Source organism: Catharus ustulatus, chromosome 2, assembly GCF_009819885.2.
Source record: "Catharus ustulatus isolate bCatUst1 chromosome 2, bCatUst1.pri.v2, whole genome shotgun sequence".
In the NCBI taxonomy this organism is placed as follows: Eukaryota; Metazoa; Chordata; class Aves; order Passeriformes; family Turdidae; genus Catharus; species Catharus ustulatus.
This window is the reverse complement of record NC_046222.1, coordinates 60,005,174-60,066,121: the sequence shown is the minus strand read 5'-3', so window position 1 is coordinate 60,066,121 and position 60,948 is coordinate 60,005,174. Positions and strand designations below refer to the sequence as shown.

The window sequence follows — 60,948 nt, the reverse complement described above, 5'->3', positions numbered from 1 at the left end:
GCATGTGTGCCAACAAAGCAATGTAAAGCACATACACTGAACCCGTCATTTCTGCCCTGGTAGTGCAAAGAAACATAGTTAGAATGGCACAGAACTGTGTAATGCCACTACGACTACTGAATCACCTGTGTAACTGTTCTGCCAAAAATACTGAAGAGGGTGTTTTAAAGAGCAAAGTAGCTATTTAAGCCCATCCTGAACCTTTCTGTTCCTCCACACAGCAGGTGGATAAAGGTTCCTGCGCAGCCTCAGGACAGCTCAGCCCGGGTACTGCTGCGGTGTCGCTGGCAGCACAGGCGCCCATAGGATGGTAAAGCGAGGGGCAAAATCATGTCCTTATAGAGAACGATGAGGAGAAATCCTGCGGGGCGAGTGACCTGCTCGTTAACCGGGGAGCGCTGAAACACCGGACACAGCCGCTCTATTCTCCTGGGGCAGGAATGCTAATGGAAAATGCCGGCCCGCCCCGCCAGCCCAGCAGCCTCCCAAGGCCAGTGGCGAGGGGAGACCTCTGACTGCAAGGTCAGCCTGGTTAATCTTTGTCTCGGATAATTCCAGCCGGCTCGACGGGCCCTTCAGACCAACTGCGGCTGTGCACCCACCCCTTCCCGACCCGCTCCTGGCTCGGCCCCTCGGGCCAGCCCGCCCCTAGGCGGAGCCCCGCGTTCCCCAAAAGCGGCCGCGGGGAGCGGTGCCGCGATTTGGGATCGGCGGGATCGGCACGGCGGGACGCGGGGGTCGGGCAGGGCTCGGCGGTGAGTGGGGGCGGCGGCTGCTGCCCTCAGGTCTTGGAGGGTGGGAGATCATTTTTCGTGTGTGGTTTTGACAGTCGTTGCTATATCTCTAGACCCGAATCCATAAATAGTTAAAACTACTATAAGCTCGAGTATACCGCGTGCTTAATACACTAGCGATATTTTCAACTAGTATGTAATTCGATGTGTGACTTCTCAAGCCTGTTCCCCGTTGGGGAAATACCGAGCTATTCAAGTGATTCGTTCTTTTATGGAATCCGGGCTTTTGGGTCCAGTCCGGTCACGCTGTGGCCAAAAGAAAGAAGATTCTCTTCTGACCTCTGCAGAAAGTGTGTGGATGAATCTCTGTATTAATTCAACCTAATGTCCTTTAGGATCGAGTATCCCCTCTGTCATCATTGATATTCAGAGTACAGCAATGTATATTTTGTAGACCGTATCTTTCTAGTAAAAGTGGAGACCTTAATTTTTTCTGTAATGATGGCTGGATTCTCTTTTTAACTAGTTTGCCACTCGCTCAGCTGATACAGAATTCTTCTGAGGAGACACTTACTATTTTTTATTAATATAGGGAAGAAGTTCTGACTAAGAAGCAAACCAAGAATTTGGAACATAAGCGGGAAATGAGATACCTGAGGTCATGGGGCGAAATTACTGGCTGGTGTGTCTTTTTGATTTTTTTTTTTTTTTCTGAGAAAAACTCTCCCTCTTTGCTCTGTTTTTCCTTCTTCTTCATGCTTCTTCCTAAAGTATGGAAATCTAAAAGAAGGAGGCTGGAGGTTAGAAGTTGAAAGATTCATCTCGTTAGCTTAGCATACTGGCAGGAGTTGAAAGCCTTTCAGATGTACAGACCTTGACCTTCCTCTTGGGATCTGTCAAAGGAAGAGCGTGCTATAAAATTTTTGCATTAGGGTATCCTATTTATATATTGAAGCTTCAACTAATATTTGTAAATCTGTGTGCAAATTGAAGACTTTATTTGACTGTGCTCAGAATTACACAGAAAAAGTGAGTTACCTTTATTGCCTAGGCAGAGTGCAATATGAAACAAAGAGAAAAAGGATCTGTTTTCGTTTTATTAGTGTTACAGTATTTGTGATAGATGAAAACTTGTTTTTATATGCTGAAACAGCTTAACTATCAGTTTTCAAAAGTTTCTCAGGAGTAAAGATCAGGTGTGTCGCAGATAGTGGGCACAGTGAGCTTTGCTTTGTCTCTGTTAATTGAATGATCTGCCATTAATCATGGCAGAACAGGATTATGAGGAACTTGGAGCTGGAACTGGCCTCCCTCTGAAACAGTATCGTTTCCATGTCACATCCATGTGGCTCTGCTCCTTCGTGTTGAAAAGCTGGCATGGTCTAAGCCCGCGTGTCCAGACCTCGGTACTGCACACTTTTTAGCAGTATAGTGGGGGACCTTAGTCGCCTTTTCCTTGGGTTTTTTTTGTTGGTTTTTTTGTTTGTTTGTTTGTTTCTTTTCTCCATCAACGGTGTTCTTTGCAGCAGTCTAAAGAGTAAGATGGATTTCTTACTCTTGTAAGAAGACTCTTGTGCATGTAGGTGTTGAGTATGTGAAATTGTGATTTTAGCTTCTTTCTTTTCCTCGTGTGTCGGAAGACCAGGTAACTCATCATGAACTAAAGATGATTAATCAAGGAAAACTAGAGCTGCAGAAATTGTTCAGGCCTGCTGAGTGTCTTCAACTCAGAAAATTCATTCAGATGTTGGGTTATTGGCATTTCTAGAGGAAGTGACTAAAGAAGGTTCAGCTGTGCAAAAGGCAGGGCTAAGTAACTGGTGTATTTGTGATATTTTCCAGTTGGGCATTGCAGGTGATTAAGTACGGGAGAATAACAGGGAGTGTAAGTGCAAAGGGAAGTACTTTAAAGTACAATTTTCCCATGAAATTAATTGGCAAAAATACCTGTAGAATGCGATGCTTAGAGGGATATTTTAGAAAACAAGGAATAAGAAGTATTTATATTGTGAGGAAGGGAGAAAAATAAGATGTTGAGAGATGTGCTTAGTTTTGGGAAGGGTAATCTTGTATTGGCTGGACTAGTTTGGTTTTGAAGTTCTTATCTCTTTTCTAATATAATTGGATTACTTTAACATCTTGCAAAGCATATGCTGTAGCTAATCGTGAATTGTGGTCACTTTGGTCAGATTCACTTAATTGACACAATTTTCATGTAACATTCAGAAGAATGAACATTGTGAACACTGGTAGCAGAAATAGGTCTGAATGGAAACAAAATGGTGTATGCACCCTTACTTTCTGTCCAGGTGCACCAACTTGGTTCATGCTAAATGGTGGTAACTGGAAAGAAGGGAAGTTTTGTAATGACTTCAGGATGTGGTCAAACTAGTTGCTTGGTAAAAATCCTTGGAGGTGATTAACTGCAGTGCTCCTTAACATTGTGCCTGGGAGACAAAATGCTTTAACCTTTCCTGGTGAGGAGAGTGGTGGCCCAAATACTTAGCAGACACTGATTTGAACCAAGATATCTTTCTATGCTATTCCTATCTTTCCTCTGATTGTCAAAGGTATTAAATGCTTTTTTTACTCTTTACTCATGTTTGAAAGGCCTGTTTTAAATGGACCAGGCACAAAGTTTTTACAAAGTGTTAGCATGTATATTTATGACATGTACTTACAATAGTGTTGAATATTCCTCTTTCACAGAAAGAGGAACCAATAATGCCAGCACTGAACTGGAAGCCCTTTATCTATGGAGGTTTAGCATCAATCACTGCAGAATGTGGTAAGCATTTGCTTTGACTGATGGCATGATTTTCTTTATTGGATAGTCTCCATTTAAAACATGTTTGGTTCCATGCTGCCAGTGACACAGTAGTATATAGTGATCTGCAGCATAGAGTTTTTTGCTTAATGCTGGCTGAAGTGTTGCTCTGATCTCTGTTGCAATGTCAGAACACTTGTGTCTGTAAACTCTCATCTCTGGTGAGTTTTTTTATACATATTTTACCTCTGTGTTTTATTATTTGGTGTTTGTTTGATCTGTTCCTAGACAGCGGTCATAGGTAGATACAGCTTCTGCTTTGCTGCAGTAGACAAGTTATGATCTTAAATTTTTCCTAGCTTTACTGAGTATCTATGTTGCAGTTAAAATCACTTTTCTTGAATGTGACTGCTTAGACTTGAACACTTAAATCCAATAGTGAGCAACACAGAATAATTGCTGTAGTGAGACAGTGCATCTGATGTTTTAGGCCTGCTCTAAAGGCAATTCTAAAATACCAACACCTTTGTAAAGTTGTATCTGAAATGCATGTATATGAAAATGTAGGCAATCTGGATTTTCATTGTAGGGGGACATGGTTGGGCATGAGGTGGGCTTGCATGCAAGGTCTGTATGGCAAAGTAGATGCAGTATAAAATTATACTTAAAAACTACTATTTTGTTTTCATTGAGTACTTTGGGTTGGAAGGTCATCTGGTCCAACCCCCCTGCTTTGAGCAGGGACATCTTCAATTAGATCAGATTGCTCAAGCCCTGTCTAATCTGACTTTGATTCCAGGGATAGGAAGGTTTTCTACTTAGGAAATTTGTGTGAGCTTGAGTTTGAAACCTGTCATCACTTGACTTGAATATGGCAAATAATGCCAAAAGCTTTTGAGGAAGACAAACAGTTCATGAAAGCTTTACTTGTGTGGTAAGCCTCACTTGAACAGATGTAGTTAATCCTGACTCCTGTTAGGTGAGTATGGAATGTTGAGGTGGTCCTTTTCCTGGATGGATACAGTTTCTAAATCCTTTTATAAGGGGAGATGAATTGAACATAACATAGCAGTAGGCTACAGGAAAGCAGTAACAGAAATAGGTACTGCTGCTATTGCTTTTTCAGATACTAGGTCAGAATCTGTATATAGCATGTCCTGTGAAATTTATTTGCCTTCAGTAGCATCCTCTTAAAAGGTATTGGTAGGAATACACATATAAACTCAGTGCTTGATTTGGATTGCAGAGTCCTGTTCAGTGTGGCTGCCTACAACCAGGCAATGCTGTGCTGCCTGAAAATATAGTGAATGTGGAATGCAAACACAGGAGGTAGGCAGGGACTCTGACAGGCCTTTAGAAGAAACAAGGCGATAGAATGCCAATCACTTCTTTAAAAGAAAGTCTTGGTAAGAAAGGTTTCTTTCCCATGGGAAATATATATTCTATATTATGATATACAATAAATGTTGCTGTTTCTTGTATGATGTTCTCTGTTGTCTTTGGTTAGATAGGTACTTCATTAATTTTCTCACTGATTTTCCTTTAAGGTACTTTCCCCATTGATCTGACCAAAACACGTCTCCAGGTTCAAGGTCAAGTTAATGATGCCAAATATAAAGAGATCCGCTACCGTGGAATGTTGCATGCACTGGTCAGAATATGCAGAGAAGAAGGATTGAAAGCCTTATACTGTGGGTAAGATTAACTGAGTTGCAGCAATGGGTTATGAAGAATCTATTGATGTCAGTATAAGCCCATTGTATGTGATTTTTTGGGTTTCAGGATTACAAGGTATTTGTCTAGCCTTAATCTGGAAGTTGGAAGACCCAGCTTTGATACCTTCAGTGCTGCACGCTGCCATAGCATTTCGTATTTGGAAAAAACCCCTCAAACAACAAAACCTACATGAAACAAAATAGCTAAGTGTAAGGTTGTTCTCTACAGTGCTGCTATGGTTGTTCCATCTCTCAGAATTAAAATTGAATTTACCTTTGTCTATAAATGAACATGCTTTTCTTCAAAACATGCAGGATGGTCGGGTAACTACATTTCAGACATGACTGCCAGCTATTTTATAGATTACAAGTTGAAGCATGGTCTAACAGTAATAATCGCTTCACAGTTCATTAATGTTCTTGCAGGGTCTATTTAAAAAAAAAAAACAAAAACCAAAACCGAAAAAGCTCCAATGCTTGTTTTTTTTATAGTGAGTTTAAATTGTTGATTTAAATGAACAAACCTTTCTCTGCTGGATATCTCTGCATTAGGAGGAATTTTCTGATGAATTTGAGATCTTGAGCATAAACATTATTGCTGCTTGTTTTCACAGGATTGCACCTGCAATGCTACGACAAGCTTCATATGGAACTATAAAAATAGGCACTTATCAGAGCTTAAAAAGAATGTTTGTTGAGCATCCAGAAGGTGAGTGGTTATTTTCTATGTAATTGAGGACTGATTTGCTTGAAACTGATTTGTTTCCATTTGGTATTTTACTGTAACATTTAACAAGCCTACTGAGAAGACATTACTTATACCAGTTACAACAAAGTTAGTCAGCTAGGATAACTCGTCAGAGCAGGTTTTATGGCTTCTGTAACTGGCGCTCTCTGGTTAAATGAGGGGAGGCATCATCCTGCCTTAACGCATTTTAAGCTTTATGAATCTGCAGCTAAACTCTGTTTGTGAAATAGATGAAACCCTCATGATGAATGTTCTGTGCGGCATTCTTTCGGGAGTTATCTCGTCATCTATCGCCAACCCTACTGACGTCTTAAAGGTAATTATGTAGAGCTTATCTTTTTAGTTTTTGTTCTCTCCTGAAGTAAAACCAGAGTCTCCTGATGAATATAGGGTTTGTTTTGTAACCCTATTTATTCTCACCTCTTAACTTCTAAAAAATCAGTAACATCCTGAATTATTGGAACCTCCTTCTAGCCCACACTAATCATTTGGAAGTATGCATGAGGAAGGTGAAGGCTGGGAAGGTAGTTAGATCCACATTTTTCTGAGTGTGTGGGGAGAATAGCTTTGATGTTGTAATGTTGGTGTGGAAGCCACACTGTATATTTTACTTGTGTTTCTTGGTAAAGCTGTTACACTTGGATGTTTCTAGAGCTCAAAATAGGTGAAGATCAATTCAGAGACAAGAGTTCCAGTTAATGCTACTTGTACTCTATGATTCTTTTAATACTGTAGAGAGGCTTTGCACACTTGTGTTCCAAGGAAATAGCGTTCCAGCATCAGTCATTTAAGGTGAATTAGTGAAACAACCACCTCTTTAAGAATGTCAGTTTAGTCATAGTCAGTTACTTGAAAGGGTTGATGGTATTTGTCTTATAAAACTGGAGCTTGTGACTAACACAGCTTCTCCTAATACTCTCTATGTTCTTCTGAAACTACTAAAAATCTTAATCCTTGATAGTGCTGGTATGGTTATGTAGTGGCATTTCAAACATAAGCTTTGTATTTCAAGTGTGGCTTCAATTAGTTACTTTCTAAAATTATGTCCACTTACCAAGTCACTTGTTGACAACTTGTATTTGGAAGTTACCTTGGCAGGTTCCTAAGAATGTTCTTATAAATCTACAGAGTTGAAGGCCATGGTTCTCAGTGGTTGAAATCAATTTATCTTAACTTTTCACTTCAACGTGTTCCTGTCAGAACACTGTAAAGGACATCCTGCAGAACCCATCTGCCAGTCTTATCTAACTGGAGCAGTGTACCCATACAGAAATAGAAGTGACTTAATGCAGCTAAGAATTCTACCACATACTTGTTCAAAATTAGCAGCTGCATTTGGATAGTTAAGGCAAAAGATTGTGCAGTAGTTGTGTTAGTGTCAGCTCTTGCTTTTACACTCAAAGAGACATTGACTTTACTACTTGCAATTGTAACTTAATAGTTTAATCTAGTTTTATTATTTTATTGGTTGTATTTATCTTTTAATTGTATCTTCAAATGAATCTCAGATCAGAATGCAAGCTCAAGGCAGAATGATCCAAGGAGGAATGATGGGCAACTTCATACAGATCTACCAAAAGGAAGGTGTTAAAGGATTATGGAAGGCAAGTTTTTTTTTTAACTGTATCTTACACTTCAACTACACTTCCTTGCTCAATTGAATGTCATGCATTCCTGCAGTGTTTTCAGCTGAAATGTTCTGTCTGTCATTTTTCCTGACTTTTCAACAGTTTCACTGCTGGTGTCACAGTGCTTTTTGGTGAAGGGTTACAGCCAGCCTTGTGCGTGAGGGTTAGCTGCCACTTTGGAGAGGGAAGACAAATGTAGGATTCAGTTAGAGTGACTGTCTCTAGGAATAGTTCAACAACCCTTTGCATGACACCTCTCAATCTGTATGCTCTGTCTTTTTTTAAACATATGCTGAAGAACATTTGGAAGCAAAGGAGCTACTGAGCATCCCCTCTAGATCAGGAATTCTCATATTCAGTTCTCACAGGTTATCTCTTGGGCCATTTATAGTCAATGACTGTATAACAACTGAAGAGCCAAAATGGACAATTGTTTTGAAACAGCTCGACAATAGGGATGCTTTTCTATTTTCACAAAGTTCCTTGATCTCCAGTTTTCTGTTCATCTTCCTTACTTTGTCAGTTCTTCAGCTAGCCACAAAGAAACACTGGTTTTGAGGTTTTAGCTGACTGATGTAATAATTGAGATGTTAAGCAGAGATAGGAAATAGCTTGAAGGATCTGAAGTTGCCATTCTGTGTGGAGAAGTGACTTAGCTGTTATTTCAAATTTCTGGTGTTGGGCCATGTACATCTAAGACTTGTACTATGTTCTTAACACATTTTTGGTGTTTTGCTTTGTATTATAAGACCTTGGCTTTTCTAACAGTGCAAAAAGGTTGACTTTAAACTTCAGTTGTATCCTTTCTTTTGCCAGGGGGTATCATTGACAGCACAGAGAGCTGCTATTGTTGTTGGAGTGGAGCTGCCAGTGTATGACCTTACCAAGAAGCATATAATTATGTCTGGCTATATGGGAGATACAGTATATACTCACTTCCTGTAAGTTTCTATAACTGGTTGCATAGCTCATGATAGTTCTTGCTAGTGGGGAGAGGAGTATTTTGATTTTTCTATCATCTGTCTAGAGGTAAATATAATTCTGATGTGTTTATAAATTTTATTGTAATAGCATCTCAAATGGTGGCATGGAAGCTAATTTTATTTAGCATTTGGATTTAGCTTTCTTTTGAAATATGGAAATTTGTTTTGTGGGTGTTCTCAATCATTCAACTGTGCAAATTGAGGTTAGAAGAAATTTACAGACAGATATTCCCTGGGGCATGAACATCTTTTCAAGAATACTGTATATAAGGGCCATATAGCAAATTTTCAAAACTGTTTTTATTGCAAACGAAAAGTAAGTTTTCACATCCATTGGCTGATTTAATTTTTTTCACCAAAAGCATTTAAACAGTCATTGTGTGTTTCCTGGGAAGAGGAAATTCTTGTACATCTGTGTGGTAGATCAGATTTCATTAAACCCTTCTTTTACTAGTTCCAGTTTTCTTTGTGGGTTAGCTGGAGCCCTTGCATCCAACCCAGTTGATGTTGTAAGAACACGCATGATGAATCAGAAAAGCCAACAACATGGGGGACGTGCAGCCTACAAGGGCACTTTGGATTGCTTTTTACAGGTAAGTAGTTCGTGTATCATCATAAATAGGAACTGCTGCCACCAAGCGTTTTGCTGTGGAGATCAAAATTGTTCTGTTTTCCCTGATAACTTAGATATGCCTTTTGCCATAATGGTTAAAAAGACTATGCTGTCAGTAATGCACTCAAGTGTGGCAAGTATCTACTGTCTTGACAGAAAGGAAGAAAGTTAGTGTCTGCTGCAGGACCTTATCTTTTTTTGGGTGCTTGGATGAGGAGAGGAAGGCTCTCAGCAGCACTCTCTTGTTCAACTTTATTCTGTGTCAGGCTGACAGGAAATTACAATTTCATAGGCCAGTCTTTGAAGAACAAGGTCTTCTGGAACAGATGGTTTTCTATGTTGCTTACTGCATAATGGAAAGCTTAGTACAGCCAGAGGCAAGGTCAGCCTCTGTTTTCCATTACTTTGATTTGGTTTCTTAAGTCTCTAACTCTGGTATGAGGTGGGACCATGATGGCCTTTCACATGAAGAAGAATGGATAGTAAGCTGTTGCTGTCCAGCTGTTGACTGAACAGCCCAAGTCACATCATCCAGTGAAATTCTTTGAGGTCCATAAAGCAAACTGAAATATTTCAAGGGACTGGCAAATGTCAGCTACAGGTTTACGTGCAGCAAATTTCAAGGGGCTACCAAATGTGAACTGCAAGTTTACATCTAATAAAGTGTATTTCATTGTCCTGTCAGACAATAAATTTAAATTAAGGTTACAGGACTAACCACCTCTTTGTCTGGTACAGGCTTGTTAGCTGAGATGCTGTCTGGATTTCTCACTAAAAAATAATTACATGTGTTCTTCTTAAGTGGTTTTTATTTTTCTCCCCTAGACATGGAAGAATGAAGGCTTTTTTGCTCTGTATAAAGGATTTTGGCCAAACTGGTTAAGACTTGGTCCTTGGAATATCATTGTATCCTTTCCACCGGTGTGCAAAACCACTAAGTTAGCCATGCAATAGCAAGTATTGCTTTTTGCAGAATTACTCAGTGTGGGAAGTGTCATATCAGCACAGATATTCCCTTTGTTTTATGAATGGAAAGTTGTGCAGTTGACAGGTTTTTTTAGTCAACTGCTTCCCAGATTGAATTTGTGATTCAATAATTCAAAGAGTCAATACTAAAATATGATCTTGCAAAATAATTTTATGTTCTTCCAATTTCACACCTATCCATTTCCTTTGTTATGAGCCCAGTTTTAATCAAAGTTGACCATGTGAATTAGGAATGGGAGCTACTTCCAGGACTAGGGAAACTGTGGGCAGTTACTGATGCAATCTTAGTCTCACAATTTTGGCTTTGATTCAAGAGCCAACTGATCAGAGCCCTGGGAAATGGGTTGGTAGAAGTGTTTTTTACAATAAACAAACCTCCTTCTTAGCCTATCAAAACTGAGTAAAGACTCTTAAAGGTTTTTGCAGTATTGCCCTGCCTCCTCAGTCCTGGGTTTAAGATCCTGAGGAGGAGGGATGGGAAAGTAATTTGTATCACCAGCCTTAAAGCAAGTTTCATTGTTCTGCCTAGCATTGTGTAAGAAGTAGCCAACCTGCATGCAGCATGGCATAGGAAGGGACGAGGAGTGGAACACAGTTGCATACAAATGCAGCTGGCCTTCAGTAGTGAAGTGACCAGTTTTCACTGCATGAACAGGAAACATTTTTCCTTAATCAGCTGTGCCAGTTCTTTCTGACATATGAACAGCTGAAGAAATTGGATGCCTGACATTCTGAACAGAGTGTACAGAATGTCTGTTAATGTACTGTCTGAGTTTAGAGCAATGTGCAAGTTGTCTTGAATGTTTGCTCTTTATTGTCTGAGCTGCTGGCCAAAGGAAGAGGTTGCTGCAAGACTGAGTGAGAAGAACCTGGAAGTGATTTCCAGGCAAACTGGCTCCTGTATCCATGGTTTGTGCACGTGATTGAATGGATGATGTCCACTGTTTTTCAGACTGAACCAAACATGGTGGAATACCTTCTGTCAACTGTTTCAATGTTCTTGAATGTAAAGATCTGCAATGCAACTTCATGCATCTGAGTCTCAAAGCACAGTGTTTTATAAGAGTAAAAGAACAGGTTTTTTTTCTTCTGTATTTCCATATATTTCCATAAAGGAAGGGAAAGAAAAATATTTCTGTAAAGGAAAAAAGTATTTCTGTAAGGGAAGATAAGCAGAACCAAGGAGCTGGGCTTTTCCTGCTTCCAGAAATGTATACAGTTTGATTGTAATAGCATAGAGCTTCCATTTAACTGGAAGTGTCACAGGACATCTTTGCTGGCTTTCAGGTTGGCAAAATAACTACTGCAGTATAAAATCCATTTCTGGTTTTGAAGCTTTCCTGAGATAGCTGCATAATTTTCTGGGAATAATCCAGCTTCATTAGTAAGTGTGGTTGCTACAGTTGACAGTTTTGCGTAGCTTGAAGAAAAGTTTTTTTTGGTTTTTTTTTCCCCCTTCCAATGTATAATTCTTGATTTCAGCATAAGCAATTCTTCAACATATTCATATGGAAATTGTGAATAGGAATGAAGTTCAAACAAGTTCATGCCCATCTGGTGATCTTGCAAAACTTTCCATCCTTGGAAGAGCTGTTGGTTACTGGCTGTTTTACACTGAGCAGTCAGGCTCTGTCATGTGGGTGCCTGTGATAAGAACCAACCCCTCCAAAACTGAATCTACTATGAGGACTGCCTTCCTTCTTTAAAAAGACCTCCAAGTCCAGAACTAGCGAACACTCTCATATACTAAAGAGGCTCAAGTTGCTGTTACATGCAAGGAAACATGTAGAAATCAACCACAGCTTCTATAAATATTACCTTTAGGATTAAAGGTAAATCAACTTCAGGGCCATTAACTCAACAGTTATATCAAGCTTCTTAAGTTGTTGAAGTCTAGAAAAAAGGAATATGTGAGATGCAAGTCGTAGGATGGATCTTCTATGTTTACAGAGGGTAGCAAAGCAGGATCCATAGCTTTGGATTTTTGTGGCCTTGTGTTAATCTTTAACACATTTTTCATAGAATCATGCATTCCACTTAAAGAAGTTTAATTGCAATATCAAAATTAATCACTTAAAATTACTAATTTTGAATTCACAAATAAATTTCTTTAAATGCACAAGGCACTTTCTTTCCTAAGGTAAAACATTTTCTATATATAGGGGTATGCTAATGTGCAGTGTTTTCCCTTACAACTGTTTCTGTGCTTTAATAAAAAAAAAATTGTAAATATTTTTGTATGCTATGTAAGCAAAGTATGTTTTACTTTATTTTCAAGCCTATTAAAAGCATTAAAATATAAAGTGTGATGACTTAGAATTGCTTTCAATTTTGAAGTTTTAAATACTTCAAGATGCTTAACAAAGGAAAGCTGTTGCTGGCATTGAACTATTCCATGTTCTTGATCGTGTAGCCAAGGCATACATACTAATGTTGCTTGTAGTTGGAAACTTGTGTTCCTGTGACTTGTGGCTGAATTACATGCAATGACCACAGGTTTTTGGTTCTTTGGTGTGTCTTAAACAGCAAGACCGTTTCTCCCTTTGTTACAGAAACTGCTTGGTCAGAAACAGATCAATCAGCTTAATTTTGTGTAGCAACAGAATGGATTTTTTGAGATGATGTGTGGTAGGTCAATGTCATGGACTAACTCTGAGAGAGATGAGGAATCTGCTAGTTTGGAGTGACAGTAACTGCACCAGTTCATCTGTGGCGGGACAGCTGGACAAGATGGGCTGGAATTGACTGCAAAGCCCCAAAGGCAACAAAACAGTGAAACAGTAGTTCAGGATCTCAGCTGAGACTATGAGCCAGAGTGGGCCTAGGTGGCCAAGAAGGCCAATGGTATCCTGGCCTGTCTCAGCAGCAGTGGACTCAGCACTGGTGGAGCTGCATTTCAAGTGCTTTGTCCAGGAAGGATGTTGAGCTGCTGGAGTGTGTCCAGGGAAGGGCAGTGGAGCTGGGGAAGGGTCTGGAGCACAAATCTTGCGAGGACCGGCTGGGAGAGCTGGGGGTGTTCAGCCTGGAGAGAAGGAGGACCTCACCACTTCTAAAATTGCCTGAAAGGAGGCTGTGGGCAGGTGCTGTCAATCTCTTCTCCCTATAAACCAGCGACAGGATGAGAGGACAAAGCCTCAAGCTGCACCAGGGGAGGTTTAGGTTGGACATCAGGAGCAATTTCTTCTCAGAAAGGGTCATTAGACATTGGGATGCACTGTCCCTGGAGGTGTCAAAGGAATGACTGGATGTGGCATTCAGCGCCATGGTCTAGCTGACATGGTGATGTTCGGCCGACGATCCGGGGTCCTTCCCAGGCCAGTCCGTGACCCTGTGGATACACCTGGGGACGCAGCGGTGCCGCCGCCGCCCGCGCTCCTCCCAGGCGCCAGGGGGCGCCATCGCGGCCGGCCGCCGCTCATGACGCACTTCGGTGCCCCGTGCCCGTGACGCCACTGCCACGCGACGCGGCGCGGCGCGCTCCGAGCCTCCCCCGGAAGCGCCGCCCCGCTCCCGGCGTTCCGCCGCGCTCCCGGCGCCGCTCCCGGCCCGTCCCGGCCCGGCCGCCCGTCCCGCCGCCGGCAGCATGCTGGAGCCGCCGCCCGCGGAGCCGCCGCCCGCGGGCAGGGACGTGCGGGACCGCCTCAGCCTCTGGGACCGCCGCCCGCAGCCCACCGCGCCGCTCAGCGACCGCCAGACCGACTCGGTGCTGGAGCTGAAGGCGGCGGCCGAGAACCTGCCGGTGCCTGCCGAGGTGAGGCGGCGGCGCTGCCCGGCCCGGCGGGGCAGAGGGCGGGAGCGGGGCGGGAGCGGCCGCGGTGCCACGTCGCCAGGCGGACGGGGGTGACGGCCCAGACCGGCTGGGCCTGCGGGGCCGCCGCCCCTCCCGGGCTTTAGCGGGGCTCGGCAGCGTTTGGCGTTCTGGGTCGCGCCCACAGCCGCGTCCCCAGCCTCCCCCCTCCCTCGGGGGCTCGCTGTTCCGGGAGCCTTCCCGAGGAGCCTCTCACCGCCCGCCCAGGCTGGCAGGGCTTGTAGGCAGCGGTGGGAGCTTTCCCTTGAGAATGCACGCGCTTTCTCTGCCTGCCCTCGCTGCTTCCCTCAGTCCACCAGCATTTGTTCTCTTGAAGTTGGGAGCTTTAGTCGTGGAGTTCATTCTTGTGGTTCTAAACTGATCCTTACCAATGCATATCTGCTGGCGCCAACGTTATTTCCTGGTACGAATTGCAGGCTCTCAGACGAACTGAGGAAAGCCAGGAACGGTGGTAAAAAGATTAATAATTTGTCAGCACCATAGAAGACATGGTCTCCCACTGTATAAAATTCCAAACTCTGATAAGGTGAACAGAGTGATTTATGAACACTCCCTTGTCTGCAAAGGGAGGTGTAACAGAATGCTTGCATTCCTAACTGCACTTTTCGGGAGAGGGTTTGTATTTAAACAGGATTGTGGTGCAAGATACAGTGCCATAAAATCAACAAAGCTTGCTCTCAGCAAGTGTCTGAAAGCTCAGAACTGCAAAATGGGGAGTGTAAAGCAATTCCTTCCTCAAATGCACCTGTTTCATTTAATCCTTCCTGGTTTCCTTTTTTTTCTCTTGTGTAAGCAGTATGCAAAAAGTAAATATTGGCAGGCATCCAAAGTGATTGTAAAAGGATGTCCTGCTATCAGAGGATACTCTTAAGGATCTAAACCAGCTTTGCAGCAGGGCAGGTTCTCTGTCTTCCGGTGAGGACAACAGCAAAGCCAAGACATTGAGTTCTTCTGGGAATTGGGATAGTGGTGTCTCAGCTGTCCTGAAACAGCAGGCTCTGATGGATTCACCTTTCCCTCTGTATTAGACACGAGAAACCCCGGCTGCCTTGCTGGGGTCAGCCCTGTTTTGGGGGGCAGGGTGGAGAGGTGTGTGGAAGTTGGGCAATTTATGACAATCTGTTTTTTCTCAAATAGTTGCAACCCCGATGGTTCTTTTTTTGTCGGACTAGCATTACCAGGCAGGGAGTATTTTACTAAGCCAGTTGATTTCTACAGAGATACCCATTTGTAGTTAAGCAATGTTTTTTGGTTTTACCCTGCTGTTGTTCTCAGAAAAAATACGATTCATCATCATGCAGTTAAAGAGGGTATTACATTAGTTAGGGGTGTATAACAGTATTTTTCTTCTTGAATTAATTTCTTCTGTATAGGCTAATTAATAGTCTGTGGTTGTACTTAAATATAATTTATCTCCAGTTAATTTTTTCCATGTTTTTCTTGCTTAAACAAAATAATTGTGGATAAAAAATAATTCCTGTTCAGCAGAGCTATTCTTTGTCTTCTGTATAAATTATGGCAGCAGTATTGAATTTTCCTTGATTGTCTGGCAGAAAAACCTGTGTGGTGTTTTTAAATGTATGGATGTTGTAGTTGTTGGTGTAATGGTTGGACTCAGTGATCTCTAATGATTCTGTGAATATCCTATTGATAGATAAAATATCCATTGCATTTTTTTCTTCAAAAGTAGATGTCTGTAATTTTCTCATTTTACTGGCTTGGGTTGCTTTGTAATTGAGCTGCACATATGAATTCTCAGTGAGTTTTCTGACCAAAGTCTGTGGTGTTTTGTGAGCAGCTTCCCATTGAGGACTTGTGCAGCCTGACATCCCAGTCACTGCCTGTTCTGCTGACAGCTGCGGTGCCAGAATCCACAGAGGATGTCCTTTTGAAGGGATTTGCAACACTAGGGATGGAGGATGAAAGAATTGAAACAGCACAGCAGGTAAGTGAATGACCTCCAAGATGCAGTAATCTTCAGAGAATTCTGTTTCTGTGTCTTGCCTAGCTTTTGGTGGGTTTGCTAAATCTTTTGAGCTGTTTTCAAGATGCATAAGGGGGAATCTGGGGGGAAAGCATCACTGAAATCTTAGCTCTTAAGTGACTTTCGCATTTGGAGTGGAATCTAATGTGAGAATAAGGCACCCTTCAGTAAAGTGGTGTTGCTCTTGAAGTAGAAGAACCCCCGCTATCTAATGTGATACCCTTGTTCTTGTGCAAATAAAGCCACATGAAATTCAGTCTTTCCCATTTTAACTCAGTGAAGGCATAGAACGGAGTATTTCTGTTTGAAGGGACCCACAGAGAGAAATTTGTTTCCTAGATTAATAACTGAATTTTGAAACAGCTCTGTTTTTAACAAAAGCTCATCTTCATTTCATAGATCATAGATTTGATTTTTTTAAAATTTATTGCATGTGATATCTATATTGTTTACACCATAAAATCTCTTCTAGTTCTTCTCCTGGTTTGCTCAGGTGCAAACACAGATGGATCAAGATGAAGGTGCCAAGTATAGGTACGTGCTCTTCCTCAGTTCTTTTCACTATAAGCAGTTCCACCCTTGAAGGACTTCATCTTGTCCATTAATGTTAGCATGTGTTCACATTCAGCTGGTGGGGAATGGGGGAATGTGGTGGGGCAGCTGAGGCTTTCCAAGGCTGTGTGCCTCACTCCCAAAGGCCATTGCCCAGGTAGCAGAGCAGTTAAAGGGGACACAGATTTCCTTCTGAACTGCCCAGTACATTTAGACAGATGGAAATTAGTTTTGGCTTACAGACAGGGCTATAGACAAGGCAATCTAAGAGCTTTCTTACGATTTTTCAATTGCTGCTGCTATTGGAAGACGAGATTGGAGGGCGAGACTGTGTAAGCAGAGGTGGCTGGTGGTCATTTCTGTTTGGCTCACCAGTGACTATGGTTGTCTGCATTCCCTGCATTCCTTGACACTTCACTCAACTCCAGTTTTGAGTCTTGCCATTCTCATCTGTTTTTGTGTAGCTGACTTTCCCATCAAGCTCAGAAGAACCCCTTTGCACTGACTTTGACAGTTACCCCTCGGGAGTCTGAAGTACAGCTGAATGGCTTAGCTAGATCTGCTGCTGGCTTTTAGGGAAACTGGCTTCTGTTTTGAGACTTCACAAACTTGCACTTGGACACAAAGAGATGCTGCTGCTGTATTCCCTCCTCTGTTTTTCCTCTGCTTTTCTTAGGGCTGTTTCTTTCTCTTTTGCTCTGACATTCGAGGACGTGTTTTTTCTTAAAAGCGGAGGGTGAGATGTATACTGAATCCCATGATCTGATCATTAAGAACCTAAAAGGAGTAGCAGGCTTGCACTTTGTCAGTTGACATGTTCATAACGTTGCACACAGGTGCTCCAGTGTGCCATGGATGCACAAAGGTTTGTAGGATGGCCAGTGTGCTACTGTCTGCAGGAGGCTAAAGGTGCAGGAGGAAGATAAGTTCTTTGCGTGTTACACATGGATGCAGGGAATTGTTTTACTTGCAGCTTTGTAAGTGGTAAAGTAGAACTCAGAAGTTTTAGCTGATATCCAAGAGTAATTAATTTTTAATATACTTTAGGTAAGCTGAATGCTTGACATAACAGTTATCATTTACAATTTTTGTCTGCATTGAGCCTTAGACAAATCTGGTGACAGCAGGCACTAGATGTATTTCATTTAAGCCTCTTTCAGTCTTCACAGTAAGTTTTGACTCCTCTAGATAATTTCAGCTACTTCAGGAGAAAAAAGGTAATTTCTAAAAGGAAACTGAAAATTATATAGAAGAGAGCCAAATTAACACCCCTGTTGGGAGCAAGGCAGGTAGAATTTGCGGCTTGCAGAAGTCACTGTGTTTGTGTTGCCCATTTAGGCAGTATTCTCACGTTCCAGAGTAGCTGTGGTGCAAACTGCTGCTTTCTATAAGGAATGTCAGGGAAATTGAGTGGCTATTCCAGACCCTTCAGCTGTTATTTGTGAGTTGATGAAACATCTGCTTAGTGTGCACTGTTACTTGATGCAAGTGATCTCTTATTCCTAGGGAGAGAAAAGTGGTAGCAGTGTCCCTGCAAGCAGCTGTATTTGCAAATACAGGAAGGGAAATTTTACTTCTGTTATTTGTTGATTCTCTTTTCTAGACAGATGAGGGATTACTTGTCTGGCTTTCAGGAGCAGTGTGATGCTATCTTGGATGATGTGAATAGTGCTCTTCAGCACCTGGAGTCACTACAAAAACAGTATCTTTTTGTGTCCACAAAGACAGGAACGCTGCATGAGGCCTGTGAACAGCTTTTGAAAGAGCAGGTAATCTTTGATGGAAGGATTACTGGGAACTGCTAAGACATCTTAAATGAAAGTTTCTTTTTCTTTAGCTAGGAAAAGGTGAGCTGTGGTAACAATCTGTCCATTTGCTTTGGACCTAATATTTTGGGTGTGTTTCACCTGCTACTGGGGTGTCAGGCTCTGCAGTAAGGTGTTCAGTATGTGTCAGTATATGCTTTAATGAAGAAAGCTAGCTGAGGGCAGCTTTTGTAACTGATGCCTGACAAGTGCAAACTGTATTGGAATTAATAATTCATATCGCTTTCAGAAGTATTTTGAGCCAGTTACTGCAAGATCCCTAAAGTTAGGAGCTTATTTCCCAGATACTTTGTTTTTCCTGATGAACTTCTGCAACAGTGATGCAATAAACTTTTTTTTTATAGTCAGACTGGATAAGAGAGAACTTTTTAAGACTCCAATCCTGAAATACAGGATTTCTAAAATTCTCCATAATGCTGATGGCAGCACTGCTGTTTATATGCAGCATTGTCTGTGGGATGCTGAAAAACCTGTAGTATATGTTATTTTAAATACACTACTGAAAATAATGTGTCAATCTCTAAGAGATTGCTCTTTAAGAGAGCAAGAGAGCACTGTTGTATTCTGTATCTTTTGGTGTACTTAATTAGTTTCAAGTTACTTGGAGCTATTTAACAATGGTGTGTGTTGAGAGCTGAAAGGGAAACTTAATAATTTTATACACACATGTATATATAATATGCATATATATATACACACACACATATATATATATGTATAAAATCTACTTGGTAGGTTGATGATTTTCTTTCATTTATTGTTTCTTTAATAGTCAGAACTTGTTGACCTGGCTGAAAACATCCAGCAGAAACTTTCTTACTTTAATGAGCTGGAAAACATCAACACTGTAAGTATTATTTTGTTGTTAATAGCCTTAGAAAATGAAAGTGTATCAGTCTTTTGAACTTATTCACCAACAGTAATGCACTTAGGTTCCTTACAATGATGCCTTGTCTTGTTTTCCAAAGAAACTGAATTCCCCTACGCTGTCTGTGAACAGTGAAGGATTCATTCCCATGCTGGCTAAGCTTGATGATTGTATTGCATATATTTCATCACATGTAAGTTATTCTGTATTAATTTTAGTTAAATTGTCACAACTATGTGTTCATACTTTTTTAATGTTTTTTTTTCCCTATAAAAAGTTTTCTCTGCTAAATACAGGAAGAAGTTAAGGATGGTGCTTTATAGACTTAGGAAATTTTTATTGAATATACTTATTATTCTGCCTAATTTTTGTAAAATACTGCTTTTAGTTTGTACAAGCTAGCTAGTTATGTATTTTAAGTTTTGATAAATTTTTGACTTACTATTTCTATTTAAAATGGATTTTTTCTTTCTTTCAGCCAAATTTTAAAGACTATCCTGTATATTTGACAAAATTTAAACAATGCCTTTCTAAAGCTATGCACCTTATCAAGACATACACTGTGAATACACTACAGAACCTCACAACCCAGTTGATGAAAAGGGTAGGTGAATCAGTAAGTGGGAAGTGGAGCTGTACTGAAATGTCTATTATAACATCAAACAGTTCTCTTTTTTATTTTTTTAAGAGTGGGATGTGTCAGCAGTTTTTTGTGAAAATAGGCCAGTGCTATGGTGTTTGTGTAGGTTGTCCAATACTCAGCCAAATATGACAGAGACCTAGTGATCCAAAAGATGTAATAGTAGTAATAATTAGAAAATGATGGAAATTGAAGAAGGTGAAGTTGGTGAATTGAAGTAGGTGATCAGTAAGCTGGTGAAGGCCAGGGGTGGATGAAGGACTGTGTTAGAGACACCAGATGGCCAGACAGTTTGCTTTCCTGAACCAGGGTGTGCACTGGAGCTCTGAACTGGCTGTTGGTCTATTGCCAAATGGGGAAGGTACACAAGAGAAATAGAGGTATTGTGGTGTTTTTTTGTGGAGATGGATTGCTTTGGAGAAAGAGACTGAGGGGAATACTTGGAAAAAGTATATTGGAACTGGGTGTTATAGGATGGTAATTGTAAAGCACAACTCTGAGTTCATGCTGGGATCATATCAGTGTTATATTCCAGTAGGTATTCTTGAGTGCTCTTGGTCATGTAAATGTTCTTTTATTCTGCAGTGGTTTGTGTAGCTGCAGATAACAGCTGTGCCAGGTTCCTATTAGTTTTGCCAGGCTTTTTTTGTTTCATTTTAAAATGTTGACAGTGATGTTAGAGTGTCCCAGGGAAGAAACACTCTGTTCTAGGTGTTTACTCCCCCTCACTCCAGTGAGATTTAGGCATAAATGTGAGCAGGGAAGTTTTTTTGGTTTCATTAAAGTGTTGATAGCCTCATGCTGCAATATTCTGGCAGAGAAGAAAGGAGAGGGGAATGTCTCTTCCTACACACTTTGACTCTTTCTCCAAATAATTGTTGTGTACCTTGTGCTCAGTTCTGTTACAGGAAAACTGGGTGTCCTGAGGGATAATCAGTGAAATTGAAAGATGCTACAATTGAGAACTGGCACACCTAAAAGAAGGGAATTTTAGGCAGTGTTCATAGAAAATTGTGAAAGGGTACTCCTGGAGTGAAGATCTTGGTTAAGTGGTATTGAATATTTTTTATGTTTGGTACAAAGCTAGGTTTTATTTAAAAAAAAAGGTGTCATGGCTTGGTTTGATGCCAATGGATTGCTCTGACTGAGCTGAATTTAAACAAAATTGAACATCTCTGGTAATAAGTGTATCTAAAGAAAGAAGTGTGTAACCTAATTTCTGGATTTGAATTACTGCATGGGAGTTTTAAGTCAGGAAGTCTTTTAAGAGTTGAGTGACCTTTTCCTTCCCATGTACATGGGGGTTTTGTGGATATTTTGTATACTTTGGAACATCAAATGGCTCCTTCTGGTAGAAGTGCAGTACTGGATCAGTGTTTTTTACTTGAGATTAAGTGCTGAGTTTTCCTACTGCAACAGAACAAGACTGTCAGGACTGGAAAGGGACTGAGATCTGGATGTTCTTTGGTGATGCACACATGTGAGTGGAGGTTTTGATGTATATTTGTAGAAGGATGATGGGGTTGCTCACAGGGATGAAAATAGGAGGTGAGGATGGTGGAGTTTTCCTGTCCACATCATGTTTCTAAGGAAGACCATCTCTTCTCTCTGCTTCAGTAGGATAAGGGGAAGAAAGCTTGGTGTGTAAGTTGGGTCTCTGCTCTGCTTTGTTAGTGCTAGAATTTGTTCAAGTTCAAGCTGTCTGCCCTGCTGGGCCGAGGAGCTGTAGGGGGAGCTGCCTCAAGACTTGATATTCTGGTTGGAGCTTGAATACAAGCTGAAACTTAGCTTCTCTGCCTTGGGACCAGCAGATAAAAAGGAAATTTGTTCCATTAGGGACCAACAATCAGTACTACTCTGGCACGTCCAGAGAAAATTTTTGTCTCTAATGGAGAATGTCATAATTAATGAAAATATTACTTTTCCTGTAGAGGCTGTTGGATGAAACTTTTGGGTTGGGTTTTGTTCTTTTATCTGACTTTGAGTTCTGAAACCAGCACACCTTTGTTGGTGGGAAGTGGCTAAGAGCTGTTCTACTGGAAGCATAAACATAAAGAACCAATATCCTCTTTTAGGGGCTAATTATCTCAGCCTTTGTATACTAGTGGCCAAATAAAGCATTTTGCTTTTTAACCAATTACTCATCTCTTCTTTCAGGATCCTTCAGCTGTGCCAAATTCTGACAATGCCTTCACGCTGTTTTATGTGAAATTCAGAGCAGCTGCTCCCAAAGTCAGAGTAAGTAGCTGGTAACTAACTTTTAAAAAGAAGGTTTTGAAAATGAGGCTTGAATTTATTTGTGTGAATGCAAGGATTGCTTATTGTGCAAGTGTGAATGTCCAAAGATTGCGTATTGTATCCATGGAAAAATACTACGAGCTCTTTTCCAATTACTACAAAAGAGTAATTTACTAATAATACTTCTTTGTCTTTTATTTTTTTTTGAGTAGACGCTTATTGAACAAGTAGAGCAAAGATCTGAGAAAATGCCAGAGTGAGTATGTCTATATAATTTATCTTCAATAGTTTTAAGTTTTGAAAATACTTACTATTGTTTAAGTGCTGTTACACACATTGTGTATTTAAAAGAAATATTTAAAAATTGAAATTACATAGACCTATAGAGGGTATTAGAATGCATTTTATGTGTGCTAGAAAATGGTCTTCAGGGTGCAGTTACTGTTTTAATTTCTTGGCTAGGTATCAGCAAGTTCTCAATGAAATCCATCAATGTTACCTCGACCAGCGGGAGCTTTTGCTTGGTCCAAGTATCGCTAGCACTGTTACAGAATTAACCAGTCAGAATAACAGAGATCATTGTGCTCTGGTAGGTAAAGTAGTCATGTATTGTGTGAGTTTTGTTATGTTTTAATCCCCTCTCCCCCAGGTAAAATGAGGTTTCTTATTTCAGTCATTTACTTGCAGAATTGTTGCTGTTGCCTGTGAGTTTGAATCATTAACATTCTACTAATGTTTTCAAGCCATACATGTTTTGTTCCTGTAAAAATTTCACCCTGTTACAAACCTCACGGGAGGAGGATAAAAAAGAGGTATAAAATGTAGTTACTTAAATTTCAAAAACAAAAAAGGGACAAAAGTTGTACAGTGAGCTTTTATTTGGCTAGTAGCATCTTTTCAGCCCACAGTCTTGGAGTTCATCTCATTACTTCTGAATTTTGCAAAGCTTCAGTGTAATCATAGCTGTAATAATCACAACACGATATATAAAATATATTAATAATACCTGTAATATCTCTTGTGATACTCATGCAAGGAAAAGATTTTAATAATCAAGTATTTGTATTTCTGTGAATGCAGGTACGAAGTGGTTGTGCCTTTATGGTCCATGTATGCCAGGATGAACACCAGCTTTACAATGAGTTCTTCACAAAACCAACACCAAAACTGGAGTAGGTGGTACATGCTGTTTTTGTTTTACTGCATGTTGTATTTAGTGTGTTGTGATGTAGCAGACAATGTTATATGGCAGACTGTGGCAGACTAAGTGGTTTGGTAAGAATTACCAACATAAAAAAAGCAGCTTAATCACTTTAAGCATCAGAATTTGATGGTCTTGTGTTTCCTTTTTTCTTCAAGCAAGTTCCCATTCTCCATAAATAATCTTTGCAAATGCTCTGTAGATAGTCTGAAAAAGTTAAAGGTACTCAGGTTCTTTGAAAATAGCTATAGCAGTCTACAACTCTCAGCTGTTTTTGTACAGCCTCTTTTGCACAGCATGTTGCACAAGTGCTTTCATTTGCTTCAGTCTGAAATTAGGCTGATGCACTCTAGCTATTTTTCCAGAAGGATTTAATGAGCTGCCCTTACTGCCAAGGAATGTTTGTATGTTACCTGTATTTGGGCTGGACAGAAGGCAGGGTAGTGGATGCCTGATGAGAATAGTGTCCCAGTCTCCTCTGCCTAAATCTAAAAAAGGGACATGTTGTTGCTTCACACAGTAATTGCACTGTATTGTTAAGTTTTTTGACAACAGGCCTGTAATAGTAAAGCAATTGAATAGTTTATGCCCTTCCTCCAGTTTTCTGGTGTTTTAATAATGATACTTGATTTTGAAATTCGGGTAGGTCATGTTCCCTTGCTATAAAGTTCCTAACTAAAGTGTATTTCTATTAATATAACTGAGACACTGGTTTTGAGTGTTGCAATGTCTTGGCTTTGTTGAACAAGTGTGTAACCTGAAAAAAGACTTCCCGCTACGCTCCCCATCCTTCAAAGCTAAAGGAAAACCAAAACTCCATAAAGCCTCACTAGAGATAAACCTCAGGCACAGTCTTTGCTGAGGAATTGTGGCCTCATGTGGGGCATGCTCAGAATGTGAGATGACCAAAATAAATTTACTTAAGAATCAGTTTAGCTATTTCAGTCCAAATCTTGGTGTAAACACCCCTAATTGAAATCAGTGTAAAATGTTGTTAATGCAGAAATTTTGTCACTAGTGCTATTCACACCAAGACAGAGAATAGACTTCTGATTTTTTTTTAAATTTTGATGGAATGTAATTACCTCATTTCCTAAGAACTTGCTTCCCTTATTTTTGCCTACATCTAAATAAAATATTTTAAGAAAAATGTTTCAAATAGTAGCTACTTTATTAGGTTTCTTTTAGCATAATATATAGCCTCATTTTCTTTTCTGCAGTGCTAACATGCTCTAAAGACATTAGAGCCAGGTGTCTATGTAGAGATAAGAGTTTACCAAAATTTTACCCAAGAGTAGAGATCTGAGATTGAGTATTGTATTTAATAGTGAAGCTGGTAAAACTTTCTCTTTTGTTTCTGCTTTTAACATGGAGAGTTAGTGTTTTGTCAAGTTGCTTATAGTGCTATAGGATGCAAAGGAAGAGACACTCAAAATGTTTCTTCTGAGTATTCTTTCATGAGCATTTTTGTTCCCTGTTTGAGGAACTGAAGTGTCCTTGTTCTGCTGACAGACATTCTTTGTGAATTAGAAAAAACAAATTGTGCAATAAACTCAATATCTTTATCGCACTGTGATTACTTCAGTGTTCTTGATGTTTAAATTTTCTACTCTAACTGGGAAATGACTTGAATTTTCGTTACTGGCAATAGTATTAATGCCTAATATGTGATTAGTGAAGGGAGCACTGAGAATGGCAAAAAGATCTAGAGTGAGTGCTGTTGGTGTCTTAACCAAGATATGCATGACTTTGGACGTGAAAGAAAATAATAAATTGAAATTGGAGTTCTGGTGTGTCACTGCATTGATATTGTAACTTCACTTAGATTGGAAAGTGTGCTCTGACATGTTGGTAGCTATTACAGAAAACATTACCAAGCTTCTCCTCCTGTGTCCTCCTGGTTCTAAAACACTGTTGAGTACTTGGAATCAGATGGGCTTTTTCTCAAGGGAAAATTTGGGTTATGATTCTGAGCTCAGCAGGAGCTTTTTTTTACACAGAAGCCAAGTAAACCAGTTTGCAGCATCTTCCCTTTGAGTTGTTGGTGTGTTTGGGTTTTTAAAATTTTATTTTAAAATTAATTAAAAGCTGTAACACCATTGTTAAGCAGTTGGTATGCCACATCTTTTAAAAGGAAAACTTCTCCTACTTTGTAGGAAATAGTGGGTTTATGTTGTAAACAATCTTGTCTAAAGTCTTCTATGACACTTTTATTACTCTCCTTTCAAAAATCTTTGCCACAAAACAATCTGTGTTTGTGATAAAATTTTCTTTTGCTTTTGGGGGATCCTGAAAGTATTTTGCTTTGTTTTATTTTTCCTTCACAGTGAACTTTTGGAGAAGTTGTGTCTTTCACTGTATGATGTCCTGAGGCCAATGATCATCCATGTAATTCACTTAGAGACACTTTCTGAACTCTGTGGGATTCTCAAAAATGAGATGCTTGAGGATCATGTACAGAACAATGGTAACTCATAGATTGAATATTATTAATTTTAAGTGTCTTCTTAACTGATAAAATTATTTATTGCATAGTCAGAAATTCTTCTTATTTCTTCCTCGTGGGTCTTCTACTCTTGTCTTTGATGTGTAAAATTAATTATGCTTTTTCATTTATAGTGAAGGTCTGTATTTTTGGGTCTGCATAGCATCATTTAAAGTAGTGTACTGATGTTAATATTGTTTTTTCTAGATTGTACAAATGCTAGCAAGCATTTACCCAGTGCATATGCATGCACCAGGGTTGATTTAAATTAACTTTTCGAATGAACAAATTGCTTCACTTGACCCTGCTAATGCATCATCCCTGTAGAGCTTTCTGCATAATGATGATAAAACAAAGGAATGCAAACATTTTTTTTCATTTCTTCTGAATGTCCTGTTTCCCAGACTAGAAATTGTAACTTCAGCAGAGGAGTTAAGTAGCAGTATAGATTTTGGAGTTTTGTGAATATGCAGAGCTCAGTCTCATAGGAGTGAGCTGACCTGGTGTCTTATTTCATAGTATGACCAGTGTATAATGGAATCCTTTCACAGTCTTTAATGCAGTAAACAGAAACCATCCCTTCATAGCTGGTGTATCACCCAGTGTAGCTCTTTGTCGCTGAAGCTGTCCCAATAATCATGAAGAATTGTTCACTTTCCTGGAAGTATAATTGTAACACTGTTAGGAATGAGCAAAAGCTTGCTGACTTAATCTTTTGGCTTATCATAAGAAGTGTCTTCCTACTACTTAAATTTGGGCTGATACAATAATTCTTAAGTTTGATGTGAGCTGCTTTGGTTCATCTGTTTTTAACAGCTCCCAACAGTCATGCCATGGATATTGGCTATGATAGAACCAAAGCCACTTTGCTTTGTTGCTCCCAGCGAAATTCCACTTAATGTACCTGGGTCTGAAATAATTAGAACTTTTAATTCTAACAGGGCATCTGATGTCATCAGTGTGAGGTTGCATTTTCATTGCCTAATGAAAACCTGGGGAGCCAAAGCAACTGCAGCATGGAGTTAGTAAACTCCTTGTTTGTCACAAATTTGTCTGCATGCCGCTGTTCCAAAAATAACCTGACTTTATCTGCAGCAAGCCAATTTTTTTTTCCCAAACTTGTGTTTCTGTAAGTTTGTTTTGTAATTAACAAGTTTGTGCCTTTTCTTACCTTTGTCAGCTGAACAACTGGGTGCATTTGCAGCGGGTGTCAAGCAGATGTTGGAAGATGTACAAGAGCGCCTTGTCTATAGGACGCATATTTACATTCAGACTGACATCACCGGCTACAAGCCTGCACCAGGCGATCTCGCCTATCCTGACAAGCTGGAAATGATGGAGGTACACCCTCAGCTTTTTCACTGTCCTTGACTTTGTACATGCAGTGTATGCAGCTGTGCAGTATAGTGCTTTGCAACTTGGGTTTTCCTGTTCTTAGGTGTATTTAGTGATACTGGCATTTTTAAATTGACACCTGCTGATTAAATTATGACCCTAAAATAGATGTCAACGTTTTATGTCAAACTTAGTGGCAATGGCAATAGTTCTCACAATTAAAATAGTTTTATCAAAACTTGAAGCTTCTGAATTTTTATTTACATTCTTAAGTAATACAAATTACCCAATGTATTTTCTAGTTGAGCTGGAATTGAAGAGCTGCTTTAGACAGTCCCAGCTAGCTGCAAGTTTGTTTTCAGAATGACTGGTCAACTAGCTTTTGGTAGGCATGTGTGTACCCTGTGCTCAGGCAGTGTGAGAGGAGACTTGCTTTAGATAATTTAACATGTTAGCAATGGCTTCTGGAAGCCTTTTTCAATTTCTTATCAGTATTAGCCATTTTTTAGTCATTCCAAACCGTTTGAGTCAATATTCCTGTTGAAATGGATCAAACCAATTCTACGTACTTTAAAAGGTTAATGCTATATTGATGAAAGTTTCAGAATGAAACGACTCACAAATAAATAAATGGCCAATGAGAAATCTTGAATGAGCTTTTAGCTAGAACAAGCTGCAACTGTTGAAAGCAGTAAAGCATAGTAAAGATTCCCCTCTAAATAACTATTTCCATTCACTTCATAATGGGAGGCCCAAGCTGTCAAAGGAATAAGGTGACTGAAAATGGACTGGCAATATTCAAATTTTATTGCTATATTTTCCTTTCCACCTAGCTACTAGAATAGCTGATGGTGCCTAGAAAATTGTAGGACTTACTTCCAGCTGACCAGTTGGTAGGGAAGCTGCTGTTTGACTACAGAATCAGAACATTGCTTATAAAAAATACAGAAGCTTGCTATCTCTCTCTCTTTTTTTCCCTCTACCTACCTAAATATGTATATTTTGCTGTGGGCTAAAATAAATTAACATTGTGTAACTGTATCCTATTGTGCTCAATTCTTGCCTGCAAACAGACAAAATACTGCAAGAAAATTATCAGTATTGAGCTCATGTTGATATGATATTGTTTTTATACACATCTAAAGCTTTTATTATGCTACAGTTTGTACTTTGGCAGTTTTGTGGGATATCCATAGGGTTTTAAACCCTGAAGCTAGTGAGTTTGTTGAGTACACGCTCTTTGTACTGAAAGTTTAAGGACTAGTAAGCATCTTTAGGCAAATGTTTGGTCTGTATATGAGGCCTTTTTTTCTAACAAAGGTCCTATGGCCCTCCAGTTAAGGAAGAGAAAGTTAATTCCAAATTCAGATATTATGCTACTCTTCATGTCCTCGCAAGACTTCAGTTCTTGCCTGGTTTGAGATTCGTTTTCCTACTTGATTGCTTTTAAACCTCAAAACCTTGCTATTTAGAGAGAACTTCTGTCTTAGTAAATGAATTATTAAAACATTAAAAGCAAAGGGCAGAAGTGTTTCTTGTGCTGTTCTGCTCAAATATTAATGCAGTTCTTTGCCCATTCTTGCTGCCTCTTGTTGCTTTGAAGCAGACCGAGTAGTAGGAAAGGTTGAAGTGTGGAAATGTTGAATAATGTTAGGGGAAGGCTTTTGGTTGAACTCCTGCAGGGAATAAACTAGAGAGTACTTTTGGGCCATTTGCAGATACCATTTATGGAAATAATGCCATCAAAAAATAATCTGTTTAAAATCCAAGTAAGTGTTGAACTGGGTTACCCTATTTTGAACTTTTCTTTCTGGGTGGCCTTATTAGGTCATTATTGAGGGATCAGTAAAACAGGCAAAATGGAAAGAACAGTGCTTTACACAGATACATGTTTGTGAATCTTGATCGTATTGCAATATTTCTGCTACTGTTTTGGAAACATCTGCCTATTTCTTATAAATGTCTGTGAAACACTGGCAACTGAGTGTAGCTGATTTCTTTTACAAGTCAGTATGCTTTTGTCTGTTGTAACCAAAGCAGTGTTACGTGACATTAAAATATCATTGCGTATCTTTCTTTGCAGCAAATTGCACAGAGTTTGAAAGAGGAGCAGAAGAAGCTGCCCTCTGAAGCTTCATTTTCAGATGTCCGGCTAGAAGATCCCGAGTCCTGCAGTTTAGTTAAATCTGGTATGAAATATGTCTCATATTGTCAAATTAATGCATAAAGCTCATGGAATGTGAATGTTAACTTGAACCATCTGTGAGAAACTTGCATGTATCTTAAAGAGTTCTTTTCCTAGACAAATTCTCATAAGCGATTTTGAGAGGTGAACTTTGTCTCAAAGTTTTAGTTTTGTATTTTTTATGAGAAACAGCCTCATCTTGTTCTTTTGGTGCCATTTCTTTGTGCTTCCAGCGCAGTCAATTATGTGAAGCAACTACTTTTACAGCCAACAGCATCTATTGTACTTTGTGTAAACCTGAGCTTTTGTATTCTCCACTGAAAAGTATCCCTGCTGTCAAGAGGTGTACTTGAGGATGCTTTTGTTTGTTAGCTGTGCCAAGATGAGAGAGGTGATTTGATGTGTCAGGCACGTCTCTTAAATTATAGGTATTTACAATAATTCAAAATTTAGTCCTTGACATTTTAAACATGTGACCCATGTGTCTGTAAATTACAGCAAACTAGAATGAAATTCCATAAAATGTGGCTGTTCTGATGCCAGTCATTTGAGTGTTACAAATTTTAAAATTACTGTCGAAGATCCATGAAGAATTTCTCATTTTATCATTGTTCAGAGTCGTACAGTGTTATTTCCCCAGCAGCATCTTTCTCAGCTCTTTATCACTTGTTTCTTGTATTCCTTTTGATTACAAGGTAGTTCTTGCTTTTAGGTTAGAAGCTCTGCAGAGGTGTTTCTAGCAAATCCCATTGAAAATGGAGTTCATCGTATTTCACCCCAGGTGTATGGAATTTGCAAGTCCTGTAAATCTCACTTGCACCCAGGAAATGGAAGGAACCTAAATGGTATAATTTGAAGATACACGTCTGAGATAATTGGGATTATTTGCCCTTCAAAGGTGCTTCTCTCCCATTTCAGTACCTGCAGGAGTAGCTGAAGTGACTAATGAATGGCCTAGGAATCTCAAACTGATAGCATAAGATTTTACAGGCTTTCCAATTACTGTGACAATAAATTTATAGTTGAAAAAAGCAGAAAAATATTACTGGATTATTAAAAATTATTTCTGCACTGATCACATAAACACAAGTGCATTTTCCATCAGTAGGTGAAACTACAAAAATTTAACTTTTTAAAAATGGTTGGTATTTGAAATTAGGAGTTCTGATGACTCGGTTGTTTCCTAGCTTGATTTAAGCACAAAATTTAAAACAGACTTCTGTCTGTCTGTCAGGTGTTGTGAAAATCCATTTTGAGCATACAGAATTATGATGTTTACCCAGAAGGAGCACTTTTTAATGTTTGCAACAACCTCATGGCAAAATTGGTTTTGCTGTTATTTTTACAGTAATTAAAATTATGTTTAAACTCCTTATTTTCTGCAACTATTTAATCCATGTAGGATTATCCCCAGCAGAAAGGAAAACATGAGGAAATAAAGTAGAATGTTTTTTTCCCCTAAGCATCTCCTGTAATTCCATGATCTCTAACCATTTATTTTTCTTCTTTTCTCCTATGCTGTTCTTTTTTCAGTAACTGATCATTTCAGCTGTTTAGCTGAGTGGGAGGTGTGTGTCATTGGAGACGTGCCTGTGAAACTAACTCATTAAAAAGGTCGAGCTGGGCCACCCCTGAAAGCAAACTTGTGTCTTTCACAGGCTTGCACTCGGTTCGCATCAGGAATCTAGTACTGACCTGGTCAGAGGGAAAAAAAATTACTTGTTTGAGTAAAATAAAATGTCATACTTCTCTGCAGAGAGTATAAAGTGCAGTTGATATTACAGTCTCCTTTGGTTGAAAGGACAGATGGGCAAGTTTTTCATGTGTGTATTTTGCTTTTAAACAGGTTCAGCTGAATCCCTTAATCCCAGGCATCAGAGCACAATTTCACCTGCAGATCTGCATGGAATGTGGTATCCTACTGTCAGAAGGACTCTAGTGTGTCTCTCCAAACTGTACAGATGTATAGATGTATGCAAAAATTTCTTTATCTAATTTTTTAAGTGAAGTTACAAAGTTTATAGATATGTCTAAATATTGTAATATAAACTGGGAATGGAAAATTACTGGCCTCTAACCTCTTGGTCTTTCTGCTGCTATCTTTATGTAAAACAGGTGAACTGACAAATTTAGGTCATTAATTTCCAAGACAGTTTTATATTTGTAGAATTAAAAAAATGGCACTGATTTGTACATCTGTTGCTTTTGCAATAGGTATGTCTGGTGTTCAAGAGCTGAGGAGTGAATGGGACAAGAAAAAATAGAAAGTTCTGGCTCAATTACAGGGAATGATTTTATTGCTGAAATTACTGGGTGAATGCATTATTGTGATGTCTCTGGCCTTAGAAATGGTGATTCTACTGCTTCTACATTTTGAAAACGTTCTGAAATTTATTCTGTGGCACATGTCTTCATGTTCCAAAACATAGGAACACATTTCCAAAGTTTAAGACAGTGGAAATCTTCTTGTGTAGCAGAAACAAAAGAAGTGTTTACTTAACACATATTTTAAGACCTTACCATTAAATTATGTTTTGTGTTGCTCACTTAACAGCGTATAAGGCCGATAAATCTTGGAGGAAGCTAATGCAAGTGTTTTTGCTCTTCTGCATGTGTTGTATCTTTATTAGATACATTTAATGGATTTCAGAATGTTTTTGATGGGTGTTACATGAAACTCCTGCCAAGATGCTATTGCTAAAAAAGAAGCTGGAAAGTAGTAATGCTTTATTGCTTAAAATATCAATCCCAATAAAGACAGATGAATATTTGACCTTGTTTTCAGCTAGACCTTTGTAAATGAGGTGGTTTCTGCATTGTTTGCAAGGCTCATTTACAGTATGTCTGCACAGAGGTTAATTTAGTTTTCCCCTGAGACACTATAGCAGAATTGGTGCCACTTGCCTGCACCCTGTAGATAGAGAAGAGATGAATGAAGTGGTGCTGGCAAGTCTGGGGCAGTCAGGGCTCTCCTGTGCTCTGTTGCAGTGCTGATGGGGGTGAGCTGTGTTCCTACGGCTGGCTCAGCTGTAGGATTATATTGCTGCCACTTAAGGACTTGCTCTGTGTCCCCTGGGCCATGGCAGCTGTCGTGTTTGTTTACTAAGCTGTCACAAATGTGAGGTAATTTGAGTTTGCCCGAGGTTAAGCTCACTCGAATGATCTCGTGTCTATTGCAAGTGTAGCTTGCACGCACAGGTAGTTGCCCTGGCACACGAAGAAGTGTCTGGTCAGGTTACTCAGCACACACCATTCATGCTGTTGGCTCTGAATGTGTGAGGTGTCACTGACCATGTCACTGCCCAGGTGCCAGTTCAGAGCTGCAGGGTGAGCAGGCCATGCTTGTGTGGGTGAGTGCTTGTAGCAGCAGCACCAGCCTGAGTGCTTGTAGCAGGCTTTTGTAATGTGAATGCTTCGTCCTGTGTCACTGCACTGGGCCAACAGGTTTGTAGCTAGTTAATCTGGAGTTTTTTAAGCTGGTAAACACATCGTTCACAAAGTGCAACTTTTAAAATTCTGCCTACACTTTACTAACACCTCTTTTTTTCGTTTGATTTCCTCTTCCCTGCAGAGGGCAGTGTTTCAGGGATTATCGCAAGAGGCCTTATCTGCCTGCATCCAGTCGCTGCTGGGAGCTGCTGATTCCATTAGCAAAAACAAGGTCAGAATCTGTGCTTTGGGTATAGTTTCCACAGCCCCCAGCCCCTTGTATATCTAAAGTCACGAAGCAGCGGTTCAGAATTCTGTTAAAATTTTAGTCAAAGCATGTTGCTCTGCCCCCAGAGACTTGAGGGATTTGCCAGTTCTTCGTTATGGTTAATGTATTGCGGGGCAAAGATAATGATTCACATGTTAGCCTGTCAGAAAAGCTGGAATACAGATCATAGCAATCGTGTTTACAGGCTGCTCTAACTCATGGGAATTCAGTGAGGTGATGCCTAAAGAGAAATTTCTGCTAGAGGACTTTGCTCTCTGTATTTATTTTCACTGTCTGTTACTCTTTTCTCTTTTTCTCTGCCTTCATTGTTTGAATTTTCAAAAATCTTTCTAACTTATGTTAAAAAAGAAGTTTTCTTTCTAACTGGGAAGAAGTTTTAAGTATTCTCTTCTCAGAACTGTATGATCAAAAGATTTGATCTCATCTGTTATTCAGAATTCAATAGAGATTCATCAAGTCATTTAAACTTTAACTGTGTTTAAGTAGTTGGAGTAAACTTTCTTTTTCTTGTCACAGTTCCTTTAAATCTTGTAGTAATTTGTTAATTCCTAACAGCCAGGAAGTGAATTAAAAAAAAACCTCTTAGTAGGCTAAGATTGTTGGATTTTTATAAGCAGTAAATATTAGGTAATGAAAAAGGTTTTAGTTCTCATTGAAAGTGATCTGTTTTAAAGTCTCTCTTTTGAGTGTCCTTTGAAAAATATCTGTTAAACACATAGCATCTTTAAAAAGAAATTCAAGCCACATTTCTCTTTCGCTTGGGCAGATAACTATTTTCCTGTGTAACTGATTCAGAATTCTAGTTAAACACCAATTCCAGCACTGTGTACCTGGGCAGCATTGACTTAAAAGTATTGCAGAGAATGAATCTCATCCTGCAGTGATCCCTAAATAAGTTGGCTCAGAACTAGGATCTCTACCACTTCATTCGTGATGCATGTTAATTTAATTTTATCTGGTGAAATGATGCATATAAGAATTTTAAAAAAGCCAAACCCAAACAACTCAAGAAGCCCTTTTCACCACTCATTTTTAGTGAAATTTCTGTTTGTTGAAACTGCGGATTTAAATCTGATTTCTTCTTTTCTGTTTTATTGAACATTATATCAAGTAAAGTTCTCGTCCAGCTTGCAAAAACAAATTTGAATTCTAGAGTCCTCTTCCTTTTACCTCAATCAGCTATGAACTTTAAAACCAGCTTGCAGTATAAAGCATGTGGTTAAAATAACAAGCAGAGCAAAACTGATCATTTTAATGGTGTGAACTTGGCGTTCTTTTACTCTTTGTATCTTTGCTGTACTGTTTAGAAATTAACTAAGCTTTGTGTTTAATGACATGAGAAAAATGCATTGTAAGACCTTTGCAGAACAGCATAGTTAATCAAGGTTATTACAGGAACATTAACTTTTTTTAGTCATTGTAATGATGAAAACAAATTTAGAACCTCATGTTTTTTGGCTATAAATTATATGAATTACATGAAATAATTCCTCTCTCTGAAGAAGAATAAATTTGTATCTTTCAAATAGTGAATACCTTTACTTAATGAGGACATTTAGTAATATGGCTGTGTAATCTAATTCTTCTGAGAAATGAGAATAAGGTCTGCTTCTGTAGTGCAGTGTATTAGGAATAGTACAGGAGTGGGATTTGTTGATCCCAGAGTGTGGGTAATGACACTACAGACTAATGGAAAAAGCTTGTTAACTAATAAAAGTGGAAATGCTGAAACTTTGCTCTTCATTTAATTGCTTGGGTATTTTTTTTCCCCATGTAATGCATGTTCTTTCTCTTGTGCTGTAGACCCAGGTTGATGGACAACTTTTCTTAATAAAACACCTTCTGATTCTTCGTGAACAAATTGCTCCTTTCCACACTGATTTCACCATTAAGGAAATTTCCCTGGACCTTAAGAAAACTAGAGGTACTGAACAGTTGCTGGCTACAGAATGGGATGGGATTGTCCTCCCTTTGTGCCAGCAAAAGTTATGGGTTTATTTTATGTTCACTTGCAATGACCTGTATGCTTTTTCTAATCTCTTGCTTTGTTCCTAGCTTCTCTGAAAAAAACCAAAACCATTCTCCTGTTTAGGGCAATTCAAGATGTATCTATTAAATCCTTTATTTTTGTATGAAATGCATTTGCCTACTTTCACTGCTGACCTAACTAATTTTTCCAGTCTTTTTTAAGAACAGCTAAGTAATCTACATTTCTATTGCACAGAGATGTCTTTCCTCTTTTCTTAACTGTTAAAGGAATGTTTTTCCTTACTGCTGCTTAGCAGGTGAATTTAACAATGTGTAGTCAACCTAGCTAGAGCAAACTAAGATTTCCTGGACCTTTCTATAAGGTTTTTGTTTTGAGAAAGATTTCTTATTTCGCAAGTTTAATGAGCAGTATTGGTATTATGTAGCAAGCATGTCTCTTGTAGGAAAATAGAAGTAGTGGTCATGGTCATAGTTTTTGAAATTGTACTATTGTTCCCTTGTAAAATTCAGGAAAAAAACCTCTTAATACAGAATTGAATTGTCATGAACTTTCCAAGTTATAAGGATAATGGGAAAAAATTACTGGAAGCATGTTAAGTTTCTCTCCATCCATTCCAGAAGAGAAAGCTGAATAAATAACTTCTCTTTCTTGCTAATATGCTGCAGTCTTAACTCTGAAGCAAGCATTTCTTACACTAATCATTTCACTTGTTGCATTTGAACATCAATGAAACCTCCTACCTGTTGAGTGGTTTCTAGTTGACTGGAGGTTAAAGGGCAAATACATCCTTTTGGTGTTTTGCCCTGGCTGACACACAAGTTTGTTCTCCATCTTCATTTAATGGAATAAATTTTTGTGCCAGCCAGTGCTTTGCAGGTGGTAGTGGTAAGTAATGGAAAACGGTTTCTTTATATTGGGTGGTGGTGGCAGTGGTGTTGAAAAGATGTATGTTGTGCTGAATTCTTACTGTGTGTTACATAAGCCAGTAGGGCTTTTATATTTGGGATAAGTTGTAGAAGAAAAATAACATGGCTAGTAGTTTTACTGTGTTCTAGCCAAACTTTCTGCACACAGGTTTAATATTTAATTTGATATTTACGAATGGAATGATACTGCTTGCTGTAAAAGTCATGCTTTTGCCCAGTTTCTCTGAAATGCTATAACATTAAGGTTCATGTAACTGAAAAATTAGGTGGGAAAAAGGACTAGCTCATAGTCTTCTAATCAAGAATTTGGGAAATCTTTAGAATTTCTCAAATTGCTGATAAAAAATTCTAAGAACAAAGATAATCTTGCTCTGTGTTCACCTTTCTCCGCATAGGAGTGCAGATTCTTAGTTCAGTGCGAAACCTACAATCCTATATATTTGGTATTCTCTCATTTAATGCCTCAGAGAACACTTTTTTTACTCTTTTGTCTTTTTTCCCTCCCCCTGTTTTATACAGAGTGGAGAATTACTTTTGAAATGGGAAAAAAACCCCAGATGGATATGTAGGATGATAAATGGTTGACAGGAGGGTAAAAAGCTGTACTGCAACTAATAATTTTCTTTTTCCCGGTTTGACTAGATTTCAACTTGACAGCATCCTGTTAAGACTATAGGTGTAATTTCAGTATTGTGTTAATTACAGACATTGTTGCTTTTCCTTCTTGAGAGTTCTGTACACAACATAAACATGAATGTTTCTCAACCTTGATGTTTTGTTGTTTAGTCCTACCTAAATTAGCTAAGCACTGAAGAAAAAAGTGCCAGTTCAAAGGCATTTCATACAACTATAGTTGGTTTTCCCAGTGGTTTTGCAATGTGTGCAAAATTTTTCATATTGTTTGTAAATGCCTAAATAGCTTGTGTAAAATCTTCCACTTGGAGATACAGTAACAAGAAGAGGAGACCTCGCACTATTTTCATGCTCAGAGCACTACAGTTAATATCAGCAACTTGTTCAGTTTCTTGTAATGTATTTATCTGTTTAGACTGTGCAGCTGTTAGGTACAGGTGTACCATAGGTGCCATTGAAAAGTAGTGAATTAAGCTTTGTGTGCTGTCATAATCATTCATGCTGGGTCATTTTTTATGCATAAATGAGTGATTAGAGTTTGTAGTTCCTGAGTGGCATTGACTTACAGTGTGAGTGACTTTCTGATTCACAGATGCAGCATTTAAAATCCTGAATCCTAAGGCAGTTTCAAGATTTTTTAGACTAAACAGCAACAACGCCTTGATACAGTTCTTACTGGAGGTAATGCAGAATCTTATTGTGTTAAGAATAATTGGGTCATTTAGGTGTGTGGTGATCTCTGGCAAATAAAAGAAGAGAATTGTCATTCTCTGTTCAAGGGTACACCAGAAATCAGAGAACATTATATTGACTCCAAGAAAGACGTAGATCGTCACCTGAAATCAGCTTGCGAGCAGTTTATTCAGCAGCAAACCAAACAGTTTATAGAACAGCTGGAGGAGTTCATGACAAAGGTACAGATGTGTTGTATGTTTGTTAACATAACTGAAGGACTGGTAGGATAAGGGAATTGGTATTTAAATTGGGTATATGACAAGGTGCTAGTTCTGTGTGATTAGCTGAAGATAATGTGCTTTCCTTTAAGTTCCAACAGCAATTTTCCAGGCAAGAAGCTTTAATTTTTCCTTGAATTGTAACAGGTGTGTGAAGGCTGGAAGGAGCTTTTGTTTTTGCAGGAACTGCTTTGACTGCATTTGTAAGCCTTCAAAAGCAGTCTTGGGTTGCGTGTGTCCTTGCTTGAGGGAAGTCTTGGAGTATTAGATGCCTTGTTGTAGCTACATACAATACATTTCTTTCTAGAACCTTCTGAAGAGGCCAGAATTTCTAGGTATCTTGAGAAAACCTTGCAACAGAATCTATTCTGAACCTTAGGTCCTGAAAATAACTGACATGACCTCTCAGAAAGTGGGGCTACATCACTACATGGACTGCAGATATCCCAGCTGCTGACTTTTTGACAAGTTAGAAGATTACAGTATTAAATTTACTCATGCCTGTCATGCTGGGATAGGGGGTCAGTGGCATGCCTAAAAATGGTTAACTGGTGAGATTGATAGATTGTCTGAGTGATCTCAATGAATTCATTGGGAATCTGGGGAGTTTGAACTAAGCTGCTTAAGGATAAGTCTCTTTTGAGGTTTTGTATCCTTAGGTGCCTAAGCATCTTTGTAAATTTAATCCCATTTTGAATTTTACTTTCAAGAATTGATCACGGTTGTAATTTTGAATTGCATTTCTGTCAAGCTGCTTCCTCTGTGTGTTGTTAAGTCAAGCCATGGAAGAGACAGAGCAGTGGAGATTCTGTACGCTATGGTATCTAAGAGAGTTGTGCAATTTTTACTTGGTCATTTTGTTGGGAACTCAACTGAAAGAAACATTGCTTTATTGATTTTACTTGTTTTAGGTAGCTGCTTTAAAAACAATGGCCACTCAAGGAGGTCCCAATTACAGCCTTTCACAGCAACCTTGGGCACAACCAGGTATTTCCTTTGGTTTATATTCATGTTACTGTTAGGAATCTGAAGAGGTGGTCAGAATAACTTGGACTGAGAGACTGTGATTGATTTTGAAAAATTATACATATAAGAACTGTCTACCGTTTTCTTGCAAATCCTGGCTTCCATTTTAGCCTGTGTGTTATTTGAAATGTCTTAAGCCAGCTCTAAAAACCTGACAAACTTCAGAATATGTATTTAATTGGTGCAGTAGATTAATCCCTTGAGTATTTCTCTGGCTGTGATTGTTCTTGCATGTAAACCACATTTCTGCAACTGCATGCAGAATGTGCTAAAGGAATTAATTGATTACGTTACGATAAAGCTTTTCCTTTTGTAGGAAGGAATGAATCCTCATTGAAACCCTTATTGTCTGTACATTTGGTATTTACTTTGTTTTCAGTTTTCCTGTCTCTATGCAAAAATGGAATCTGGGTTTGTGTCCCTGTTTTTTAAAAACTCAAATGTGAATGCTCCATAGGAACATTTGGAGCAGTTTTAGATGCTCCTGGATTGTTTTGCTCTTCACATGACAAAGTTGTGCTTCTGGGTGAAAAAATCTGATTATTCCAAATCATACATTGGAACCTTCTGTTGCATCATATTCTTAAGATGCAAAGCCAGCCATGTTCATACATAATTCAGTGCTGCTCCATGGGTCAGACACTCAAGGGCTAACTCGAGCTTCTGCTTAATATCTCCCGCTTCTTCAGGAGTATTTTTAATGTTTGTTTGGAGATAACTGTGTAGAAGCAGATCGAAGCAGAGCTTCTGCTGTTTTCCTGGAGTCACTTGTCTGGGAAGTGGGACTAGGCAGAAAATATAGATGTGGCAGAATTTGAGGAGGGGCAAAACCCATCTAGGATATTAACTTCAGTACTTTAAAACTACAAAATACATTTTTCCCCTGGCCTTTAAACAATGATCTTGTAAAGTCATTAAAATTCATAGCAATAAAGGAAGGTCTTGTCTGACAGCGGATTCCTGTCTGGTTAATTCAAAATCCAGATTTCTGTGCAGCCTTTCCTCTCAAAGACATGGCCTATGATCAGTAAGGAGAATTTGTGATATTCTGTTCTCTTTATTAGCACTGTTTTCCATCAGTTTCTTTTCCAGGTGAGTTTTCTGGGAGGGAACCTATATAGAACTTCATTACTTGGAAGGGCTGTGATTTCAGAAACCTCAGGAGGATGTGGTAGCTGTCAGAACTGGGGTGGGTGCATTTTCTGCAGGGAAGGGAAGCAGTGTCTGGTAGGCTGTGGTCCTGTGATGGGTTTGACACTGCACAGTCCAGCACCCCCTCTCTCCCTTCCACTCAAACCTGTGGTAATGATCTGCTCCAGGAGAGTGAAGGTGATTTTCTGGGGCGTAGTTTCAGCAAGCAGAACTCCATTTTAACCTGTTACACATATTTTCTTTTACTTTCAGCAAAGATCAACGATCTGGTCTCTTCCACTTACAAGACAATAAAAACAAAGTTGCCATCAACTTTACGAAGCATGTCCTTATACTTGTCCAATAAAGATACAGAATTAATTCTGTTTAAGCCAGTCAGGGTGAGTATTGCTGCCATGTTTTCCTGTAGATATTCCATGGGTGATATCTTTAGTTTAAAAAAGCCAAATCCAAACAGCTCTCACCTGTACTATGCAACACACATATTACAGGGAAGTAACTGCTGCTCTTTACTGTGTACATCTTCCACTTGGCACCAAATGAGTTACCATAAGGAAAATCAACTCTGTCCCATACCAACCAGTTGATTTTGGTCAGTTATGCATGGGCAGGAGCACCAGAAGCAGAGAGGATGATACGGATTCAGTGGAAAACCTGCTGTAAACCACCAGAAGAGCCAAACTTGAGTTTTAAACTTCCAGGTTAAGTCTTTAGGACTCAGTGTTTCACTTTAGCACATCTTAGCTGAAGTTTTTATCTCACAACTGATGTGGATTCCTTGTAGGTGTTTTGGGGATTGTTTTAATAAAGTTTTGAAGTGTGACTGCTTCTCCCTACCTGGTCACTTCAGTAGCTATTCTGTGTACATTGTGTTTGTTCTGTTCATGTTTAAGATGGGTGTTCTGTTTTTTAATATTGATTTTTTTCTTCTTTCCTTTAAAAGAATAACATTCAGCAAATGTTCCAGAAACTTCATGCTCTGTTAAAGGAAGAATTTAGTAGTGAAGACCTCCAGATCATAGCTTGTCCTTCAATGGAACAGGTATATATCGAAACTCCCTATTTTATCAGTTGCTCTTTCATGTGACTGGCTTTTATACACATTAATTTTTAAAATTTTTCCTATTTCCCGTGTTTGGAATCATTATTTATTTCTTATCCCCCTTAATACTGGATGATTAAACTTTGGGTTTTATCTGATCTTAAGACTATTAGCTAGGAGGGGACTTTGGTTGGGTTTTTTCAATGAATGTCTAATAGATTTTCTTAAAGCAAGGTGGTGATTGATGTTGCTGGGGATTGAGTTGCACAGCATTGTAGAAGAGTCTTGCCATTTCCTGGCATTGTCTTCTTGGAAAGGTATCAAAGCCAGTGAATATGCCTTTAAAAAACCTGTGCATTTGAAGGCAGTATTTCTTTTGACAAATACAAAAAGCAGCAGCTTTTACATTTAGGAAGCACAAGAATGAATTACTAGAGTGCATTTTAAGTGAATTGTATTGAGAAAATGTGCAGATTTTATGGAAGTGTAACCCTACATGGTCTTTAGTCTCAGAGATAATTTGGGTTAAGAATTCCCTATTTTAGAATTCTTTGTCAGAAACCAAGTAGGCTTTTAAAAATATTGCTTTGACCTTAGTAGTCTTGGGAATGTGGGTAGAATCTTGATTATCTCAGGATGCCAGTATTTAAACAGATAATCTAGTTTATGGATTAGAGAATGTTGTCTTCAGTGTGTGTGGCCACAGGAATGTATGATAACTGTCCTGGAGCACTGAGTGGGAGTGATGCACCATAAGGAGTTGGTGTTATCCTAGAGGAGATGGTTTCCTCTTATTGTTTATCTGATGAACCTTAGGATCACTTATCCTGCAACTGAAGTGTGTGGGAAACCATATTGTAATCTATGGGAAACAAGTACTGTGAAGGATCTCAAACGTGTTTCAGGTATTTGAGGTGGATGGTTTTTTGGAAATTCTTCAGTTTTTTGGAATTTATTGACAACAAATGAAATTATCTTAGGAAGTTTATCACAGTGGTTTGTGAGTGCTGACATAAGTGGTCAGCATGGTCAACAGTTGCATTTTAAAAAGCCTCTGAGTAGACATTTCAGTGGAAATTTTGACTGTTGTCTTCTAGGAGTCCTGTTTAAAGGTTAAATATGACACATCAGTTCTGAAACTTGTCTGCTCTGTCTAACACAGGCTTTCATTTTGTCTTTCAGGTGAACTTGCTGTTGTCGATGTCCAAGTAGCCCAACAGTGAGGCTGCTTGGAATAAGCTTCAGTCAAATGCCAGGGAGTGAAGGGAATGCAGAGACATTTGCTTGAAGTAAACGAAGGATCCCACTGTGCAGTCCAGTCTGCATCAAAACTATCCAGGCTGCTTAACCCTACTTTTGGGGAAAAAACCCAAAATGAACAGGTTTGTTGATTGGTAAAGGTCTTCCTGTTCATTGGCTTGAGCTGTGGGCAGAAGAAAATGAAACAAAAACCTCTTTGGTGATCACTCTTATGGAAGCTCAAATACTGCCTTTCCCAGATATTTTCTTGTTTGTTCTTTTTAATTTAAAAACCATTCTTGCTTGCCCTTGATGTACCCAGTGGAAAGTCACACTTTCAAAAAGACGCTGGAAATACAGTGCAGAAAATCAAATGAGAGCAGCATATATATTTGTGAGACTTGGGAGATGACAATTTTGACTTAAGCAGGCATGCTCTGAGTTTTTCTTTAACTTCCCTGAAGATCCTGGTAATCCACCACATGCTTGGAAGTAATTGAGAGGTTCTTGCTTGAGAAAACTTAATCTCCCACATGTGAAGTGTTCTTGAAACACTGGATGGGCTGTCTTTCTTACACTCTTGTGATTGGGAGCTGTGAGGTCTGACCTGAAGTGTCATACTCTAGCCTTTCTCCATCTCAGATTCTTGGGATTTGCAGTAGAAAGCTGTGCAACATAATTTCTGTTGTTTCTGAGGGAACCATATATTTTTAGATGCTTTGCAGCAGTGCTTAGCATTGAGGTTTTCAACTGCCTAATTTTAGGGCAGGGTTGGTATTTTTGCCTTTCCCAAGATCAGATGGTGGTGTCACATTGTTCAAAGTGGGAAGAGAGTCTGGAACTTACACAGCCTTTGTGCTGTGGACAAAGTGCTGATCAGAGGGTGTGGGGACACCTGAAACCTGATGTGCAAGGCTTTCAAAACTGCATTGTAAAGAGGGGATAAGTACTCATAACTGGTAAACAGTGCATGCTGTTGAATGAGCATTAATTGGACATTAGTGTTCAAAGCTGGATGCCAAATGCCTGGCCCTTAATGGAATGGAACTTAATGGAACTTCAGGGTGTCTCAGTGTGTAAATCTTTGTTGTGCAGCACTGCAAAATGAAAATGTAGTGGGTGATGTGACAGATTTTAAACTTATTTATAAAGCCTGTTGTGTACTTTTGAATATGAAGAAATTTCCTTGCACATCGGTGGTATTTTGATTTCATAATTTTCTTGTTATAAGTAACAAGGCTGGAGTATAAGATGGTGGGATTGAAAGCTACCACAAGAAGTGTTACAGCAGTGGTGCTGAGATACATAAATGGTACTTATAGGACCTTACATGACTCCTTAAAAATTAAGTAAAGGCACTAACAAGGAGAAGAACTTGCCCTTTCCCTTTACTTATGTAGAAATACAGGCTGTAAAATAATGTCCAGTGCATTGTAATATATGTATATTTGTTTTTTATAAAGTTTTTCAGAAGGAATGCATGGTCACTGTACAGAGTTATGAGTGACTTAATACAGACATTGTACAGAAGAGATGTGAAGGGTAAACCATGGCAGTAGTCACTTGTGCTTGGGATCTTTTTCTCTCTTAGAGTACCCAGACAGCTCTGGGACAACTGGTGGAAGGATTAGAAGAGCAATCAGTTTATACAGCCTGTTTGCTAAATGAACATTTGTTTAAACATGTACAGTTTCAGATATTTACGTTTACAAATAATGTAAATACTTTCAAAAGATTAATTTAAGATGCTTTATATTACCTGACTAGAAACTTGCTGTTTTTAATTTTTTTAAATAAAAATGTTGCCTCCTATTTTGGTCCAAGAGTAAAGCTTTATTCTGTATCCTGAGGCTTGTCTGTCAAGATAACTGTAATACAGAGACAATAAACATCCTGTAAGCACAGGTTGTGCATTGCTGAGAAGTGTTCTTTTTTTAGCAGTGACAGAATTGAGTTTATTTGGCACAGATATATACCTGAGTGCTAAAGTACAGCTAATTGTTAAATTAATGCCTCTTCATGGTTATAATAAAAGTAAATTTGTATTTTCTTTACTGACAAGCAGTCTTGTGTGAATAAATGGTCTCCTTCCTTGCACTTTTGTTAGAAGGGAGAAAACAAAACTGTAATACAAGAACATATTTTAACTAAGTTGGCTTTTACTAAGAGAACTTGGGAGCTGGTGGCAGAAAACACAAATATTACTGTGTTTGCTGACTGTTCTTGCCTGGTTACTCACAGACTCATCTTCCCAGAGTTTCTCATTACCCTGTAGTGCTCTTCTGGCCCTTGGTGTAAAACGCATCACGCAGAAGTTTGTGGTTTGTTCCCTGTAATGCCAGCATGAAGCTTCCCTTCACCCTCTGGCTTTCACAATGTCATTTGAATGAGTTATCAAAGTAAAAGGTCTCCTTCCCTGTGGAATTTGGTTTCTGTCCAGAGGTATGGGTCAGTGATGTGTGACTAGAGCTTCCTGGTCACTTGGAGCCTTCTCTAGGGGTCTGGCTCTTTGGATTGCATCTTGTAAATGAGGTGATTGCCTGGCCAGCTTTTGGACAACAGTGATCCCTGCAGCAAAATCTTATGCTGTGCCATGTGTTTTCCAAGCAAAACTTAATAGTCCTTTTCTCAAACTGCATATTTAGTATGGACAAAGTGATGTGGATATGAAAAGGTGGAATAGTCTGTGAAGCAAAACCTGGTGACTGCAGGTAGATCCAGCTCTGTCCACAAATGCTGTTTTCTCCTACTTTTGTGCATTTTCATCCTCATTGAGCCATAAACCCAAGCCAATATGTGGAACAAGTCAGGTCTTTGATATAAAGACCTCTAAATAGGCCAAAAGGAAGAAAATAATCAGTTCCTTTCAGTGGTGGCCAACCATGCTACTAAGCCACCAGCTGGCTGCAGCCTGGAAACCCAGGAGACACCTTGTGTTCCCTCTCTTGGATTGTCCTTGTACCTGCTCTTTGCCATCCCCTCTGCACCAACCCAGGTATCTCTGGTGAGAGCCAAAGCAAGCACACTTGGCACAACAGTTCCCAAATTTCCAGTTCCTTAGCTGCAGTATGAAGAAGCCATGTGCTTCAAGGCACTGTGCGTAACCCTGCTGATCAGTCTGGGATCCATCACATGCTGTCAGCTGAGGCAAACCTGCTTACAAGGAGCTGGTGTACAGATGGGTGTTGTGAGCTTGAAGAAGGGAGCTTAGTTTTTGTTGTAAAGTAACTGTTAACACCCTGATAAGGGGCATGTTGGTCTGAAATGCTGATGTGACTGCTTGCTGTGAGCACTGATTTCTTGTGTTTCAGTATTTCATGCAGGTAGAAGATAATAAAATGCAAGGAGTGATATCACTGAGAAGGAGATTGCCAAAAGTATTACAACAGTGATTAGTGGAGAGCAGGCTCATGAGCTGAATGTTTTTAGACTGAAGGAGGAGCTCCTCTTTTTCTTCTGGCCACCTAAGTGGGTGGCTTTTCTCTGGATCTTTCAGCTGCAAAGAGAGCCTCTGCAGAGTGAAGGATGTTAATGCTAAACTCTCTGAGGGGGCCAAGTGGGACAGCATCCTGAATCTCTTGTAACCCAGCCTTTCACCATGCAATGTGCCATAGGTGCCCTTTCTCTTCATGCCCATGGAGCACACTAACCCTACAGCTTTCCCTGGCAGCTGATTCCTCTTCCAGCACATGTACAAGGGGGACTGAGGAGCAAAGAACTAAACTCACGACTTGAGCCAGCTCAGGTAGGAGTGGGCTCCCCAGAAGTAGTGGGAAAAGAAAGATGACTTCCTTATCTAACTGAGCAAATGGTCCTGAGAAAAAGTCTGAATTTTAGGGGTCAAATAGCAGTAGTAAGAGCTTTGTGGTTCTGCATCCTTGGGGCCTTGGCTCACTGCCACCCTCCTGAACAGCCACTGCAGCGGTTATTTCCATTAGCAATGTGCCTGTGACCACGTACAGAGCATTGCTGTGAGGGCTGGCAACATTTGGTCTGTGCCTGCACTAGGAAAGACAACTTCAATCCTTTCCCGAGACCTCAGCCCCCAACTAAGCATGGGCAATACATAATTTCAGTGCTGACCTCAGTATTTGCCTCTAGTAAGGGACAGGGTTAGACACCAGTGGGCTGTGACAGTCACACTGGCACCAAAAGGACTCAACCCTGGCTAGAGCATCATTTCCACCAGTAAGGGTCACAGGTGGGAAACCTCAGTGGGTGACAACAAATACCAAATGATTTTGGTGTTCTTCCCCCATGTGCCTGTTTCATATTAAGGAATGCTGTTAGATAAAACCACAAGCTTTGCACTTATACTGACATTTAATATTAATGCTTTTAAAATAAACAGTGTTTCAAAATGGATTTGTGAGTTTTGGTCTTACCCTTCAGTGACAGCATTTCAACTCCTCTTAATGCTTTCCCAGGAGGGAATTTCATTAAGAGTCACACAGGCAGGAAATTTGATTTTGAACGAAACAGTGATTTTCCTGCATGGAAATTTGTGACCAGTCCCATGCAGCAGTTCTAGGTTTATCTCCACTGGGTAGTTTCCTTGCTGCTCTCCAAGGAGCTAGTAGGCAGGAGCTGGCCATGCAGGGATATCACAGCAAGTGCTCACCAGGAGCTGGGACTCCACATTGAAACAAACAAGTTTGTAGTGCTTGAGAACAAGTAACTCAATTTGATCCAAAATCTGGCATTAATGATACTGTGACCTTTCTGTTCCATGGTGATGCACTGGAAAGAAGGGTTTTGAGAGTGCTGGCTGAAGTCAGGCCAGATCAGGGCTTCTGGTGGCCCCTTCCCATCCCAAGCAGATCCCAGTATGTGAGTCCAGGGTGGCCCTGGGGAGAAATACACAGCTGGGTGAATTTAGACCCAACAGCTTTCTGGCCCCGAATACCACATGTTGTCTGCAATTGCACCAAACTTCTAGGACCTGATGCATCAAGTCAGGGGCTGTTCCTTGGTAAGTTTTTGTCCTTCGGTGAGTGCACACTACAGAAATTGGATGGCCCCTGGAGAACCATGAGTCCCCATAGAGCAAAAATAAACCCCTTGGGTGGAGTATGGGCTCTGTGCGTAAGTTCCTGTCACGGGAAAAGGGGAGATTAACTCAACCCCTTTGTGTTTTGTTGGTCTGCCAACACCCCAAGAAAGCTGGGACCTTGTGATGGGGACATGTGCCAGTACAAGGAGAGTGATTTCACCATGGGTGCTGATTCAACAGCAGGACATCTTTTTTTGTCTCCTTGGTTTTCAGCTGCTGTGGGGCTTATCAGCTGGAAAGTACCACTGAGTTCCCTCCTCTGCAAGGGTTTCAAAAGAGCCTGGATGTGGTGTCTCCACTCCACCCCCCCTTTTGTCCCCCTTAGGTTGCTGTGTTGTGCCTTGAAGGTTGGGTATGCTGACCATGTTCCATCCAAGGAGTAGCAGCTGTATTTTCCACAACAACTTCCATACCATTATCTTTTTTACCCCAGTCATCTTTCCACAATCCCTCTCTTCCTACTGCAAGTCAACAGCTGAAAGTCTGTAAAAATAGGACTTCCATGCATGTGTGTACGGTTGTGTGTGTGGCTGGGTATGGGAAATGGCCCTGCCAAGCTACAGAGCAGGGGGAAAGACAGCCCATATTTACACATACAGATACAAATTGATGCTCCCCTTTTCATGACAGCCTGAGTAGATGGCTCTGGATGCTGGAGTATCCCTCAGCTGTGGCACACAGGGAGCTTTTATCATTCACAGCATGTGTTGCATTGAGTTTTTCCTGCCCAAGCATGAAGAAGTTGATTCTCACCGGGCTGCTAGAGTGGCTTGGTTCCCCTCAGTGTTACCTTTTGCTGCAGCTCGGAAAACAACAGGGAAAAAAGAAATCTAACTTTGCATCTGTGATGTGTTACAGTGCCAGCCATGGGCAAGCCTGAGCCTGTCCGTAAGCAGGACAAGCTGTCAGTTTTCTCTTTTCCTCCCGTCAAAACTATCACATTCTACTCACAAATATCAGAGTGGTCATTGGCACTGCCCTAAATGTGCAGGTGCTGGGTGAGGCTGGGTGTGTGGCAGCAGCCAGCCCCAGCTCTGAGTAAGCCAGCAGCTGGCACGTGGCTGGCACCGATGGGAAGCGTGCGAGGTCGGGAGACACTCGTGGCACGTCAGTGATGGTTTAGTGCTGCTCAGGATCTCCTCGGTGTCAGGCTGTAAAACCTGGCTGCTGTGTGATGGATGGAACACCAGCACGTCTGCAGGCAAACGGCAGGACTGCAGGCGACTGATGGAAGCGTTATTGCAAAAGCTATTTAAAATGATTTGTAATAGCAGGTTAGACATTTAAGATGTCCATTAATTAGCCTCAGCACATGGAGGACTTGTAAAATTGAGATGGGATTTCTGAAGGGAAACTTTGGAGACTGGGAATGGGATGTCAAAAATTATTATTTGATGGCTCAGATGCTTGCAGCTTTTACTAAAGTCATCACTCACCTCATATAACAACTTAGACTGCCAGAAATTGCTCACCTAAGTAATTCTTTAGTGAGGAACACTCACTGGAGATGAGAAACAATCCAGCAGCAATGTTGACCTAAAGCTAACCAACTCTACTGCAGGTTCCCCTCACAGGTGCAGGTAACAGGCCCGCATTTTTCCACTGTGGCTACCTGGGGCTTCACGTGGAAGTGTGGTGGAGATGCCTGCCTGGACAGAGGGGATGGGATGTAATGCCCCAGGCTTCTTCCCCCCTCCACAGGTACCAACCCCAGAGCTCTGCCAAACCATCACACTCTGTGCTTTCTACTTCGCCTTGGGTATTTTTGTTTGTTTGCTTACTGTTTAATTAAACCCTTTCAAATAACTGAGGAAAACTCATCCTTCACTTCTGTGTTTTCACGTTCCATATACAAAGATAACTCTTTTTATTCTATGTTATTAGCTGCTCTCTGATGATATGATTTGCTAAGGGCCCTCTTTTCATCAGACACAAAAGTAATTTATCCTGCAAGGTACTGACAAGGAACATAGAAACATTTCTTCGCTGAGGGCTTAGCTCCCAGCATTACAATGGAGCAGGGTTTAATAATTTCTAATAGGAATAAGCAGCATTACCACCTGCTTCTCTGCGAAGAATGAGGAGCAACTAGGAGAGGGGGAAGCAGAGAGATCATTGTTAATGCAGCAGCCAATTCTCACTTGCAGAAAGGGACCTTGCTCGGGCTGTGTCTGTGGCAGGGACTTGAGGGACTCGTCCACAGCAGCTCCCAGGCAGAGGCATTTTGTATGCTTGAAGTGGGTGACTTCAATAGCTCTGGCACCAATTTAATAAGCTGAAGGTGCAGGCTTTGGCTCTGCAGAATAGCTAAGAATTCCTTCCTGCTTGTAAGGGATAGAGGGGAGCAAAAAAGCAACAAACTAACGATTTTGTTCTTGCCTTCATTTTTCAGGCTTTTTATGAGGCTAAAAAGACAGTCCCAGGCAGGTGGATTTGCTACCTCTATATTTCAGTATGGGAGAGCAGTATAACGTGCTTCTATGTCCAAAATAAAAAAGCCAACAAAATCATTGATTGTGTTATAAATCACAGGTAATTTTCTTGCATGCTGGCAGAAACTGCTGTCTGGCTGGGGAAGGGAGAAGGGAAGCATCAGGGAAGAGAGGAGCCATGCTGCAGGGGTCTGAGCTGTCAGGGAGATCCCTTCCAGCCCTTTTTTGCATGGAAAGAGCTTGTGCTACAGCCATGCTCACACAGTATGGGTAGACTCACATTTTCCTTGGGCTGTTCCTTCTGATCAGACACTGTAGATCTCGACTGTTCTCATAAAAGCATGCATATATATATATATATATATATATAGTCAGGAAATGTAGGTTATATTTAATTATCTGTGCTCCCACATAAACACAGTTGGCATGTTTACACTTCCTTCTTAAGAGCTCAATGGGAAGCTGTAGTTGTTTTTCGTATGAAAACGTGCACAACTTGGGAATTTGGCCTTCTTTAAACATCCTGTGAAGCACTGAGAAAGTGGAAAAAAAGAGGGAAAAAAAGGCTTTATGCATTTTTAAGAGGCTTAAAATTTTAAAAACAATTTTTAAAAAAGCAGCTTCTGTCTCTTCTTTAGAGAGAAAACCCTGAGAAACTACATTAGAAGTCAAGACACACTCAGTTTTTAAGACAACATTAATGTGAAGAATCTTCAAGGGAAATTAGAAAATTTGCATTTTGGAAGGCAAAATAGCCTGCACTTGCAAAGCATCTGCAATGGAAACATTCATGGTCAGCAGTCCTCCTTCCTGACTGGGGATTTGCCAAGCAGAGAACGGGTTGTGAGCAGCCCTGAGGAGAAGGACCTGGGGGTGTTGGTTGACAAGGAGCTCAACGTGTCCCAGCAATGAGCACTTGGTGCCCAGGAAGCCAAACATGTCCTGGGCTGCATCAAAATCCGTGGGGGCAGCAGGATGAGGGAGGGGATTCTGCCCCTCTGCTCTGCTCTGTGAGACCCTACCTGGAGCCCTGCATCCAGCTCTGGGGTCCTGAGCACAGGAAAGATGTGGATATGCTCCAGAGAAGGGCCACAAAGATGGTCAGAGGCTGGAGCAGCTCTCCTATGAAGACAGGCTGGGAGAGCCTGTCTCCAGCCTGTTCCAGCCTGGAGAAGAGAAGGCTCCGGGGACACCTTATAGAACCTTCCAGTACCTAAAGGGGGCTCAGGAGAGCTGGAAAGGAACTTTTGACTTAGGAATGTAGTCATACAATGAAGGGGAATGGCTTTAAACTGTCAGACAGTTTATATTAGGTATTAGGAAGCAATTCTTTATTGTGAGGGTGATGGAGCTCTTGGAACAGATTGTCCAGAGTAGTTGTGGATGCCCCATCACGAAATGTTCCAGGCCTGGCTGGATGGGGCCCTGAGCAACCTGATCTAGTGGAAGGTGTCCCTGCTCATGGCAAAGGGATTTAATTACATGATCATTAATGTTCCTTCCAACCCAAAACATGCTGCCATTCTGTGATTGTATGATAATGGCTCAAAACCAGTGAGGGCCTTTTTCCTCTCTGTAGTATTTATAGTAGCCATTCTGGTGCTTCTACTGTGGTCAGTCCTGTCACCTAAACCCAGCCCATCTTTCCCCAGATTTCTTTCCAGATGGGTTTTCCTTATCTGTCAACCAGCTGAGGTCCTGGGCTGGGTGGGCTCTCTGACAGCACAAACCCTGGTGTCATCAGCACCAATGAATGGCACCTGTGCATTTTGCACCTTACTCCAGCTTTATTTGCAGGTATTGTGGGTTTGTGCTGGCTGAGTTACACAGATGCTGCCACTGCTGCTTATACAGAAGCTGTGCTCTGCCTATGATCCACATCTGCCTTTCTGGTGGTGAGAAGAGTGGTTATTTTTCACTCATTCCTGCCCAGAAACTCCCATGGAGAGAGGAAGGCAAAGACCGTCCAGCTCTGACCAGAATGAAATGCAAAGTTTGTAACAGGAATGGAAGGGGCTGATTTTATCCCCGTTGTCAGAGCAGCAGGGCTGGGCAGATGTGTGAGCCATGCTGGTGTGGGTCACTAGTGCTGAGCTGGCACTGGGCACACCACACAGTTCCTGCCCCAAGCCTCACCCTTACACAGGAGGTGAAGGCACTGCTGAAATCCTCAACCACTCTGGGGGAGCCCTGGTTGCTTGCTGGTCCTTCAGTCTCCCGAGTGGGCAGTGGCACGGCCAGAGCCCAAAGGCTGGGATGGAAATAAGGACTCCTGCCTCGGTAGCTGAGGATCCATGGGGATGAGCAGGGGGATGACAGCTGCAATATCAGTGGACCTGCCACTGGCTTTCTCTTGAATTTCTGTTTTGCTCCCTGGATCTGTGAAACCAGTTGGTCATTTTTATATGTGCACACGCATCTCTTTGTCAGGAGACAAAAGTGTTCCCACAGCTCAAGAAACACTTTGTGCTTGAGTCATTGATGCGTGCTCTTCTCTTTTGTCATCAAAAGGGTTCTGATTTTCTGATGGTCAAGCTTAAGTCTCTTAAAAGGGGAGAACCTCTGCCCTTTGAAGCAATTTTTGCTCTATCATCAGAGAAGAGACACTTTCTTTTTCCCCTTGCCGGTACAGGATCATCAATCCACTTCCACAGAGCATTTTTCTGAATGCCACATGCTTTTTCTGAAAGGCGACTCACCAAAGAGCTGACAAATCCTGCTCTGCCTGGCTCTAGAGGCTGCAACATGAATTTACAGGACCAGAGAGCAGAAGGAAGCATATTCTGTGTGGCCCTGTGGCTCTGAGTAGTGCCACTGGACAGGGACGAGGAACCCTCTCCTGGCTTTTTTCCTCTAGGTGAATTAATTTCATGCTCCCCTGTGGTGTTGGAGAGATGCTCAGTCTGGCTCCTTTTGCTACAAATGGCAGTGGCAACTCTCCAGCCTCTTCCCCAAACAAGGATGGTCCCAGCAGAAAGCAGAGCCCTGTGATTGCTACCCAGCACTGATCTCCTGTCAGGCACTGCTGCAAGGTGCTGCTTGCCAGGGAAAACACACCACTGGGAAAGTGCTCCTCACTGGGCATTTCTGGCTTTTTCTCACCGATCAGCCAGAGCTGGACAGAGGGCAGTGACTGCTCCATGGTCCTTGTGTTCTCCTCCCATGGAGAGAGGCTCCTTTTCTGACTCTGGCCTTGGACTCCCTTGGGCAAGCTTGACAGGCTCCCATCGCTTTTTGTGGGGAAGAGTTCCCAGCTGGCTCCTGTCCATTCAACACAGCTCTGTGTGCAGAGTTTTTCTCAGAGAAAGGCTTTGCCATCCATTTTTTCCTCTCTGCACCCTTTCCTGGGGCCCCAAGGGCTTCTGCTCACCTCCTTGGGCTTGGGCCCTTCGTAGGCTGCTTTGGTACAGGGCAGACATGTCCCAGCAAGTGCCATCACGCCCCATCCTATCTGTGCAAGGGGAGAGGCAGAAGTGCTCCTTGTGCACAATGCCATTTATCCCCAGCTGCTCTCCAGTGACACCCCAAGAGCTCAGGAAGTGGCGTTTCTCCCCTCTTCCTGGGAGCTGGCACTTCAAATTGGAGAGAGGAAGCTTAAATTAACCAAAATGTTGTCCCATGCTTTCAAAATATTCAGAAATAATCTTGAAATAGCAGCAAGCAGAAGAAGTTTGCTGATGATATTAAGGGTGGCTGAGGCAAAGGACTGACTGAATAGTTTCAGAAAGACCCTCGTGGCACTGACTGAAAGGGTAATAAAATCACAGATAAAATCTGATGTAGATAAATGTAAATTGATGTGCTTGGGAAAAGACAATCCTACCTTTACATACAAAATAATGGGCTCCAAGCTGGCTATTTCCACTCGGGAGCAAAATCCTCAGATTATAATAGATAACTCTATGCAAATGTCAGCTCAAGACTCAGTAGCAATCAAAAAAGCAAACAGAAAACTAGGGATTATTAGGAAAGGAGGAGAGAGCAAAACAGGGGAAATCATTATGCTGCTGTATAAATCCATGGACTCTGTTCTCTTGAATGCCATTGTGCAGTCCTGATTCACTGATCTCAAACATGATACAGAAGAAATAGAAAAGTTACAGAGGAAGGCAATTGAAGATGATCAAAAGCTCAAAAGGGCCTCCATTCAGGGAATGACTGAATAGATTAAGACTTTTTATCTCAGAGGAAAAAATGACTGAAGAAGAAATATGACCGAGTTTTGTGAAAGGAAGAGCAATGTGACTGGGGAACAGCTGTTCATATTATTCAGTGCTCTTCAAAGGGAGAGAGTGAACATCAAAGAAAACTATCAAGTGACAAGTTCAAAATAAACAGAGGAGATTTTTGGAAGTGGCACTCCTTGCCATAGGGTACAGTGGATGTTTTAAGTTTGTGTTGGTTCAATAGGGTGTAAGCTGGTCGATAGCAGAGAAATCCATCAAGGGCTATTAAATGCAGAGATGGCATCTACACAGTTCAGGAGGTTCCTGAGTCACAGATCACTAGGGAAATGGAAAGTATTCTGGGAAGCAAAAACAAATGTTTGCTCTATTTTTGTATTACTTCCTCAGCATCTGCTGGGTCTCATCCAGGGTAGAATGCTGGGCCAGGTGTATTTTGGGGACTGACCGTTTTCAGTCATCCCTCTGTCCTTCATTTCACACCAGGCCATGCATCTCACTAAGGGGAATGGCTGAAATGCAGCCTGAGGTATCTGGTGCTCTTGCCTGTCACTGTTCCCACATCAGGCACAATTTGCACCTATAAAGTCTTCCACCAATACCCAGGCAGGTGCATCCTTTTTTCCTTTTGTTCCCAAAGAAATCTTCACCTCCATGGACAAGGCTTCTCAGCTGGAGGCCAAGATGTTCTGGAATGCACCAGGTAATCAAGGGATGCAACCTTGTTCTCCATGCAGGCCTCTCACTGCATCTCACTTTGTCTGGCCTGGGTCACCCTGGGTTTATTGTTCCAAGGCACCACTGAAAGAGAATGCCTAGGTGTGATCAACAAGAGATGGAGGGGAAAAAGGTGCAGCAGTGGCTCTAATGGTCAATCCAAACCTGAGTGATTTGCTAAATTTTCCCCCAGTAAATTAAAAACAAACACTTGGACGCTGCACTGACAATGCAAGTGACCCTTCTGGTTGAAATCTCAGTGCCTTAATGAGAGACATTTGTGTTCCTGTGCACTTTTCCAAGGTTGCCTTAAAAGCCATGCCTTGGCAGTTTACAGGCTGGTGGACACAAACCCACTCTGCACCTTCTAGAAATGAGAATGAGGGATAGTGGCTATTAGAAGATAATCACACCCAGGGAGAAATTCCTGAGCTCAAGTATCTCTGTTCCCCAGATCAAGGTAATCTCATTGCACTTGGCTAGCCACTGGCAAGGCTTATCAAGCCAGACCGGCTTGACACTCTCAGATTTTAGGAGCCTGCCCCATTTCTGGAGGCTGCTGCATCACCCAAGCAGCCTTGTGTTGACATCACATGCTCAGTAATGTGAAGGTGAGGTTTGTTTTCTGAAAACCTACCATTTTCACCTAGAAAGCCTAATGAAAGTAAATGAGAGTCCAAATTCTATTTTTATTGACACCTGTGCTATTTTGCAGCAGCTCCAAAGGAGTAATGATGATATACATTGGAACAGGAGGACAATCAGACATCTGTCCTGTTGATTGATCTTCAGGAGAGGGAACACAAAAAGGTCCATTACACACACTGAAGCAACTACTCTGATCATGACTGTTATGGGAAAAAAAATCCCCACCCACAGTTCTTGCCCCCAGATTTCTATTAGGAAGGAGACCCTGCTCTGTTTGGCTCTGGATGGAAGACAAGAGTCTTGGATTTCAGTGTGAACTGCAAGTGGGCAAGGGTAGGAAACTCCAGACCTCGACTGTAACCTAGGGAAACCAGGCAGCTTCCTCCTCCTCTTCCTCCTTTTCTCTGGTTGTTCACCCTTTTCCCTAATCCTCCTCTTCAGATCTCCCCATGGATCACTGTTGGGGGTCCTACCACCCCCAGGGTGCCCCCAGGCACCAGGGCCAAGCCAATGATCCGGAGCAAGCCCCAGCCCAGTTCCCATCACAAAGGCTGGCACTGTCCTGCCCGAGATGGAGGGAGTTTTAGCCCCAGGAAGGCCAAGCCCTGGCATCCCACAGCCACACACCATGGGCTGCTGGTGTGGCATCTGTGACACCTGTGGCTCCTGTGATAGCCTTATTTTATTATATTTGTGCTGAAGAAAACACATTTCCTGTGGAAAAAATTGGCTGTTTCTGTGTCGAGGGAACTTGGCGTGTCTGAGTACCGAGCAGCCATTTCCTCAAAGCTGTAGTATTCAACCCAGTAATCAACCCTATTAGCACTAAAAGGAGCTGTCTAAATGCCATGCCAAGTTCAATAAATAAGCACTAACACATTTAGAAATGGCTTAGAAAGGAGAATTAAAAGTTTTGCTGCTAATTATGTTTCTTATTTTAGATTTTCTGTCAGTTCTGGCTCTTCCATTCAAATGAGACAATCATTTGCTGCCAAGATGAAGGAAATGAGATGACCTGAAAGTAGGCAAAGCTGTTCATCCATAATAGAAAGCTGACAGGGAATTCAGCTCCTGTTGCAAGCCTCTGGAAACACCATGAGGATGGCATCAGAAGACCTGTCAGTAAAGGTGCCTCCCAGCCTCCTGTTGCAGTGAGATCTGCTGATACCCTGTGATCCCACCTGAGCCAGGAGTCCCCAGGAGGCAAGGGAGAAGCTCTGAGCAGTGGAAGGTGTGCAGCCCAGGTGGCAGGCAAGCAGAAGCAGGGAGCAGAGCTTGCTGGAGGCACATTTTATAAACAGCTTCAAAATCTGTGTCGGGTTTAACAACCAGCCCTGCTCCTGGAGACCCAGCTGCCCGAATGGGAGCAAGCTGGTGCTTTGATGTGGTAATGACATATAACTGATACTGATGGCAAAGGCTAATCCACTCTGCCCTCTAATGTTCCCAGTCAATCATGCAATATTCTGTTATTGGAAAAACTCATTTTTGCCCCTCTGATGGTAATCAGTGTATGCCCTGAAGCACGAGCCTTGATAGCCTGTGTAATTTGCAACCTAGCTAAGTGTAACTGTGGATGTTAATCCTATTTATACAAATGCCTGGCAAGCAAAAGTAGGGTTGCTGGGACAAGCTGCAGGGCGGGGCAAGGCATAGAGCCAGATTTCCAGGAATTCTCCCTCTGCAGATTTCAAGCTGCTGCACCCCACTGATGGGAGACTGAGAGGTTTGGGGCGAACAAAGAGAAGTGGCACAGGCAGTGACTCCATAGTTGTGGCACTCCAGCTGCCTGGCATTTATTCTGGAATATGCTGGAGAAGACACATCCTCTGCTTCGGACAGCCCCTCTCTACCTGACAAATGCTATCCAGAGGGAGCTTGACAGGCTTGAGAGGTGGGTCTGTGTGAAAATCATGAAGTTCAACAAGGGCAAGGTCCCCCTCAAGGGTCGTGGCAGCCCTAAGGACAAATAAGGCTGGGCAGAGGGTGGACTGAGAGCAGCCCTGAGGAGAAGGACTTGGGGTGTTGGTTGCGAGGAGAAGCTCAGCATGACCCTGCAACGTGCACTCGCAGCCCAGAAAGCCAAACACGTCCTGTGTGAGCTGAACCAGAGCTCAAGATCAACACCCTAAGTGAAGATTAACCTGAATTAGGAGCCTAATATTGTCAACAGCAAGGAGCAGACACCTCCAGCAAGCAAGTTGGAGTAAGAGGCATGTAGCCTGAGGGGGGGAAAGAGTTGTGGACACAGCCCTCTAGCTGCCCACCCTAAAAGGGCAGCAAAAGACATTTCCTCACCTCACCAGGTGCAGTGACACCTAGACATGCTAAATGGTATATTCTGGGGGGGATCAAGACCTGAAGTGGTGCTCAGCTTCTCTACCCGGCTTCTCTACCCTCCTAGCTGTGTGGGACTAAACTGGGAGCTGAGGTTTTGTGTTTGGAGAGGCACCAGATCTGCTCCTGTCACTGGTGGGTGCTCAGAACAGACTTGCACTGGTGATGAGTGCCCGTGCCTGCGATCCCTCACTCCCCCTATTTCACCAAGGACAGGGAGGAAGGCAGGTCACTCCCAACTGCAGAAAATCCCCAATTCCCAGGAATTCATGGCTTCAGGTGCAAACTCACCAAAGAAGACTCTCAGGCCTCAAAGAAGAGAAGGTCTAATGCTACTGAGCCTGGGCCTTGCAGGAGCTGCTAATGACAATGGTCCCATCAGTGCAGGGGGGCCCAGTGGCACAGGGACCCAGACATCCAGCAGCACTTCCAGACATGGATTTCACAGGGCTTGTTCCCTTCTCAGCAGCCCTGCAACACCCAGCACCTGCACCCTGATGTGTGACTGCTGGCACCATCCCTTGTCCTGCAGGATTAAAGAAACAGCAGCGTTTCCCTGGTCTTACTCCAGGTTTAGCTAACATAAACTGAAACCAAAAACTTCCACAAATCCAAACAAAGGGAAGCTGAGCTTCATGACTATTTCATCAAGAATGACACCTCTGGAAAACATAAACTGCAATTGAATTTTCTGTGCCTTGTTTTCCTGCTGTTCTTCTCTAGGAATGTCTCCTACTTGGGCAAGAAACACCAGGCACACTAAGAGCACACAGTTGTGGGTGCATGCAGCACTAACCACACCAACACATCCTTTCTGTTTTGTGACACCCATCTGGTTTGCTTTTTAGAGCAAGGCTGTGACAGCTTGGCCCTGTCACACATTTCTATAGCTGCAGGGACCCTGATGGTGGCCAAGAGACCCCACTTGTTGTGGGTCCAGCTGCAGGGTCCAAGGTCAGCAGCAAGGATAAGCTGGCAGAGGATGGAAATATATTTAATTGTATCCATTAATATAGATGGAAGAGAGTAGACACACCTTCAGGCACGTTTGTTTTCTTTCAGACCTGAGAAAGAGTTGATACAGCCAAGAACACATTTTCCTACCCAACTGCACACTACAAGTGGCCTAATAAAAATGTATTTCATTTGCCTACAAAGATCACTCTTCTGGGCACATTACAACCATAAAGGATGCTGTTTTCTATTCCTGGCTTCTTTTAAAAGGCCATGTCTTGCTGCTGTGTTATTGAATTCACCAGGCACATAGTACAGCCCAGTGAGCACTGCTGTAGGAGTCTTCACATTATAGTTCTCTAGGCTTGATCCTTCACACACATAAATGGATTTTACACTCATGATGCTCCTGGGACACCCAGGCAGCTGCTTCAGGTTTTTGCCAGTTTAAGTAAGATTATTATCGGGCCCAAGAGCTTATGTGCTCTGCCACAGCCCACGTGTTGTGGGCACTTTTACCTCAGTGAGCTCGTATCCGTGACAAAGAGCAGGAGTGGGATACACAACGGGGTGATGCGTGCAAAACTGGTGGTTAGACGTGGGCAGGGATAAGCAAATCTAGATGAAAACAAGCAAAATTGGTCCAGGATCTTGTTGTGATGCACATGCCAGCAAGTGGCTTCTGGTCCTTTTGGCATCCCTGAGACCATGTGAAAAGGATGGTTTGGTCAAAATGATATATTAAAACCAGAACCTTATATGCCCTCTCTTGGTACTGTGTGGGCTTAAGGCTGCTCCTGCCACCCACTGCCTCTGAGCTCTTGTTCTCCTGTGCTATTACTGAAACAGCCTAAACATCATGTTTTAGTTATAAAGTGAGTTTAGTGGGTGGAAGGGTGGGGGGAAAGGGGGATTAAATTTACTGCTTCAGTGACTACAGATCTGAAATAAATCTCCAATTCAATGATAGATCAATAACATCAAGATTGGGTTTAAATTATTAATAAACTATGAGAAACAAGGATAATTATTCTATGAGTCACAGCTCTCTAATGCACTGCACATTTTTTCTCTAAGACATCTGCATTGAAGCATGGCCTGCCTATCTTTTGGCAGAAAGCTGTAGCCAAGAAGTTAATGCTTTTGGTTTTGCCAGCTAAGCATTTCATAAACTCTCGTGGGCTGAGACAGCCTAGTGACAATGCTGTGCTTCTCTCATGGAGAAACCCTTAGGCCAGGAACCCCTAAAACACTGAGGTGTCTAATAAGACCCTGGAAATTAATGTGATTGATTTGAACCACATTTATGAATGGTTCAGAAGGCTCTCAAATGCCCTTTGAAACCTGGATATCTGGAGATGCAGGAGCTGTGCCAGCCCCAAAGGAGACACTGGCCTTGAAGCCCACCTCACTGGTGGCAAGGAGGAGGCACAACCTCATGACTGCATAAGGCAGATGATGCACAGTGATGGTAGACTGATGGTACACTGGCAGCACCATTGAACTGCTGAATTTCAAGTGAATGAAATTCCCCTTTTCAGGCAAAAAGAGAGGGAACCATCAGCCTGAGGAGGCCTGCTAAAATCAAGAAGCTGAAGACTGGAGTATTGCTCCATTCTGGGCCATGAGCATCTCTGCTGACTGAGACAGCCCGTGCTGAAACACTGGGCCTGGAGATGCTGAGCACCTCTGGGCATCCTCCCACCTCAGCAGGTGTCATCTCTCAGCTGTGGCATCATGGATTAGGATGATGGAGAGCAGCCTTCCAAGGGCATCTCACAGCAAGATGAGCTAATCCCTGCTCTTTGACAGATGGACCGGGGTCACATTTCCTCAGAGCACTCTTGGTGCTCCTCAGCTGCTGGGCTATCAGGTGAGGAGCTTAGCACTGCCCTGGCTTACCAGGAGGGCACCCTGCTTAAGAGAACAGGAGCAGAACTCAGGATGCAGGTCATCAAAGGCACTTATCCTTGTGAAATTAGCTCTGCAGCAAGCAGAGGAGAGAATTGCCCTCACAAAGCTAAGGACAGCACAGAGGAGAAGGGTAACAGCACGGCAGAATGGACAAGGAGTCTGGGTAGCAGCTGTGCAGACTCTTCTATGGTCCTACTGCTTTCCTTGCCACTGCACAAAACAAGGTTTTATCAGTTCTAAAATCACCCTCCTGCTGATCTCAGTGTACACAGTTCTGCAAAAGGCAATAGGTGACCCCTATTGTTCTGCACACACTTGGACTGGGACCCTGCTGGGACACCCCTCTAGTACCACAGCATGTCCAGCAGAAGCAGAGGCTTTCCATGCACCCTTCCACTCTCTCCTTCACCCTTCTACTCTCTCCTTCCACCTGAAGTTGCCAGTCAGGGTACAAGATCATTCAGAGCCTACAACACAGCGCTATCAAGGTGTCCACACACTACTGTCTGTGTAATGTAGAGGTAAGTTTTTTACAGTTCCTGTGATATACTAATTTAAAGATACCTGTGGCCTTGGCAAATGAAAAAAACAAACCACAAAATCATGAAAATAAGATACTGAACAAACTGTGTTTGGGGCTTGACTGTGATCTGATTCAAGGCAAGGAGTGAAGAGTGTTTAAAATTCTATTTATTTATTTATTTATTTATTTATTTATTTATTTATTTATTTA

The 60,948-nt window shown here is 41.3% G+C and overlaps 2 protein-coding genes across 5 annotated transcripts; both read left to right on the top strand.

The window, feature by feature from the left end:
• Positions 1–269: 269 nt before the first annotated feature.
• Positions 270–12,475, top strand: SLC25A30 (solute carrier family 25 member 30). 4 transcript variants are annotated; one of them, XM_033053398.2, is made up of 11 exons: positions 270–522; positions 1,327–1,416; positions 3,444–3,522; positions 5,049–5,196; positions 5,831–5,925; positions 6,195–6,280; positions 7,473–7,568; positions 8,409–8,533; positions 9,030–9,168; positions 10,014–10,094; positions 10,861–12,475. In XM_033053398.2, the coding sequence occupies exons 2-11, from the start codon at positions 1,396–1,398 to the stop codon at positions 10,900–10,902; spliced, it is 912 nt and encodes a 303-aa protein (XP_032909289.1). In that variant the 5' UTR covers positions 270–522; positions 1,327–1,395; the 3' UTR covers positions 10,903–12,475. The 4 variants fall into 4 exon arrangements, with proteins under 4 accessions (XP_032909289.1, XP_032909287.1, XP_032909290.1 ...); XM_033053397.2 differs by lacking the exon at positions 270–522 and adding an exon at positions 711–755; XM_033053396.1 differs by lacking the exon at positions 1,327–1,416.
• A 1,268-nt stretch (positions 12,476–13,743) lies between these two features.
• On the top strand, positions 13,744–43,763 carry COG3 (component of oligomeric golgi complex 3). The gene is made up of 23 exons (XM_033052205.1): positions 13,744–13,926; positions 15,782–15,928; positions 16,440–16,501; positions 18,123–18,288; positions 19,118–19,192; positions 19,314–19,406; positions 19,692–19,817; positions 22,011–22,091; positions 22,304–22,347; positions 22,554–22,680; positions 23,172–23,263; positions 25,620–25,759; positions 26,958–27,118; positions 29,196–29,301; positions 31,144–31,268; positions 32,869–32,958; positions 34,819–34,939; positions 37,157–37,245; positions 37,344–37,478; positions 38,429–38,504; positions 39,948–40,075; positions 40,639–40,737; positions 41,920–43,763. Exons 1-23 carry the CDS (start codon positions 13,759–13,761, stop codon positions 41,947–41,949), a joined length of 2,481 nt encoding a protein of 826 aa, XP_032908096.1. The 5' UTR covers positions 13,744–13,758; the 3' UTR covers positions 41,950–43,763.
• Positions 43,764–60,948: the final 17,185 nt, after the last annotated feature.

What these genes read in the sequence shown, in the direction of transcription:
- SLC25A30 (XM_033053396.1), top strand. Translation starts at nt 454, where the DNA reads ATGCCGGCCCGCCCCGCCAGCCCAGCAGCCTCCCAAGGCCAGTGGCGA. An exon ending in TTGAAAGCCTTATACTGTGG is followed by an intron (nt 5,197 to 5,830) that starts GTAAGATTAACT and finishes TTGTTTTCACAG; the next exon opens with GATTGCACCTGCAATGCTAC. An exon ending in CTTTGGATTGCTTTTTACAG is followed by an intron (nt 9,169 to 10,013) that starts GTAAGTAGTTCG and finishes TTTCTCCCCTAG; the next exon opens with ACATGGAAGAATGAAGGCTT.
- COG3 (XM_033052205.1), top strand. Translation starts at nt 13,759, where the DNA reads ATGCTGGAGCCGCCGCCCGCGGAGCCGCCGCCCGCGGGCAGGGACGTG. An exon ending in CTGCAGTTTAGTTAAATCTG is followed by an intron (nt 29,302 to 31,143) that starts GTATGAAATATG and finishes GCTTTTAAACAG; the next exon opens with GTTCAGCTGAATCCCTTAAT. An exon ending in TTCTGTTTAAGCCAGTCAGG is followed by an intron (nt 40,076 to 40,638) that starts GTGAGTATTGCT and finishes TTCCTTTAAAAG; the next exon opens with AATAACATTCAGCAAATGTT.